We start from the raw sequence: 72,089 nt of genomic DNA, 5'->3' as shown, positions 1-72,089 counted from the left end.
CTTTACATGTTGGAGAAAATGCAGGGCCCTCGTAAGGATCAAAAACATAGGGTAAAAATTTAAGAAATAGTGTATTGATTGCAATGGGCTGAAAGCCCTACTCAAGCAACAACCACATTCCTTATTAGGGTGAATGACAAAAGTCACAAAATTTATCTTTGCTTAACCCTTTCGTAAATTGATAAAAAGCATTCAGGCTTAGCAGGCAAAGTGTGAAGTATTTATGCAGCACACAAACAGTAATAAGTGAAAACACAACACGATAAATATTACAAACTAATTAAGAAAAAAAATAAAGATCATAATATAGGGTTTGCCCTGGTGAAAAAGTTTCCTTCTCAAAATCCAGGGTGTAGAGTTTAAAACTTCAAGATTTCAAAGAAGAAGCTTAATTGATGCTAGTCAGGGGTCCATGACCTGGGGGGAGGGCACCTCCGGGGGATCAGGAACTCACTACAGCTGAGGCCAGCAAGGCTCAGGCAGGTCCTTTCAGGTACAGTTGCAGGTCCAGCAGATCAAGACAAGGCCAGTTGCAGCAGGTCAGATTGCAGATGAAGACAGGCCTCTGCACCTTGTTGTGTCACTGTAGCTCAGAACAGGAGGTCAACTAACCCCTAGAGTCACTCAGGTTAGCCTAGGATAAAGGGAGCAGGCCACTATTCCTCCTCATAGAGCAGGGCAGGCATCAAGCAACAGGGCAGTCCTCAGGGTAGGTAGGCAGTCCTCAAGCAGGAGGGCAGTCTTCTGGAGAACAAAGGAGACCTCAAACATCAGGGCCGTCCTCTGGGACCATGCAGTCCCTTTTCTGTAATGCAACCAGGTCCAGGAGTATACAGAAGAGTTAGTCTTAGGGTTCTCTATTGACACCTTGTACAAGCTTTTGAAATGGGGAAATCTTCTAAACTTCCCCCAATATCTGGCTCTTGAAATTTCCTTCTGTCCCCTGCCCAGGTTCCAAAAGGTCTAGGGTGAAATAGGCTGGTTTCAATTTCTCTGTTAGTGTGCTAGAGGCAGCCCATTAAAATGTACCTGGATCAGAGAATAGTTCCGTCCATCCCATCCTGGCAGGGTGCTCAAAATTCCAAAAATTAGTCCACTTTGTATCACTATCTAGGAGGAATACACAAAGGCCAGCTGCCAACTCCATCCAGTCGAGTGACCCAGGACTCAGGCTACAGGCACCAAATGGTTAGGACAAGAAAATGCTGAGTGGCATCTTCAGGATTGTGACTTAAAATCAGACTTAGGGGGTCATTCTGACCCCGGCCGGCGGCGGATGCCGCCGGCCATGCGGGAACCGCCAGAATACCGCTGCGCGGTCAAAAGACCGCCGCGGGTATTCTGGGTTTCCCGCTGGGCTGGCGGGCGACCGCCAAAAGGCCGCCCGCCAGCCCAGCGGGAAACACCCTTCCACGAGGATGCCGGCTCCGAATGGAGCCGGCGGAGTGGAAGGGGTGCGACGGGTGCAGTTGCACCCGTCGCGAATTTCAGTGTCTGCATAGCAGACACTGAAATTCAAAGTGGGGCACTCTTACGGGGGCCCCTGCAGTGCCCATACCATTGGCATGGGCACTGCAGGGGCCCCCAGGGGCCTCACGACACCCCATACCGCCATCCTGTTCCTGGCGGCCGAAACCGCCAGGAACAGGATGGCAGTATGGGGGTCGGAATCCCCATGGCGGCGCAGCAAGCTGCGCCGCCATGGAGGATTCCTCAGGGCAGCGGAAAACCAGCGGGAGACCGCTGGTTTTCCCTTTCTGACCGCGGCCATACCGCCGCGGTCAGAATGCCCTTGGGAGCACCGCCAGCCTGTTGGAATGACCCCCATAGGGTCCGATTTAGATCTCGGCGGTCACATTGCCAAGCTGCATCAGCGCAGACCAGAGAAGACCACCAACTCAATGGTCTTCTGCCCGCCGTTTTTAGATGTATTTCAGCTGAGCCAAAGACAGCCAAGATGGAGTGCCCTCCCTAGCCATCCCGCCAGCTGTATTTAGATGTTATAGTTGGACAGGTGGTGTACTGGCAGCAGTTTTCTGATGGTGGGAGGACTTCACTGGACCCAATGGACATCAAACAATGCCAGTGGTTGTGGAGAAGAGTAATGTCCCACACACACATACTTAACCCTTCACATATGCGTCCCCCTGCATCACACACAACACAACCCACTACATACACACCATTACTATTGCCATTAAACCATTACACAACACCTACATGTCACAAACATGCATACACGTACATCTGTCACAGATCATGCACACACTAGTGACACCACATCCATAAACCACACAACCACTACAACCAATACACTCATCTACATAAACACATGTACACACAAACACAACTACACACATCACAACAGCGACCACCACACAACAAAATTCACATGAGTTCTGCATGTAGAAACACAACACACAACACAATGTACACAACAACATCCACGCTATATTGCCACACATATTGACACAACCACATCATCCACTACGCCACCTTCCAATTACCCAGCCAATTGATCACACACATATACACATGCTGACTCACACACACAACTCAAGCACATGTGAATGAAATGTGGTGCCAGCATTCATTTGGCAATGAATACTGATGCCATAAAGACAGTTGTGTATGTGTTCGATATGAGTTATATACCAGTGTGTCCCCTCCTGTGTCCCAGACATATGCATTTCACAGTAATTTGAAAAAATTACTGTGGCATGTACATGTCGGCAGTGGTCCTGTGCCCATGTGCAGTGACCCCTTAATGTATACAGCTAATGGTGGTTGCCTATCTTTGTGTCCAGTTACAAGGGGGTCAAGTTTTTCACTAAGACCCATCGCAGCAGCGACAGAGCGTCCTGTCCAGTTGTGTCCAGCCGAAACCAGAAGTTGAATTGGAAGAAAAGGTAACTTTTCACCCCATTTCCCCACAATCTGCCAAGTAAGAAGGGGAGGTCAGACCACAATTTTTTGCTTGGCTGTAAGGCACATCCAGTTCTGCTCTGTCGTAAGTGTAGCTGAAGTTCCGGTGTCTGCTACTCTTTCCTGCGGCACTGTGGTGGTGGATTGTATTCCTTGATGGAGTCAGCAGGACTTTAGCAGGTTAAAGTCTATGGGACCACAAATATCTAAATATGGAAGGTGAACCTTCATGGCGGTGGGAGGGTTTTCAGTCAGAAAACAGACAGCGGGACCGTTACTGCCAACATCGAAAACAGGCCCTTAATCATTAAACAGGATTTTAAATTACAATTCATTTGAGACCAAACCTGACATTACTACCTCTTCCCAATCAAACTTTAGCACTTATTAATGGTGATTATAAGGTAAGCCACAGCTGTCTAATGGGAAAGGTATGCCTTACAGAAGGAAAAAACAAATGTAGAGGTTTTTCACTACCAGAACAAGTAAACCTTAAGAACACATGTCCTATTTTGTACATACAATGCACCATGCACTATGGGCTGCTGAGGGCTTACTCTAGAAGTAATTTATGAGTATTAAAAAGAAAGGTTTAGGCACAACAAGGTTTTTTTGGCAGGTCAAATTGGCAGTTTAAAACTGCGCACAGGCTGCAATGGCAGGTCTGAAACACGTATGGCACGGTTACGTAAGTGGCTAGAACACTAAGGCCCAGATGTGTCAAGGTTTTTTGCATTTGCAAACGGTGCCAATGCCCGTCTGCGAATGCAAAAAAACAGTTCAGAATGTATGAAAGACATCGCTAAAATATTGATTCCTTAAAATTGCGACCCTGTTTAGAGAGTTGCCAATTGCGACTCTCTAAAAAAGAAATTGCAAATAAGGATTCCTTATTTACGATTTCTTAGCACATGTATGAAGCCATTCCTAAATGCGATTTGGGCACTATTTACCACCAGGTTGAACCTGGTGGTAACCATGTGCAAAATTAAAAAAATGCATTTTAAATGCATTTTTAAAATGTAGATGTAAAGCACACATGCCCTTTAGGCATGTGTGCACCTTACATGTCCCCCAAAAATAATTTTGGGGTACAGCAGAGGGGGCCTTAGACCCCCAGCACCCTGGGGTTTTGCATTTCCAAAATTGCGATTTCTGGTTAAGAAATAGCAATTTTGGAAATGCAATAAATTTGCAGATATGGGCCAACAGGCCCATAGGTGCGAATGGGGCCGGTAAGGCAATTTACGATTCGGTAATAGCATTTGCGATTTTTAAGAAATCGCTATTACCGATTCTCAAATGTGATACATGGCATTTTGCGAGTCGAATTAGCGATTTCTTAAAAATTGGTATTTCCGAATAGCAAAAGGCCTTCATGATACATCTGGCCCTAAGTACTTCAGGCCCACATTTAGTATTTAATTTACATCTGCTGGGTATACGTAATATCACATTAACAAGAACCTATAGGTAAATTAAATATGCAAATTGGGTGTAAGCCAGTTTTACCATGTTTCAAGGGGATAGCAGAAGTACCTCAGCATTCGTTACCATTAGTAAAGTGCACAGAGTCCTAAATGCCACTACAAACAGGTTCAGTAAACAAGAGGGGTGAAGGAAAAAAGTTGGTGGAGGCACTGCAGAGAGGTCAAGCTCAACAAAAAGCAAAAACGTTTTGTGGTTTCAGAAAGTAGTGGTAGTAAAGTAAACTACTTTGTATAAGAGTGTGAATGGACATAATGGTATAATAGTGAAATATACACTGTAAAATTAGCCAATAGCTCAATTGAGCTGATCTATTGCTGATCTCTTGCACCTTACGCTACGCTTTACTGGACAAAATATGTGAATGACACAAAAATAGACTACTTGACGAAGGGAACTAGCAGAAGGCCTGCATAAGTGCATTTGGTATATTTTTATGGTACATGCAGAAGGTTTTGGCTAACACCAGACCTAAAAAAATGGCCTAGAGGGTATTCAGCGAACCGTGACAGTTGTTGACACTGAAGGGAACTACTTGGTGCATGGACGTTCTCATGGCAAAAGAATAGAATACTGGTGACTCAGAATTCAGTTAGCCAAAGGCAGTTGATAAAACCTACATGACACCTCTAGTCTCTTACATTACAAACCCTTTTAAAAGAAATCCTACAAAGTAAAGTTACCAACTTCCATGATAAAAGCTTAATAAACAAATACACGTTTCCTGGGATTTCTTAATCTGTATTCACTTCATCATTCTACACACTAACACACTTCTTCCCACAGATAACCCATCTACAAGAGAATGACCAGCTGCTATCGCTGACCTAAAGCAATTCACTGTCTTATAACTCAAACCTTTACCATGCAACTGGCCAAAAACTTTGCCATCATAATCTCATCCACTTCAATTGGATCCAAATCCCTTTCCAAGCACCAGCATACCCAAATGTTCCATGCACTCATATGTTCTCCTTTTTCCAGGTGGCCATGATTCATTCAACTCTGAAGCTGCTCCCAAAAACAGAGAGAACCTTTATGATCTCCTGAAATGTTCCAAACTAGAAGGTTAAGCACCTCTGGCTCCACCAGAGGATGCTCCTCTGTGCTAGGCACTGAAAAAGCCCTGGGCAAGACTCTGTCAACAGGGGAGCATCCATTGCTAGTTCAATCACTGATGGATACCAGCTGCAGAAATGTTGTCCATTTTCAACAGATCAATACAACCCTCAACTTGTATCCAGAAACTGTGTTTTTCCCGGAAACTGTGAATCACTAACCCACCCTGCCTTTAACTCCAAGCAATTTACATGATCTGTGCTTTCTGATAAGCTCCATCTCCCTCTTTTCACTTGTGCATCTAATGTGGCCACTCAACCCGGAGTGTTTGGATCTATCTCCATCATATAATCTGGAGTAGCACTAAAGTTCGCTCAGCCATTCCAACCCTGCAAATTTCCTAACCACCAATTCAGTTCCTCCTGTGTCAATTTCACCTTGCCTTCGTACCACAATCCTCTTGTAATGCCTGATTCTTTTAGATGTTGCAAGGCTTTGCAATTCAGGGGACCTGAAATTATTGCTTAAATTGATGTTAGCAGTAGTCCAATTACCCTCACTAACTCTCTTAAACTCACTTCCTCCCTCTTCAATATTCCTCACTTCTAGCGTTATCAGAGAATTATTTCTCTCTGGTAACTGCAACTGAGCTTTCGCTGTGTCGACCACAAATCCTAAAAAGTCCATCCTTCAAATCGACTTCTCCTGATTTATCACAAAACATAACTCTTCTAACTTGCTCTGTACCATAGTATTATGCCCCTTCAAAACTTCTATATCCTGATCTATAATAAAAATGTTGTCCAACTAAATTATTAGACTCACTCCTCTCTCCCTGAGGTAACCCACTACTGGTCTTGACACATTTGAAAAGCACCAAGGTGCTGCTGAAAGTCCAAATTAATAGGTATACCTGTCCAGTCCATCTGAATTGTAAATACCACTGACTTTCTTGTGTAATTGGTACTGAAAAATAAGTGTCATTTAAATCTTTCTTCACTATCCAATCTTTGTTTACCAAAATATCTCTAAATAGATGGATTCTCTCTATCCTGAAATGCATATAAACCATGAAAAAAAGTGATGCTCTTACATATATTACTGGCCTCCACCTCTGCCTTTTTTCTCCACTACAAAAAGGTACTTACAAATCCTTTCTGATGCTCCGTTACCTTCACTATAACCTTTTTTTTAACAACTTTCCATGAATCTCTTCTGCCTCAATTTTCTACTCTTCAACTTGGAAATAAATGTCCCTGGGTTCCTTCCTCCGAAGAGGGATTGACTGAAGTTCTATCACATAACTCTTTACTGCTTCCAATATCCAATAGTCCCTTGTTATTGTCTCCCAGATGTGGATGAAATGTATCAACCTCCCTCCTGTGTTTCTCTGGATAGAACCAAAACCGCTCTTTATACTGACCTTGTCCTGAATATGATCCTGCCTGGGAATCTTGAGATCTCCCATGGGTTGATCTGTTCCTTCCACCTCTCCCTCTTTGAGGGTAAACACTTCCTGATTAAGAGTTTCCTCTGAGACCTCCTCTAACTTGATTATATCCTCCTCCCTGTGCATGTAGACCTCTGTAGCAATATCAGTCCAAAGTCTGATCATGCCTTCAGGCCCTGCCACATAACTTCCCTTCTCTAAATACTTTCCTCAGAGAAGTATGTGCCTTGTCTAGGGCCGTAAAAGTCTGAACAATGTTTTCCCAAAGCCTTCATTAAACCTTCACCAAGTAAAAGTCCCTTGGACTCATCACTGGATTCTTTTCTGGCCAAGTCTCTCTAATTTAGGACTAATCCTCTATAAAACATCTTTATGCCTCTCTGCTATGAGACCTGCATTGGCATTGCCTAAAATGCAAATTGCCCTTTGGCTCCATCTCCTCATCAGAATAATATCCAAATCTATGTCACTCAAATAGGATTTGTCTACCACATCAAATATTCTGGCAACCGGACCCAAAATATCAAGGAGTTTATCCTTGCACTGTTTTAATGACCTTTCCAGACCCTGCATCAGATTTCGTTCCTCTCTAATGGTCTCCGTATGCAGCGCTTGATATCATTAGCAATATGAGCCAAAGGCTAACACTCTAAACTACCAGGGTGCCTATTCTCTGAGGGATTGAATTAAGTCTATCCCGAAGGGTCTTTAACTTCCTTCTTTATGTTCTTTATTTAACTCTCTATTCCAGAACACTCATCTAATCCAACATCATATCATAAATCATGGGTGTATTCATCAATGTCTGCATCCAAATCTTGTTCTTTTCGTGCCGCTTTGGAAACCAGACAGTGTCACTAGAAACTCTTGATTTAGCATCTGATATGTCAGTGCCAGTTCTATGTTTTTGTTTTTTAAAACATTTACCTACTGGTCGTCTATTCTGTGTGTCATCCTCATCAGACAATGACCAAAATTCACCCTCGTGCAATGAATTACCTTTTCTTTTACCTTCTTTGAAGAACATTTTAACAGTTTCCTGTACTGTATTCTCAATGTCTTTATTAATCAATATCCTAATGGGCCCTTCCTGAACATTAATTTTGAAGAAACATTTAACTATATTTATTTATATTTTTTAAAACTGTGTTGAAACTACTTTTCCCATCAAATTATTTTTCCTTGTTTTCCTGACTCGCACAATAGCCGCCAACTGTCAGCTGTCCAGCGTCAGCTGTGCGCAGCTCAGCACACATTACCAAGCATAAACCTAGGTGCCTGGCAACAGGTCAGTACGCACTGTGCTGTCTCAATGAAGGACACTAATTCCCTTCAAAAGTGACAATTGAGTCGGCACATTAAAATGTGCCTAACTTGCCACTGGAAAAAATCCCAAAGCACGTTTAAGAGTGACATGAGCGCCCAATAGCACAAATATTGGGCTTGCGATCCTCCCGAGCTGCAGCACCCGTAATTTCAAACCCACTCAAGGCATGACTGTCTAATGATGGTATGTCTTCAGTTTTTTAAATCAAAACTTATAAAATTAAGCTTCTCAAACTTAAATCTTTTCTAAATAAAATGTAATTTATAAATCATACAAATAAGTTAAACTGTACCTAATCCTTAGAAACCCAAAATAAAGATGAGAATTAAAAAAAAACAATACGTATTTGCTCTGAAGCAGCAAACAAAAGAGGATCAGAATGGAGTGCATGGGACCTATGTAGAGTGTGAAGATGCTATTGTTTTCTGACTTCATGTTGTGTTTTATTTGGAATCTTAGGTTGCTGCCCAGAAGTTGGTGAATAAATGGTTATGCATAATGCGAGCCTACTGTCTTGACATAAAGTCTATCATTCTCTGCCTTAAGAAGGAGTTCAAGATTAATACAAAGAAGAGGTTGTTGATGTCCATTTAACTTGTGATGGAACCTGAAGCTTTGCCACCTACGCTACTCTGCATTACAACATTCCAGAAAGACATTCAAGTTAGATAATGCCCAAGTCATAAAGCTTAAATTTGACATTCCTGCATTCACAGTGCAGTTTAGCAGGCATTACTTTTAGGAATGATGAGAACAGTTGATAATGTTTTTACCCACATGGGTTTAAGGGATAATTGAAGTGAAATATGTCAGTATAAGAACAATTAGAAGCGAAATATTCTTAGTAGTGAAAAAGAAGGCAACTGTGATAACTCCTTTCTTGATTCTGCCCGCTAAGCTTTCAATTACCCCAGCTTTCTATACCTTTCACGTGACCCCCATTTCACTTTTCTGGCCCTGTTTTCTTGGGGAATGCATTTCATTGCATTAGACCTATTGATTACAGCACTTGGTTACAGTGAAGTTTATAATTTGCTTGCCATTGATTTCTGTCTTATTGAACTATGTGACAAATACTCAGGGGTACACTTTGTTGGAGCTGATGCACACTTCATCAGCTGTTCTGCATACCGAAATGTGATGAATGGAAGACTGAGTTTACAATAATGCTTAGCCTCTTGAAAAATTTGGCGATAATTTTCAGTTTGGGTAATTCCTCATGAGCTTTTCGGAATGTTATTAATGACAACCTTCTGAATTACAATGATTATTTATTATAACACACACTGCTGATATATTAATTTACTTTGAGTCTGAACCTAGGTGCAAATAAATTGTTTGTCTACAAAAAAGAGAAACAATTAATGTCAAAGAGTACAATTTCTGAGTTGTGGGTCATCCTCCAATGATCTGCAAATGGATCCAAAAATGCTAGCATGAGCACATGATTAGCCCACAGTTTTCATAGGATTTGCTGATTGTAATTGTCACAAACACAGGTTTGTTCAAGATTGTTTCTAACATCACAAAGCTAATCCACGTGGGAGTGAAAACCACCAAACCCTGCCTGCTGCACCCAGCACTGGGCATTGGACAGACTCTACAAAACCTCAGAGGACCTCCAACCTTCTGAACATTGCCACAATCATCCCACCAGAGTAAAGGCATCACTCCCTGAAAACCAAGGAGCACAAACTACTGAAGTTTAGTTTACTGACTGGCCGCTGACAAAGAAACTGAACACAGCAGCCAGACCAAATGTCACCTGACAGAGACAGAGGACAAACCCTGCAAGTGTGCCAGGTTTGGTGGCACTGAAACCTCCAGTGGCTGAACCGTACAATAGTCAGTGGTACTAGACCCCCAAAGTCGGACACCCAAAAGAAAAGGCCACTCTGGACTCTCAAAGGACCAGAAGCAAGCACCAGGAACTTCAGGACACCTAAAAACCACCCCCTCGAATGGCCCTGCTGACCTGGAAATCCCCCTCCAAGTGACCTGCCTCCTGGTTCCAAGGGCACTTTGAGCACAGCTCTTGCCTGATCCGATCTGCTCTACACCCGGCCTCCCTGGCCCCTGCATCAGAGAGCCAGTTGTGTTGAATTATTTTTGTAAATTGGTCTCTAGTTATTCTTTTGAGTGTGTGTCCACATTTACTGATACTGTGAGTACAACAAATGCTTAGCACTTCTCCAAGATTGGCCTAACTGCCCGACCAAGCTACCATAAGAATTAGAGTTTTAGGTGGTCTATTTTTTACCACTGTAAACCAAGGTGGGGTTGCTTGGATTTTTTGCACAGTGCAGATCGTTGTTGTACACTAAATAAAGAGACAGCCTTTTACAATGGGTGCTTTGGTGATCAGCACTGGTGACTCAACAGGTTGGTTGCTTAACACAATGGGCTTTGGCTCACTGTTCATTTCCCCTTGTCATCAAGGCCAGGGAACCCACCCTTGCATCTGAGCATGGACCTCATTTTGACTATACCTTAGTGGCTCAAGTGTGTTATGTCTACTATTTGCTGCTGTAGACACCAGGTAACACCAGGCCAGGACCTTGCAGTAGACATCCTTCAGGAGACACAGCCAGTTTGCTACAAATGTGGTGCAGTGACAACAGGGTCTGCCTTGCTTCCACAGTGTGATGAGACAGGTTCTAAATCATCATGGTCCAGTTTCCTGATGTCACCACTGATAGCGCCAGCTGATGAGACTCATCTATTTTAGTGGCTTCAACAATCTTCAGCAAGGCAATAGGCAGTGGTTGGGACCTCTCCACCACAAACTTCACATATTCTTCCAGTTCCTCTGCCTCTGATTCCTCACACAAGTCTAGCTTTCCAGGAGATTCTGAGTCCCAGGGCAATATACCACAGAGAATCAGTATTCCTGCAGCTGAAGAATCCCCTTCTCTGTTCTTGCAGATGGCTTGTCGAAATGGCCAGTGAAGAGTGCAATGAGGGGTTCATCGTCGGTATGGACTGTAAATGGGTGGCCATAAAGGTAATATGACATCCCCAATGAATTGCAATGGCCTCCTTCTCAATATGTAAATAGCACTACTCTGTGTCCGTCAAGGGATGACTGGCATATGCCACCAGGGCCCACTCACTCTTTTCTTGTTTTTGTGATATCACAGTCCTGAGACCAGTGGGGCTAGAATCCACTGACAGTTCAGATCCATAGTGGGGATCAAAATAGGCCATTACAGGTTGCTCAGAAAGAGGTTCTTTGGTTGCCTGGAAGGCTTTAACTTGGAACGGCCCCATTCCCAGTTGGCAATCGCTTTGATTAGTTCTCGAAGCGCAGCAGTGAGCGTGGTGATGTTTTAAATAAAGCGCACACAATATGTCATCATCCCCAGAAAATTCTGTACTCCCATGACACTGGTGTGTGCTGCGGCAGACCGAATGTCCAGGACTTATGCAGGATCAGGCATGTCCCTGTTTTTAGAAAAACGGGATCCAAAAAGCTTATTTCTTTCTAGGGAAAAGCTCATGTTTCCTTGTGGAGAGTGAGGCCATTGTCCATTACATGCTGAAATGTTGCTCTCAGTCACTAAAGGTGTCCTTTGAGGGTGGGACTGTGCACCACAATTTGCCTGGATGTCTTGGCAGAAACCATTTCGATGGCGCCTTGAACCACCTCAGCAGCACTAGACGCTCCACCATTGATGCATCTGTAGCTTCTCAAACCCTTATGTGTAGAGAATGTGATGATTGCTCTTGACTCTGGAACAATGTCAACTGATGGTATTTGACCTTAAGGTCTACGTTGGAGAACCATTTCAAACCACTCACTTCTGCCACAATATCATCTACCATGAGCATCAGATATCTCTCATAGTGGATTGCCATGTTGGGTAGACTCATGTCGACATAGATCTCAACTTCTCCCTCTTGTTTGGGCTTGTGAGCTGCTACCTTTGGAAATACCCAAGGGGTTGGTCCCTTGACCTTTTCAATGTTGTCTGCCTCTTTCAGCTTTTGGAATTCGTTCTTAACTTTTGGGCAAAGGTGCAATGCCTCTCTGTGATCTTGAAGGCGAAAGGCTGAATAGATTAATCTACGTGAAGGCATATCATGCAATCTCTTAAACATCTAGTTCTTTCAAAGCTCTGCTCAAATCATCCACCAGGGCATCTACTTTTGATAGATGCAGGCTGAAAGCCAACATGACCAGCTGGAGTCTCTAGGCGGTCCGGTAGCTCAGGAGCATTCCAAAGCCTTTCTTGGTGATGTAGACTTTGGCTCTTTTTGTGTGAGCTTCATGAGTGATGTAAGTCGTGAAGACACCCACTGGGGAAAGTGGTGTAGATGAGCCCAAACCATACACTTGAGTCAATGTGGGGCACAGCACTGGTTGACATGGAAGACTCTGAAGAACCTCCTGTGCTAAGATATCGATGGAGGCGCTTGTGTTGATTAAGGCTGGGATTTAGTGGCTCCTATGGTGATTGTACATTTTGGGATGTGCTGCTCTCTGCATTCCTCCAATTGCCTAGCATGTATGACATGTACTGCACCATCTTTGTCATCATCGTCCATGTCTCCTTCTTCATCCAGGGCATCTGGTGCCTTAAAACATTCACCAATTTTGGTTTGTGCAGTTTTTGATTTGCATTGGATCAGCAGACCTTTTCAAAATGATATAATTTGTTTCAAGTAGAGAATCTTTTGCCTCGGGCTGGACAGGTATCTTGCTGTGGGTAGGAGCCTCCACACCAGTAACAAGCCTTGGAGCGAACTTCTTTTTGTTAGCGCCAATAATAGCAACTGCGTTGACAGGTTCAGTCTTCACTGGTCGTTGAAAAGATGCCACTATGTGTGCAGTGCATGCCTTGGAAAGTTCTTTGGAGTGAATTAATGTGTGCATGATGACCATGGTCATCCCTAGTAGTTGGAGGATGATTTCTCTCAGCTTGGCAGAGGAACAACCCTGAATGAACTGGGCTCTAATTTCATCATCCACATCAGGTAGCATGCACGTGCTGGCCAAATCTTTAAAACAGGCATAGAAAGCATTCACCATTTCTTCAGATTGCTGCCTGGCATGCCGTAGGAAGAATCACTCATAGTCAGGATTTGTGAATGACTCAAAGTGAGCAGTTAACACTAGTTTTAAGGAATGATACATGAAGAGAGGGCCCACCTCTGACATCGACTTTGGGATCATATGTATTACAGGACCTCATAAGTAGAGGAGCATGGGATGTTTCTTGTCATAGTCAAACACTACTGCAGCAAACGTAAGTTTCCAAACTGTCCACCTAGCCCTTCCTTCTCAGTGCCTGGGAAGATGGAGGCTAATCACACACTAAAGGCTCAAGAGAAGGGTCAGACACCATAGGTAATTGCCACCTAGCTCACAATGACAGAAGAAGTCAGCGATAATGTCTATTGGACCAGTGGGGGCTCACCTGACCTTCCTCATGGGTGTGCCACACAGGCAGGGTAGAAGGCAAAAAAGGGTGGAACTAACCCAGCAGCAGGATGCTTGCAAGCATCCCTCAAGGGATAAACAGGCTGCTGGCTGAAGTCTCATTTCCAATCTGTGGGCCGTGAGGTGACTAAAGAGATGTTTTCCCCTTCACAGTGCCAGATATTGGGATGTGAGTATGCCACGTGCTCCTACTGCAGCCAACAGCATTTGCAGCTTGGTGCCAGCAGCAGGAGGGCCTTGCCATTGTGTGCAGAGAAAACAGCTGGGGAATTTAACAAAGAGAGGAAAACAACTTGCTGGCTGTGTTCTTTCATTGTAGTTGTTGTTTTTCCAACACCTTGTGTGGCCCAGGGGTGTCCCGTGGGTGTTGCTGGCTGTTGGTAGCAGTGGAGGCTGAAGCAGCATTCACGAGGACCCTGCAGGAGGCCAAATGACACAGACCAACACTTGTTAGTAGTGCTGTCCACCTCTGTGAAGTTGCGGAGGAGCTGTTACATAGGCTGCAGAGTGGGAGCTAGAAGCACTGTGGAGATGCTCTCAATGGCAGATGGAGCTCTGGACTTGACAGGAGCGCCATGACGTGTTGCAGAGGCACTGGCCTAGCAGCGTGTTCAGCGCATGTTTCTCCCCAGCTGGCAGCAGGTAGGCTGATGACAAAAGCGGCAGGAGTGGGAGCCGCCGGAGAGCCAAATACGAGAGCGAGCACAGGTCAGGCAAGCACACATCTCATCACCAGTTGTTGCATGTGAAGGATCCCCGTTTAAAAAGGGCCTGAGTAGGCCTCGACACATGGCACTCTAGTTGGCTGGGACAGTTATGCAACAGACAAAGGCACTCATTATGACATTAGTGGAAAATGCTGCCTACCACCACTGCGACAGCCACTAACATACCGTTGCCGTGGCTACCAGTCACCAACCTCATTATGACCGTCGGCAGAATTCCGCCAGAAGGCTGGCTGAATTCCGTTGACGGTCATGGTGGCGGACGGCGGACTGCGGTAAGGTGGCGCTGCTGCCAGCAGCAGCCCCACTCTAGCAAAACATTGCCTGGCTTGGCGGTGTTTTGCTGGCGGACGCTGCTAATGGCAGCAGCGCCGCATCCTGTCCCCTGCTGGAGGACCCCATGCAAGCAGGTAAGTCGGGTTCTCTGACACAAGAAGGGGGTGTTGTGTGCATGTGTGGAGGTGTGGGGGTGTGTATCTCTGTTTTTGTATGCATGTATGAGGGTGTGAGTCGGGTGGAATGCGTGTGTGAATGACTGAATGTGAGTGCACGTGTCTGTTGTGTGTTGTGAATGCATGTGTGCAACAAAGTATGTTAGTGTGTGTTGCGCTGTGTGGGTATGTATGTGTGCATGCGTGGGTGAATGTGGGCATGCATGTGTGAATGAGTGTGTATGTGTGCGCGTGTGGGTGTGTGGATGTCGGGGAGGGTGGGGAAGGACTCTGGGGAGGGGGAGGAAGTCGAGGGTGACCCCTATCAGAGTCGGGGAAGGAATTCCCTGGCACTGATAGTGCCTGCCACCATAGTTTTTGTGGCGGTAGGATTGCCACGAAAACCATGATGGTTGGCGGGGTCATAATCCCGAGGGTGGGATTGTGACGGCCGCCGGGCTGGAGACCGAAGTCTCCAGCCCAGCAGCTGTTACCACCCTGGCAGACGGGGTGGTACATTGGCGGTTTGGCTTGAGCCAAACCGCCAATGTGATAATTTGGGAAAAGGTACCGCCAGCCTGTTGACAGTACCTTTCCCCAAATTACTGCTGTCTGCCAGGGTCGTAATGACCCCCAAAGTGTCTAGACTTGACCTTACCACTCATGTGATGGTCACAACCATCACAACTCATAAGGGAGGGGTCCTCTGTTAAACACCCCTTCCCCGGTGTAAATTTGGATCTCCCCTGCTACGCTATAACACATGGCACCTATTGGGCTAACATTCAACATGTGACTAACCGATGAGCACGTTGGATATTCTTTGGTACTTTTAACAGAGTAACGCATAATCTCAAGGACTAACGCACTGCCGGTCTCTTGTTCAGCATGAATAGCAGAGGAAGAACACAATAGACAGGTGAATTATCTTTAGGGAAATGGTTGAATATATTTGTGGTAATTTCAGCACATGTCACTGTGAAGGTGAATGGCAACAGGCAGCAAGAGGTGATGTTGATGCCCAGGTTTTGAGACTGGCATGGCGAGTGTTCGCAGTTCATATGTATTACAGCACCTCCAAAGTCTAGGAGCATGAGATGTTTCCTGCCATAGTCAAATGCTACTGCAGAAAAAGTAAGTTTCCAAACCGTCCACCTCATCCTTCCTTCTCAGTGCCTGGGAAGGTGGAGGCCCATCACATATGAAAGGATCAAGAGCAGGGTCCAACACCATGGACAATCTCCCCCTGGCTCAGAAAGACAGAAGAGGTCAGCGAAAATGTCTCTGTTGGCCAGTGGGGTTGGTGTTGATGTGTAGGTCTTGTGACTGGCATGGCAAGCTTTGGCAGTGATTACGCTTGTGGAATGGCAGTGAAACAGAGCTATTAAGAGCATATTTAAGTCACCAAGTTGCAGGATTCAAACAGTGTTATCTGTGCACATTTGCGCTTAAGCTTTCTGAAGCTGCATGGAAGACATTCATGCACAAAAAGCATGCGAGTACGATTTCACTTAGTAATATGGACAAGTGCAACCCGAAGAGCGCACACAAAGAATGATAGAAGGGCATTTAAAGGCCAAATGGTGGTGATAAATGTGGGTAGTGCAACTACAGGATTCATCATGTGCTGTTGCAGGAGGGGGGACATGTTGCCGCACCTCGGTCCCCATGGGGCAGAAACTGTGGGGACTATCTACGCTTGTGGTTTCGGTGTGAGGCAGGGAAGTGTCGATTGTATTATGAGCCATCGCCGCCCCCAGGTATGGCATTCTAAATCACAAATTATCAACAAATAAATGCATTGAGTGGTGTTACGCTCTGGTTCCTTTATTTCCAGAAAACGTGCTATTTACCTAGACTAGAATCTGCCAACTTCTGTAGTAATTATCTTGCTGTAAAGATAATCGCGGTAGGTCTTACCTGAGAATATTTTCCACCCCATAAAATAGAACTCTCATCAATGACCAGCTTAGGGCCCAGGGTAGCAGTTGCATCATATGTCCCCACTTTTAAGAACCTGCTGGTGTCTTTGGAGGTCACGTGCCAGTACAGTAAGTCCAGATATGGCGGTGAGTCTCCGGTTGCATCAAAAACCAAATGTCTGCCGGTAGTCGTCTCCATACGAACAGTTTTCAAATAGTGCAACATCTGGACACAAATCATAAAATAAGATTTCAAAAAGCATCGATATGTAGAGCGTTGTCAGTAAATTCCTATTTTTGTGCACAAAGCAAAAAGTGTATCACTTTCATGGAAAACTGTGGGAAGCTTGGGCGCAGAACGCCCTGATTCATAGGAGCTTTTTCACTTTGGATGCATTTCAGTAGACCGATTGTTAGTGGTCATATCTTATGGACCTCGACACTGAGTTATGGGAACTCCCCTTCAAATTAAAGAAGTGGAACCGCTGGCATCTGAGTGCCTGTGCATGAACGTCGGAACTTAGCAATGCTCTTAAAACTGAAGAATGAGGCACTCTGTGAAAAGTTTCCAATGGAGGACCGAAGGCAACCTGCCAACTCTTGCCAAAATGAATACTATTTCGGGGGCTCAACTGCGCTTTGCAGCACAAAGATTGAGGTTGCTGGGAGCATTCCCAATCCTTGTGTCAGACAATGTGCCGGCAGTTAAAGTTTGCAGAGCTGTAGATATTTACCTCAAGAAGTGTTTCTTAGACTGAAGGCCAGACGTTTCAGTGGGACCAACCACCAACACGGGTCTAATCTCGTTTGCAAATGGCTTACCCCTTCATCAATAGCTTTTCAGTGGTTTTCAGTTGTAAAACATGATACAGTGCACATTGGTATTTAGAAGGGATGGCTACAACACATCTCTTCCAAATAGCAAATCGACATTGTGGTGACAATCACATTTGAGGAGTCCTCAAAAGTTTACCGATTCTTAAAATGTGATTAACACGATCAAAAGGGCAGTCTATATTTCTTCTCTTATGTTGTTTTTTTCTAGAATTGTATGCAGAATACATGTACATTTTCTAGCGAATGTATTGTTGCTCAAACAATGCTACCAAAATCAAACCATGGAACCCTCACAGAAACCTTTTAACTTTTGTGGGTGTCATCGTGTGGGCCCTTGTAGAGCTCAGTACTCTACCTGGGCTGTGTTCTTTCTCTCCCATATCCTTCCCTAGGAATGCCATGACTGCATGAAGATGTAAAACACCAATGGGAGTGTGCAGCGATACACTGTTTTAATATGAACGTCTAGCTCCCAAGACCAACATTTTTATGAATTGCTTAAGAGTTTGTGGATTTCTGAGCACACCAAAACTTCCAGGATAGTTTTGACTTTTGAAAAGAAAAATATGTGCATTGAATTTTTTGCAGTGAAATAATCATTGTCAGAGAAGCGACATCAAGTAGAGAAATCTCACATGCATGAACTATTACTGTAGAGGCCATTTTTAGAGGTATCACTGGTTATAGGGACAGGAGGGTCTTCAAACATTTAGGCATAATGTATAAAACTAGAACGTTTAGAGAGGTCTGAATAACAATATCCACATTAGGCATAATGTACACACCTGCCAAGGTTTAAAGTCCTCAGAGTCTGCGCATGATTTATTGGTGAAGGGACCCTCTTGTGGTCTGCAGTGAAGCAGATCATGCAATGCCTGGGCCAAGGCATAAATGGCTTTGTAGGCACAGTATGGATACTTAAAATCGTTCTTATCAAATACTGAAACATCAAGCGACTCCAGGTCTTCCGTCCCAGAGCAAATTCTACCCGTATATGCAATGTTCCCAGCTTTTGTTTCATTAAATCCATTCACCAGTTTGCAGTTGAAAGCCTCCTCCCAAAATGGCTTCAAGAATGCATCCTCAGTGTCTTTCAAAGGGTGGATATTTTGAAGGAAATCTCTGAACCCAGGGATGTGTCCGCTGTGTACAGCCAGCCCCAGAGTGCCATTCAGTGTTTGCCATATGTCTTTATAGGAAAACACTGCCGAAGAAATCCAACTTGTGACCCCAATCCAAATTTTCCTGGCTGTTCTTAGTGGAGACATTGCTTTAAATACTGGGGTGATATCTGAAAAGGTGAAACAGATAATTACGGTAGCAGAGGATGTCTCCACAGTGTGAACTACATTTTTTAGAGATGTCTTGAAGGTTTCTGTGCGAAAAGTCTCAAGAAATTCAATGCAGATCTCATGTTTTGCTGCCTCCTTCTTAAACATCTGGCTGCCTTGGAGACTAAGTTCAGTGCTAGAGGTCAGAATTCCAACCCATGTCCAGCCAAAGTGGAGCAGTAACTGCACCAAAGCATGTGGCAGGAATGAGACGCTGGTTACTGTCCGTAGGAAAGACGGGAACAGGAATTTATCACTTAGGATGGGCAACGCTGCAGCATAACTGATCTGTTGAGTAATAAACATGTTTTTATTTATTTATTTAAATATTAAGTTCAGATATTTTCAACACTTTAGTTCAGTGCAACATGGGTTTGGGATTGGAAAAAGCTAAGTACTATGCAGACAATCAGAAATCTTGGCATGGTGAAGAGGAAGGAAGATCTTGAAGGGGAGACTGAGGCAGGATGAAAGGATGGGTGAAGGAAAGGAAGAAATAAATAAATGAATGAAGGATTCAAAATAGGAAGAGATGCTTAGGTGTATGCAAGGAGTCAATAAGGCAGAATTAAAGGAAAGGAGAAATAAGTAAGGAATAAACAAGGAAGTGAGTAAGGAAAATAGATATGGATGAAGGAAATAAGAGGAAGAGGGGATTGGAGAGAAGCAGGAAGGAAGGGAAGAAAGAAGGAAAGGAGTGGAGGATGCGTGGATGGTTACATAGAGGAAGAGATGTAGAGTGATGGAATGCAGTAGGTGGGACTTAGATATGGATTGAGCAGAGGGACATAAAAGGCCAAAGCTACATTATGGTATCAGTGTACATGACTTTGATAAAATGTAACATTTTTAAACAGACTATTAAAGTCCTAAAATGTTGCCAAAGAATGTCACCCTCATTCGATATCATAGTCATTTTATATGAGTAATATGTACTTCATAGAATTTGCACTTTATAATACTTCAAAAATGCGATTTTCTGTCGCATGGACCACTGCCTACTCTTAAAAAATGAAAAGAAAACTTAAAATGTTTCCTTTTTAAACGCATCGCGTTTTCCTTTAAGGAAAACGGGCTGCATTTAAAAGAAACAAAAGATTGCTTTATTGAAAAGCATTCACAGACATGGTGGTCTGCTGAGCCAAGCAGGCCACCATCCCTGTGATTGTAGCCATTCGCAATGGGTCACAAATTGCGACCTACCTCATGAATATTAATGAGGTAGGTCCATTTACAAGACCTTGCGAATCGCAATATGAAACTCCTAGAGTTTCATAAAGTCCAATAGCGATTCCTTAATTGCGATTCGCAAAAAAGTGCAATTTGGTAATCGCTATTGTAAAGAATGACACATCTGGCCCTTGGAGTTGCAATTTTCTAATTAAAATTCACATGGAAGCGCAATTGGAAATCACAATTTCTAACGTACGTACATGCGGCCCTAAATCACGTAGCAGTATGAAAAGTGACAAATGCCCCTCTCCCCCCCACCTGTGCTTTCACCAGACCACTTCCCATGTCCGGACTGTAGGGACTGCCACACGTCTAATCATTCACCCACCTCCACTATCTCTTGATGACTTTATCTACGTGTTTGAGTATGTTCAGCACTCCACTGCCTTTTAGCTAGGTTTGGGCTATATAAATACCATTGCCTTCATGCATACACAAGTGAACTATACACATTTGCCTTGTAAACATGAACGTACTCTATGGATATAGTTAAAATACTTTTAGGGGTTCAAGTCATAGGTTTCGGGTTCGTAAAGAGTGCTTCTGTTTATTCTAGGGCACTCGACTGTTCCAGGGTTTGATATGAGGAAAGGTTCAGTTCACCACCCTTACATCAAAAACAAGAAACTAAAAAGTGAAAAGTAGAGCCTGCTCACATGATTCCTGTTCTTCACTGAAACCCTCCCTGATCCCTCCTCACTTGTGACATCCCTGCCTTATCATAAACACACACTTCGCAGGCCAAACTGGTACTTTGAAAGCCTTCACTTCCAAAGGCTTTTGTCTGATATGTTGACTGCACACTTTTCCCCCTACAACTTCATTTTTCTCTATAACTGTGAAGTAAATAAATATATAACTCATGACATATACTGGGCTATTCACAAAAGTAAGTTACATGTCTAAATCATTTGAGTAACTTTACTAGTGCTGGTTATTCACAAAATTGATTGTAAAGTTATTTTAAATTGTAGATTTACAACTCCTCACCCCCAGAAAAAGGAAATGGAGCCAAACTTATGAGTCTTAGGGTCATATTTATGAGCATTTTGAGCCATGCTTTCACCAGGCAACATGGTACATGTGTGGCGCAAACCACTAAGTCATTTTGTGTGGCTTTAAATGGCTTTAAAAATATAGTGTAAGGCAAGGCAGTGCAAATCGCAAAGGAGACGTTCCATGGGCGCTGCGTGCGTGTTCCCCTGCATATCACATGGTTTTTGATGCATTCACAGGTTTATTAAACCTGGTAAACCTGGGAATGCGCCTAAATGATACACCTCACTAGGAGAGGCGTAACAAATCTCTTTATTTCACCTCTTTTTTCCTATTCTATGTGTGCTGAATTTTGCAGCACACGTAGAAAGAGGAAAACACCTCTCAGGATTGTTTTTGTGCAGGAAGGTGCTTGTTCCTGTACAAAAACAATTCTGCATCCAACACAGGCATCCTTGCACCATGGTGCAAGGATGCCCGTGTTGGCACTAGGCTGCTAAATGGATGCCAGTTCAGGGGGAAACAACAGGAATGTGCTGCATTGGATAAATACAGCACATTCCTGCCCTTTCCCTGTGACACAGGGCAGCACAGCCCAAAGGTGATTTGCTGCACCTGTTCTGTCCCACGGAACCCATAAATATTGGCCCAAGTTACAACTAAGAATAACACCTGCATGCAAAGCACTAAACATGGCAGACCACTGGCATTGCAACACCCTCGTATAGAAAGTAATGGAGAGGGACTTAAAATAAAAACCCTGTAGAAAATAACGTAAAATTAAAAAATCTTTTAAATTAGTTAAAATAATAATATTTATCATTTAATGTTAAAATAATTTATAAAAATAGAACATATTTTTTTTGATTATAAACCATGTTAATACATTCATAACAGTGGTTAAAAGGGAATGTAACCATTTTAAAAAACTGAGGAGCAGTTAAAATTTAATGTCAACATTTAAAAAAAATATTAATTATTTTTTTTATAATGTATCCGGTATATCACTTCTACTTATTAATAATGGATTTTTGTTTTTACTTTAGGTACACATTTATTTTTTAAAGTAATATTCAGACAAATACCTATAATTGATTTTTATATGTTAAAATAATTACAAAATTAATTATAAATTAAGTTAATAATGCTGTAGCATTGCTTTTTATTTTGCATTAAATTAAAAATAAATATATACAAATAATTTACATCAATTGTTAACATGAAAACATGTTAAACAATTTATTCAAGATTAATAAACTCTTTTTATTTTTCCTGCTAGGCATTTGTGAACCAGCATAGAATGTACCTAGCAAATGTGTTTTGTATTCCACCATCTTCAAAATCTCTTGTGATTATTCATCAATAGAAAGTAGGTTTATTTGACAAAACTGCAAATTAAAAAACAATGTTGTGCATGCATTTCCTCGCACAGAGAAGTTGAGGATTCCAACTTCGTGAAACTTCCCAAGCACAAATAAAACTTTGTATGCAATGCAAAGTACTCCACTTTATGAAACCCAATGCATGGAGTATCTTGGAGAACATGTATAGAGAAAGATGAATTAATCTGCTGTAGTTTTGTGCCCCTAAAGATTGCCACCCTTTCACGTATTAGGTTCTCACTGTAGAATGCAAGTCTAGGCATGCTCATAATGTCTGGAGGACGGTGGCTGTATGAGCCCAACTCAGTGATGTGCAGCCACTTATCTCTCATTTTTCAGTTCTCACCTCTTCTGTCTGGAGGAGGTGTTGGGATACAAGATCAACAATCAAAACGTAGCGGTGTCTTAAATCGCTAGCCCTCTCGATTCCCTGGGTCTCTAAGATTCTTTATCACCCTTTCTGCTTTAGGCTTCCAAGGTGTTTGAATGGCGGAGAGCCATGAAGTGGAAACTTTCTAATGAATTTATAGCTCTATCACAAATGTAATTGTAATTGTATTTATATAGCTTTTACTACCCCTGAAAGAGCTGTTGAATTGTTTTAGGGTGGCTAAAACCCTTCTTTGGAAACCAAGGTTATGGTAAATTCATTGGTATTGTTGGGAATTGGGTTTAGGTATCTATTGTAAAGAGAGAAAAAAAAAGTAAATGGAGCATCTCCTCTTAAAGAATGGTATAAACATTTACATTGACAATCTACTGTGTCTCTTTTTTTAAACTGATCAAATGCCAAAAAGTATAATACACATCCCAAATAAAAGTTGTGATGAACTCCTATAGGCAGTAGTTCAGTGTGATCAATGTGTGCAGGGATGGATCTTTATTTGTGACACATATGTTATCGCATCACCAAAGATACCCATAAATAGACCCATGGTCAAAGTGCACCATCTCAAAAATGTATGTAAACGTTTCTCAACCCCAAGACACATTTGCATAAAGTTGAATATTGTGTGTTAATATGTATGTGCACTCTGTGTGTATTTTGCAGAGCATAAATAGCTCCCATATTCTGCACCCAATCACACATTCACACATAACCACATATGCCAAAATCAACAAAAATATATACACTCTAGTTTGTGCTTCTATTTATGCTTGTCAGTGTTCTATGTCTCAGCCTTTTATTAGCTACACACATAATAGCATAGGCACAAATCAATTCAATGTAAAGTTATGTAAGGTACGTTTTATAAAACACAGACACAGGAAGATATATTTATAAAGACATATTTATTGTTAGCACAAACTTTAATTTGTAACATCTTCATACACAAACAATGAATCAGACAACTTAATTTCATTAAACAAGATCTTCTGTTTTTTTTCCAGTTTAGCTTCATGAACAAAATGGAGTAGAAGAAGTATTTGTTTACCAAAAAATGTTTAACATTTGTCACAACTTTAAATCATCCTAAAATTGCTTTGAAACACTTTGGGGCTCATCAACAAATGTAAATTTACATGTGAGTCAATCTACACATCTAAATTTACTCTAACACTTTGTAGCAACTTAACTACTTTTGGCCCAGGTGCATGTCCAGGAAAAGACCTGGCCAAGAGAGGGCCCGAAGGAGGGTGGAGGAGGCTGGGCACCCATCTTAGCTCAATTGTTTCTTAAGGTACTGTGTCCATACGATTTGATTCTCTTTCCAGTCCACTCCGAATCTCCTTATTAATCCTTTTTTAATGAGCCCATAGTGACTGGCAGTAGCACAGTGTAAACATTTTTCCCAGTGTGGGCTGTTGTTTGTGTGCATTTAATATGTCCAAAAGAAAGTAAGGCACCAGCATGGAGGTGGTTGTGGCAAAAAAAAGTTGCACTCTGGATGGGTATATTGAAAAGGTGGTGGGAGCCCTGGATAAGGAAACATAGCTTGCTAAAAGACAGTCATCAATATCTTCTGTTGCACCCATCACAACTTTGCCAAGTGAGGGTGATACCTCAAATATTTTTAATATCGTGGGCGGTGAAGATAGGTGCAAAGATGCAAAACACAGTACAGACTACAGACCTCTAAGCAAGCTACACTACCAGGCTCTAAACGGAAATGTGGGTTAACTAAACCCCAAATAGATAACTTATCGAACCCACTGAGGCCATCACCCCATGGGTTTGTAACATCTGATATTTATGGCAACATTCAAGATTTTCTGGTGCAGCTTGGTGAGGTGTCTGCTGGCCTACTTGATTCCAAGGTCTCAGGGCTATATGATAGTTTGGGGTGTATGGAGGTGAAACTCGGTTAATGGGAAGTGAGGCTGGCTCAGGGTTTTGAGGGAGGATGTCACTCGTTACTGGGGTCCGGGCCCTCTACTGTTGGTGAGAAACCACAGCCCCTTAAAGAGGCTGAGGGTAGGCCGGCCACACAGGAATGCAACTGTTGGGGTCTCCCCCCTCATACCAGCAATGACTGTTGCTCAACAGATCCTATGCAGACTAGTTCTCCTATTGGGGGCCCTAATACCTTGGGTATTTCTCTGTTACCCCCCAACAAGGAGGGCTTAGCTCAGAAAGTTTTTTCCCATTGTGATTTACAGCCTGCAGCTTGCCCTTATGTGATTGTTCTGGAAAATGTCCCGACATTACACCCTTAAGGTAAGGAAACTGCCATAGATCTGATAAATAAGACCACTCACTGGATTCACAAGAACATCAGGTGCCACAGCAACATTTTCTCAGAAGTACTCATGGTAAGATGTGTGGACTGGATTGGGAAGGTGAGCAAGGAATTCTCTGGTGACTGTGTCATTGTTACCTTTAGAAATCTCAAGGTGACAGGAGATCTTCTTTCGACTGCCAAGCAGAGGCACATCAGCGTGCCAATGAGAAGAGCCTTTCCCTGGAATACTTTCATAGAAATGAGGTTACTAACCTGGTGATAGAGCAAGTCCTTCATGAATGAAGCCTGCTCTGCCATACATATTCTACTTCCCTAATCATTACAATTTTTCCCCACTGGGGACATGTCTGAGATCGACTGACTTTGTGCTCCACATGAGAAGGACCCTGTTGAGGTGCCCAGCCGGGATGAATTCCTTTTAGGGCCTTGACCCCATTTATCCTATGAATCGTCATACCACAAGTGTCAGTCAATTGTTAATTAGACAGAAAACACTGTGTTGAGGTGTAAAAGGGGCATGATAAGTACCAAGAACAATGTCCAAGTGATCAAGATTCTATTCTGGAATATTGTTGGTCTAGCAGGCAGAGTGGGTTGTGAGACGTACAATAACTTTATATGAATTATGATAACATTTTCTTTCAAGAGACCATTGGCTTGAATGATTTTTGCTCTTATGTAGTCACTGCTGTTCTATCTCCTTCCGGCAGAGCAAGGGGATGACTAATGTTATGGCTCTGGACTGTCAGTTACTGCCAATTTTAACAAGTTTCATGATTATATTTGTCGTTTGTAAGTCCAATTTGCTATTTTGCACAAAGGATATGAAATTATTTTAGGGAGGAATTTTAATGGCAAACTTGAACCCTTACAGATGGACAATGAGTGCAATATGTTTGATCATAATGGTACGGGGCATGTCTATTCCCCAAGGGATCAGAGTGGGGCAAGATATCTTTCAGTTGATTAAATCTTTTGATCTGATCAATGTGACTGAACTCAGGGGTCCTAATTATCATATTAAGGCTACTTTTAAAAGCGGAGAATATTACTTTACAATTTACTATATTTGTGTTACTCATGATCTGTTGTCCAGGGTCCCCGGGGCAGCCATTGTCATTAGTGCACACAGTGACCATTACCTCATAAGCGTAGACTTATGCCTACCCAGGAGAGGGCGGAGCTAAGTGCAGAACCACTGATTTGCATATGGTTAAGACTCAAGGCTTGTGCCTGGTTTGGAGAAATTGACATGAACTTCTTTTTGTCTAAACTTTGCTTGAACTAACTTCCCCTGGTGTCAGAATGTCTTACTGCTTATAACATTCCACGGGTGGCAGACAAAAGATTTGTTCAGTTGAATTTAGCTAGTAGTGGCCTGCTTATGAAATAAAGTAGACAAGGGTCACACAAGGCTAAGTGGTTAGACCAGCACTGTAGGTAGGCCTTGGTGTAACTACATGAGGCACTGAAGGAAATATCTAAGAATTTAGGAAAGTTATATCAGAGCAGACTGGAGTATAAGAACGCCCCAAGATCTACAAAACAAATTCTGAGAGATGCTTGTCAGGGCTTGTAGACTGAAAGATACTAGGCTTTTTGGCTGGATGCTAATAATACCAAAAGTGTGAGCAGTAATCCCAACACTGTTGCAACTACCATTAGCCCAGAAGCTTGGGTTGTTCACTTTAAGAAAGTTTATCAGCACAGTGTTCCCAATTATGTCCAGAAGGAGGTGCCCTTCCCCTTAGATGTGGAATTCACTATTGCAGAGGTTATGGAGGCAATCAATAGGAGACCCTCCACCAAGGCTCCTGGCCCTGATGGTGTGTGCCTATGGATTTATATGAAGCATCACCTGATGGTGCCCCCCCTTATGTAACTGTTTTAATGTTGTTTTTAAGGTGGGACTTCCAGATTCACTGTACACTGCTGTTGTTGTGCAGATCTTCAAAAAGGGTAACTATCATCTTCCAGGGTGCTATCGTCCAATATCCCTGCTGGACTCAGCTAAGAAGCTGGGCGGGAGGGTTGTATTGGAGCATTTCTTAACCTGGCTGAGGGAGACTATCACGCTTTCGGAGTTGCAGTAGGAATTCTGTGAGGGGCTAGGCTCGCCGAAGCAATGTTTAAATGCACACCTGTCTCTAAGTATACCAATGCAAAGTAGGATAGTATTTGCCTGGCTTTCATAGATCTTTCTTGTGCCTTAAACACTGTGGTTAGGTCCAAATTTGAAAATTATGGGAGATTCTATCTGGTTTAGGAGTAGAAAGTGATTTGACACAGTTTTTGAGAGCCCTACATTATGATTTGTCAGCCTCAATCAGGTGCAGCTCTGCATCTGAAAGGACAAATAGCTTCAAGCTGGGGAGAGGGGTGTGCCAGGGCTGTGTCCTGGCTCCTATATTGTTTCTTTTGTATATTAATGGTCTAGGCATAGCCATATCTGAGATCATCTCAGGAAATCGGCAGGAAAAAGGTAACAGTACTACAATATGCAGAATGTGCTATTTTACTTTCAAGAGCGCCTAATGGTTTAATGTTTTATTTCAAGAATTTGTACCCTTTATGGGGCCATTGGGCTTGGTTACTAATCAAGCAAAAACCTATGTTATGGTCTGCAAACCTAGACATGCTAAGATGTGGGGTATATTTTTACAAAGCCCATCCTGTTGCACAGACTCAGGATTTTTCCTACCTAGAAGTAATTATTCATGCAAGGGGTAACTGGGTACTCTGTATTACCAGTGTGCATCAGAAGTCTTTAAGTTCAGTGGGGCACATTTTTTATCCGTCCAAATGTATTGGAAAAAATCCTGCTGTCCCCCTCCTGGAGGTTTATAGGAGAAAGTGCATCCCAGTCCTTACTTACAACTCAGGAATCTGCGGCTATTGTAATTCAAGCCCCCTCCAAGGTAAGCAAAATAGGGTACTCAGACACATCCTGGGTGTCCTACCTGCCTATTCCACCTTTATTATGCATCAGGAGCTGGATTACTTTGAAGATAGTATTACATTGGCCCTCCAGATTCTATGGTGTTCAATCTGGGCCAGTCCACAGGCTTCTCTTAATAGGGATGTCATTATGGATTATCTCTATTGTGATAGAGCCCTGAAAGTACCCTGGTTCAGCTACCTCAAGGCAGAACTGACAAAGCTGGGAAGGCTGATTCTTTTTACTAACCCAACTTCTATATCTAAAACTAACTCGGCCTGGGTTAAAACTGCTTTCAAGTCGAGGATGACAGCCTATGGAGGAACTAGAATTTAACTATGGGGGAGTACTTAGGCTTGTCCAGTTCCTCAATCCTGGAGCCATATTTGGATTAGATAGCTTGTTCCTGGAACGGATTATTATTGACAAAATTTAGGTTCGGTTTTGTAAGGTGGCACCTTCGGTTTCCCCTTGGTCAAGTCGAGCCATCCAAAATAATAGTCTTCTGCATTTTACAGTTTTTTGGTCAATTTTATTCTGTATCAACTACGAAGTTTCTAATTCCTATTATTAAGATGCGGGGAATCAGAAGTCCCAGACTTGCTATGGTCTATCTACAGTAAGTTGATTCCCCTTCTAAATGTGTCAATATTTGCTCCTTTTTAGGTTGAGTGTAAGCGTACGACCTCATGTATACTTTTAAGTATACATCTGCAGGCTTCCAGCTATTTTATGAGTTAATTTCAGTGTAATTTAAAAATCCTTGCATTCTAGTGGTCAGTCATGCCTCCTTGTCCCGCTTTCTTCTGTATGGGAGCGGGGACCAAATCCTGTATAATTACTCTTTGTTCTGGTTATCTGGTCTTTAGGGACCTTTTTTGACTTTGTTTCCTGCTCATATCCAGGGAAGCTTCCCTTTTCATTTGCAGAGCCTTCTTCCTCTGAGCTTACCTTTCAACAAGGCTATAAATCAGGCTGCTATCTTGGTCACATTTGATCTTTGTGGACTCTCTGCACCCTCTCTCAGCTGCCTGGCTCCCACCCTTCCTTGGCTTGGATTTTATTTACCAAGTGTGCCTGCGTGTGTGCTGAGAGCAAGGGCAGACAGGATGTCTTGTAACTGCTTATAGCCTAGGCACTCAGCTCTACCAGGGCTCCGCAATCATTAGAGACAGTGCCCACTTGTGCTCCATACTGGGATCCAACTCGCAGCTCCATAAGTGCACTGCTGTTCACACACTCCGAGCCCTCAGCTGTGCCAGTGCCAGGAACCCCACACACGCTTTCTGCCAGAGCACCTCAGTTCTTGCAGTCAGTACACTCTGCTGCTCCAGTACTGGGACCTCGGACGCAGCTCCATCAGTGCACCTCACTTCACACACTCCAACCCCCTCAGCCATGCCAGGAACCCCACACATGGTGTATGCCAGAGCACCTCATTAATTACAGCCAGTATACTCTGCTGTTCCAATACTGGGACCCCAGGCGTAGCTCTATCAGTGCACCGCAGTTCACACACTCCAAGCTCCTCAGCTGTGCCAGTGCCAGAACCCCCCACACGCTGTCTGCCAGAGCACCTCAGTTCTTACAGTCAGTACACACTGCTGTTCCAGTACTGGGACCTCAGGCACAGCTCCATCAGTATACTTCAGTTCACACAGTCCAGGCCCCTCAGCTGTGCCAGTGCTAGAACGGCACACACGCTGCCTGCCAGAGCACCTCGGTTCTTGTAGTCAGTACACTCTGCTGCTCCAGTACTGGGACCTCAGGCGCAGCTCCATTAGTGCACCGGAGTTCACACACTCCAAGCCCTCAGCCATGTCAGGGCAAGCAGCCCCACACACGCTGCCTGTCAGAGCACCTCAGGTCTTGCAGTCAGTCCACTCTGCTGCACCAGTACTGGGACCTTGGACGCAGCTCCATCAATGCACCTCAGTTCACACACTCCAAGCCGCTCAGCCGTGCCAGAACTGCACACACGCTGCCTGCCACAGCTCCTCTGTTCTTACTTTCAGTACACCCTGCTGTTCCAGTACTAGGACCTCGGGTGCTGCTCCATCAATGCATCTCAGTTCTACCCCGGCGAGGTGACTTCATTTCCTTTACTTGGACCCTGCTCACATACAGTTCCATTACAGCAGCTCGATTCTAATATTCATTCACACTGCCAAGCCAATACTGGACCCGAAAGAGCAAAACACAGCTTAGCCAGTGCACCTCAAGCCTAACAGTGAACACCACTGTTGATGGGAACCCCCACAGCTCTCCCAGAGACCATCAATTCTAACATTCAGTGCACATTTTGTCTCAGTATTAAGGCTCATACACACGCTCTTGAGGACTCCTTGCTTCTGTGGCTCAGAGGCAATGCCACTCCCATACTGGGACCCTCTCCCAAATGCACCAGAGTACCTTCACCTCCAGGCTAACACTCATCAACACTGGCATGCCAATACTAGGTTCCACACATAGATCCATTAACATACCTCACTTCTGATCTTGTGTGCCCATTACTATTCAAGTACTGCAGCTCACATACAACTCTGTCAGTGCAACCCTAACGTGCAGCTCCTACATTATTCCAATACCAGGAATTACAAAGGCACTCAGTTTTTCTTTCCACACCCACTGCCATTCTGTTATTCAAGCACTCGGCCGGGACACAGATCTGTCTATACCCCCAATCCTGTTATGAACACCCCAATATTGCTGTATTGGGGGTTCACATACAACTCTGCTAGTGCACCTCCACCTGTTCTGCGGTTCCCCCTGCTGTTCCACACTCTGACTTCTGTTTGAGGATGTGGGGGAGCCAATTAAATCTATGTTTAGCTGCCATGTGTATTTGGGAGGGTCTGTTCACCTATCTCATTCCATTCTTGCCGTTATTCTGTTTTCTCTTAATGTTTTCTTTCTTCCTCACTTATCTCTTTCCAGTTCCTAAAAATCCACATGTTTACAGTCTCACTGTTTCTTTCAAATGTTTATTTCTACTCCTCCCCTTTTTATTTCCCTCTTCCTCTTGCTACCTCCTCTTCCAAACTCGCAAAAACATAGTTATTTCCTTCCTTGTTTCGTTCCTCTCTTTTATCTTCATCAGGTGTTCATTCTTTCACTATTTTTTCTCTTCCCTTCATTCTTTCTTTGTCTTTTTTATTTGCTCTTTCCTTTGACTCGGGATGCGCCCTTTCCCTTTTTTTTAGATCTTACTTCCTTCCTTTCTTTGGTGGTTTTTTTATGTTTATCTGTCAATTCACGTTTTACTACAAATCCCTCTTATTCCTGTCTGTATGTGGAAGCCACAACTTACTTGTTGAGACCCAAGGTGTCGAAGTAGTTTTCCCATTCTGTGGGAAATGTATCAGTACATACAAGCCCTGGTTCATTCGCTGCTTGTTTCCCTCACCATCTCTCTTTTTTACCTAATGTTAATTTTTCTCTTTCTGTTCACACTTCTTTCCTTATTTTTTCCTCTTTGTCTTTTGTCTGCTAGCTTCCTTCCCTTTTTTTCTTTTGCCTCACGTTTGCTCTATTTCTTCTCCTAGTTGTGTTTTTATTTTCTCATTCTTTCTTTACCTTCTTTATTTTATTTCTTTGTGACCCCTTCTCTTTCTTCCTTTTGTCTGTTATATTCCTTTTGCTTCTCTTTTTCTGCCCAACCTGCTGACTCTCCTGAGGCCTAGTTATCAATGGATCAACAGATGCAGTGGCACCGAAGCCCAGAGACCTATGGACCTCACTAAACTCTAATAACTGCTGTATTTTCCTACAGAAATTGCAGTCAATAATTTTTCCTTTCTTACTCCAGGGCCCATGACACCGTTACTACGCCACTTGTCCTCTCCATCTTTACTACTTCTTTTCTTTCACCCTCAAATCCGTCTCATGTGATATTTTTGTTATGGTGTTTTGAGCATTACACTCTAATGTTAAAAGTTTATTTCTGATAAAGGTTTATATGATAATTGTATACGTTTTAAGACAGAGGAAGAAGGTAAATGGAAGTGCTTTAGTTAAATGCTGGGCCACTGAAATTATATGGCAGGAAAAGACTGAATTATGAGGGAGGGTTGACCAAGTTATGTGGCAAGAAAAGTCCAGTTATGAATTTACAGTACCAATAGCTCTAACTCAAGAAAATATGAGACCTATTGCATTGCAAATGCTTGTTAAAATGTGCCATTAATAGAAGAAAATCATTGATGTTTTAATGGGATAAAACCTTTTAGTGGGCTGAAAGTTTGTTTTTGTTCAGGAATATGTAATGAATGTTAATTTTAAATGGAATGTGATTGGGTCGAGTATGTGGTCTTTTCTGTTGTAACCAATGTCTAGGTAAGAAGGACAGATATTTGCACATTTATTCTAACCACACATGGCTGAATGGAGGACTTATCTTGCTGTGATTTAGCCTTGAAAACCATGACTATGTAACACATTGCTTTGTTTGCTGTCTGTTTTGTTTTAATAAGGATGTCTATTTGTTTTGTTTTTATGTGCTTTTATGGCTACTTTTTGTAACAGAAATAAATTAAATTTGAATTTGAATTGAGTTGTTAAGTTACTACAAAGTGTAGACTTACATGTCTTCACTCCCTCGCTACAGTGGTAGAACCTAATTTACAAGTCTAAACTTACTTCTACTAGCTTTCCACAAGAGGTCTCTGCCACCAGGGCGGAGATCTCACAATGGTCACATGGAAGGAAAGATAAGAAGGGTTTATTTAACTTTAAATGAATAGTAAAATGATTGCTTTTATAAATCCTAATGCAGATTAATTTGATATGTTTTTGAATATAGAACAAACATAAAATACAACAGCACTATCCACTTAATTATGAATTAAAATTTAAAGATAATAATTGAACTTACATTTATTTTTATATACATTTATTGAAAAAAATCACACTTAAAGGAAACAATTTTGTTGTATTTATTATGTACTAAAAGTTACTAAAAGTTATCTATAGAGTAAATTTAAAATAATGTAGTTATTTTTAAAATAAACTTACTTTCAATTTTATATAAAAAGATTATTATAATTTTTTACAATAAAGAAATATTTATTTTTTATTTATGTTTAACTTTAAATACATTTATACATTTTTTACTATGCTGAAAAAAACAAATTTATTCTAATGTTAGTTCTTAGAGGTTTCTATTTTATGCCCCCGCCACCACGGTGTCTATGGGACGTATTGGAGTACCAGAGGTTGGTGAAGGACTTAATCCAGGTCTGAGATGGGGTACATTTAAGACTGTTTTGGGTCCTTTTTGGTGTACTAAGAACTGAACTGCAGTTTCTGAATAACAGTGGGCTTACTCTTTACAAGGGTAGGTGACTGTTCTCCCCAGACGGACTGGGATGCAGGCCTGAGTAATTACCAGTGGTTGAGATTAAGTCAAGCATACCATCCATCACTTCTTTTGTGCTTCAGTTTATCAAAGGGTCATCACATCAACATTTATATCTCAGAGCTATGGGTTTTGCCAAAAAGACACTAAAATATCTATAATCAAATGTATATTTTATAAATCCACATATTGCACTGTGGAATAACAGTAATTGTCACAGTCTTTTTTCACTTTATCAGGCCACAATGTTCAGCCATAGAACCAACCACAATGTGTCCCTTCACTCTTGCTAAAGAGCATACAGTTCCAATTGAAGTGCTTTAATAATTATGGTAAGCTCTCCTTAGGTCATGGATTATATTTTTTGGTTAATGTTGCTGGGGGCAGCTGTGCTACTTGCAGACCTCCACTACATTTAAAAAAGGGGCACTGCTAGGATCAAGAAAATAAAGCTAAAAAACACTGGCACAGCATTGTAGAGTACTCCTTGTGGCTCATTTATTATTCTTTTTCTATTTGTATTTTTGGGTGTCACTGTCCCACTCTGGACACCCACACTTTATATTCATGCTGATGGCTGTGTGTGGAGCCCCAGGGCCTGTGTCCCGTGCCAGCTCCCCAGTCTGCACTCACTCAAGGTGCTGACAGGATCGGGTTATTTTTATTTTACAAGGGTACCCCAGTGCACAGCAGGGCACACACACCTTTATCAAATATTGGGTGCCACAGGAGGAGCCCCAATGCCCCCACAGCCCCTGCTGGCTCCTCAGCCAACACCTATCCAGGTTTTGTCTTCTGCTCCTGCCTGTTGGGAGCAAAGTTGTGTTAGCTGCGTGGGAGAGTGGCTGCATACCCCACACCTCAGAAAAAGTAAATTGGTCCCCGATTAATGGGGTCTTCAACACTTGGAAATGCTTCAGGGAATGAATGCATGTCCTACTCCCTAAAATTATCCAATGTGTTGAACACCCATGCCTTGGTCACCCTGGGGGCTTTAAATTCAAAAGACCCCCTACCCTTTTAATACAGATCGTCCACAGTTCCTTTGTGCCAGTAAAAAAAAAAAAACATTTTTGGCCCCGGGGGGCCCTCCAGGCCAAAAACCTCCCCACCAAGCCTAGCGGGTCATGGTATCCCTACCCTGTTCCTCTATAGGTTTAACTTGTGTACAGGGCAGACCCAAAGTCCTAAAATGTCTGATGCTAGATCTTTGTTGATGTAGTGGCAGTCTGATCTTATCTCTAGATCTGTTGGATCTGCGGATCCTCTGCAGTGTGATATCTACATACATTTTTTCCTTAAGTAGCTCTGAAACTATTGAAGGATTTATATAAAATAACTATAAAAGAAAGGTTTCTGGATCAAGATCTAGCTTTCTGGAAAATTAACTCAGCCATTTTGCCTGCAGCAGTGTGTTATGTTCCTATGGAAAATTGCATGGGGAAAACATGTTTGGGGACTCCTCTTTTTCTTTACCTCCACTTGACGATCACTCTAAAACGTCGCAGGAAGGCAAGACTTTTAATTTTTTAAATATTCATGAAGTTTCATCAAGCCGCGCCAAAATTATAAGCAAACCAAAAAAAAAGCCTTTTCCATGGAAACTTGGTACTGTGTATACATCTCTACTGGATGAAAAAAAAAGTTAATGCATTATAATGTCTAAACTAATGTTTAGAAACAAAAAAACCACATTTAAACTCTTCAGTTATACATTACTCAGCTAACTACAACTTGCACCACCATGCACTGCTTATGGCCTTGTATACTACATCACCCATGATATTTTAACTTATATTTTTGATGACAACACAGATGACATTGCAAATGACATCTGTTAAAAAATTGGGTTTCCATTTGGCAGAAGTATGTGCCCTGTTCAAGCAGGAACCACAATCCTAGTCAGGGTAAGTCATTTATACACCATCAATTAACCCATGCTCACCCTCTGGAAGCCTGGCACAAAGCAGGCAGGCTTAGCTTAGGAGGCATTGTGTAAAGTATTTGTGTAACACTTATAACAGTAAAACAGTGAAAACACCACACAGAAATAATCCACGTCAGGTTAGAAAAATGGTGCTTAATTTAATGTAATCAAAAAAATAAGACCAAAATGACAAAAATCCAATAAGTAGAAGTTGGGATATGACTTTTTAAAGAACATCTGCAAATTTAGTGCTTAGAAGCATAAAGCGCCAACCGGGGCTATCTGGTCATGGTAGACCATGTCAACTCTGAAAAGTCAGGCCGACTGCTATGGATCATGGGTCGGATACAGGGACCAACCGTGGCCCACTGAAATCAGTACCTTGGTTTGGGGTTGCGTCTGTGTCGAGGGAGGATGCAAGAAGCAGCTGAGTCAATATCATCCTAGTGAGGTGTCACAGCCCAATTTCTCTGGATCTGTGCATCGCTAATCAAGGGCCCACCTCCAGGCAACACCAACTCAGATGCCGTTAGGTGCTGATGATTGGAGAGGCCAGGCAGGGGGAAGGGAAAAACAGGAAAGGAACAGCCAGGAGGGAGATCTGAAAAGGAAGTTGTTATTTACAAAGAAAATATCAGCAGCAATAATCATATATCTAAACGTCCTGCAATAGAACACTCTTGCTCGTTTTTGGATTAACAAATTAACAGCAGAAACAAAAACTCCCAAAAGACATCTTAAAATCCAGATGATGGCACTCCAGACCAAAACAATTACTGTGAATTATAATCACTAAACTCCTTGCCAAGAGCGTATGCCAGGAGCTCAAAAGGAGTACTGCAACTCTTTACCGATCATTCATCAATCAATACATCAACAACAAAATGACATTCTGACTCGGAGTAATTCAAGATCTTCTCAGCATACAAAAATCGAACATTCACTAACAAATAAATGGTGGCATAGAATTTTCCTTAATAACACACAAACATAATCTTAATGTTATATGAGTCCGATAGCAAATAATTAACACCACAACATTGCATGAGAATTATCGCAGCGTGATCACAGAGGAATGTTAGCGGAAAGAAGTCTAAGCGACTTCGGTAACTATGGTAACTGCCAAAGCCGCTAGCCTCCAGTAATCAAAGGAGGAGCGGAAACAAAGTAACAAGATTCACAAACGGAACTTGAAAAGGCTGGCGGGGGAAGCCCCGTCGGAACGAACTCACCAGGAGCGAGCCCATCCACTCGCTAAAAGTGAAGGCAGAGGGAAAGCAGAGAGGATCTTACCCAAAGGAAGGTTCCAAATCCTGACAGTACACCCCCTCCCAGAGCGCAGTCGAGGGCCAGGCTTAGTTGGGTGAGGAAGGTGGAAACATCGCACCAAGCAGGGGGCGTGAACGTGTGCCGCGGGTTCCCCGGGTCCATACCCTTTCCATGCCACCAAGTACCACAATGAGGAACCACGGAGTCGGGAGTCCAGAATGGCCCGCACTTCATATTCCCATTGTCCTTGTACTAGCAGTGGAGCTGATCGAGGTGTGCTGGATGAGGTGGCGGGTTTCAACAACAATGTATGAAAAACTGGGTGTATTTTCAATGAGGGGGCAATTGTAACTTATAAGTCACTGGGTTGACTTGAGGGAGGAATTCGTAAGGGCCAATCAATTTAGGATTAAACATGTTTTTGTCTTTAAATATGAAATGTTTTGTAGATAACCAGACCTTGTCTTTTTCTTTATACAAGGGACCAGTTAATTGTTTTTTATCATACTGTAGTTTGTATTTGATCTTTGCTTGTCGTAAGTTGTTTTGTAGCCGTGAGTGTACTCTCTGCATATGAGACAGTATGTCTTGAACCGCAGGCATAGCTTGAGTTGCGACTGTTAAATTGACCGGTAAGACTTGTGGATGTCGACCGTACAACCCATAAAAAAGAGTGGTGTTTGTTGATGAGTGATAAGAATTATTGTATGCCAGGTCAGCGAGCCAGAGAAGATGAGGCCATGTTGTAGGAGTATCGGAGGCATAACATCGTAGATACTGTTTTAGTGTCTGAATCAATCTTTCGGTTTGACTGTCTGTTTGCGGATGGTAACTGGTGGATAGGGTAGAATCTATTTGCAAGGCTTGGCACCATGTTTGACAAAAGCGGGCAGAAAATTGGGTTCTCCGGTCGGATAGAATGGTGTTTGGAAGTCCATGAAGACCGACGACGTTTTGGAGAATAAGATCGGCTAGAGTGCTAGATGTTGGGAGTCCTTTACAGGCTATGAAGTAAGCGTACTTTGTGAGGCTGTCTATAACCACTAGGATTGTATCCAAACGATGTACTTCGGTGAAGCCAGTAATGAAATCCATAGTTATGTGTTCCCAAGGATAGCTTGGAGTTGGTAAGGGGATTAGTAGACCCTTTTGTTAGCTATGTTTGCTTTTGCATTGAGCACAGACTTTGCACAATTGTACTAGTTGCTTAATGTCCTTGGAGAAGGTGGGCCACCAGAAATATCTTTTCATAAGTTCTATAGTTTTCTGGGGGCCTGGATGTCCTGCTACGGGGTGAGTGTGCAACCAATGGAAAGCTTTTTGCCTTAAGTCTGTGGTTGGAAGGAAGACTCGGGATTCGTATAGTGGCAGACCTTGCAGGATGGAATGTTTGGTATCTTGCTGTAATCAGTATTGCCACTAGTGATGTGAAAGTGAGTGCGAATAAGATCAAGGAAGTTATCAGTGGCAATAAGGCATAAAACCTTTGAAGGGTCTATGATCGGCTGTGATTTTGATTCTTCATGTGAGAGGGAAGAGTCCTGTCTTGTCAAAGCATCCGCTTTCCTATTCTCTGTGCCTGGTCTGAAGGTCACAATAAAGTCAAATTTGGCAAAAAACAGCATCCACCTCAGTTGTCTGGGAGTTAACACCCTAGCAGAAATCATAAACTGTAGATTCCAATGGTCGGAATATACTGTGATCGTGTGCTTTGTTCCTGATAGGTAGTGCCTCCATTCTTTGAAGGCATCTCGGATTGCCAATAGTTCCTTCTCAGCAATGGTGTAATTTTGTTCAGCGGTGTTTAACTTTCTTGACATATATGCGACTGGATGTAGTTGTCCGGTACGGGGATGACGCTGAGACAATATAGCCCCTATTGCTACATCCGAGGCATCGGCTTCCACTATGAAAGGCTCTGTGATTTTTGGGTGGGCCAGAATAGGGGCAGTTGTGAAGGCCTTTTTTAGAATAGTAAACGCTTCGTCGGCTTCTGTAGACCAACAAAAGGAAGAGTTCTTACGCAACAGTTTGGTGATTGGTGCTACTTTTTAGGAGAAGTGATCAATAAAACGCCGATAAAAATTTGCGAAGCCTAGGAAGCATTGCACATCTCGGACCGATTTAGGTGTGGGCCACTCAATCACTGCTTGGATTTTTCGTTCTGTCATCTGCATTCCATTAGGAGTTAAAGTGACCCCTTGGAATTCCACTGTTTTAACGTGGAATTCACATTTGCTTAGTTTGCAGTATAAACGATGGGTTCGTAAGGTATGTAGCACCCTTGTTACATGTTCTTCGTGGAGCTCTTCCAAATTGGAATAAATCAGGATATCATCGATGTAGACAATCACGAAAATATCGAGATATTCTCTTAACACATCATTAAGGAAGTACTGGAAGGCAGCGGGAGAGTTGCACAGACCGAAGGGCATTACCTGATATTCAAATAACCCATAGCGGGATTTAAATGCTGTTTCCATTTGTCTCCTTCCCGTATGTGGACTAAGTGATATGCTCCACGCAGATCAAGCTTGGTATACAGGGAGTGCAGAATTATTAGGCAAATGAGTATTTTGACCACATCATCCTCTTCATGCATGTTGTCTTACTCCAAGCTGTATAGGCTTGAAAGCCTACTACCAATTAAGCATATTAGGTGATGTGCATCTCTGTAATGAGAAGGGGTGTGGTCTAATGACATCAACACCCTATATCAGGTGTGCATAATTATTAGGCAACTTCCTTTCCTTTGGCAAAATGGGTCAAAAGAAGGACTTGACAGGCTCAGAAAAGTCACAAATAGTGAGATATCTTGCAGAGGGATGCAGCACTCTTAAAATTGCAAAGCTTCTGAAGCGTGATCATCGAACAATCAAGCGTTTCATTCAAAATAGTCAACAGGGTCGCAAGAAGCGTGTGGAAAAACCAAGGCGCAAAATAACTGCCCATGAACTGAGAAAAGTCAAGCGTGCAGCTGCCACAATGCCACTTGCCACCAGTTTGGCCATATTTCAGAGCTGCAACATCACTGGAGTGCCCAAAAGCACAAGGTGTGCAATACTCAGAGACATGGCCAAGGTAAGAAAGGCTGAAAGACGACCACCACTGAACAAGACACACAAGCTGAAACGTCAAGACTGGGCCAAGAAATATCTCAAGACTGATTTTCTAAGGTTTTATGGACTGATGAAATGAGAGTGAGTCTTGATGGGCCAGATGGATGGGCCCGTGGCTGGATTGGTAAAGGGCAGAGAGCTCCAGTCCGACTCAGACGCCAGCAAGGTGGAGGTGGAGTACTGGTTTGGGCTGGTATCATCAAAGATGAGCTTGTGGGGCCTTTTCAGGTTGAGGATGGAGTCAAGCTCAACTCCCAGTCCTACTGCCAGTTCCTGGTAGACACCTTCTTCAAGCAGTGGTACAGGAAGAAGTCTGCATCCTTCAAGAAAAACATGATTTTCATGCAGGACAATGCTCCATCACACACGTCCAAGTACTCCACAGCGTGGCTGGCAAGAAAGGGTATAAAAGAAGGAAATCTAATGACATGGCCTCCTTGTTCACCTGATCTGAACCCCATTGAGAACCTGTGGTCCATCATCAAATGTGAGATTTACAAGGAGGGAAAACAGTACACCTCTCTGAACAGTGTCTGGGAGGCTGTGGTTGCTGCTGCACGCAATGTTGATGGTGAACAGATCAAAACACTGACAGAATCCATGGATGGCAGGCTTTTGAGTGTCCTTGCAAAGAAAGGTGGCTATATTGGTCACTGATTTGTTTTTGTTTTGTTTTTGAATGTCAGAAATGTATATTTGTGAATGTTGAGATGTTATATTGGTTTCACTGGTAATAATAAATAATTGAAATGGGTATATATTTGTTTTTTGTTAAGTTGCCTAATAATTATGCACAGTAATAGTCACCTGCACACACAGATATCCCCCTAACATAGCTAAAACTAAAAACAAACTAAAAACTACTTCCAAAAATATTCAGCTTTGATATTAATGAGTTTTTTGGGTTCATTGAGAACATGGTTGTTGTTCAATAATAAAATTAATCCTCAAAAATACAACTTGCCTAATAATTCTGCACTCCCTGTATATAACTGCGTTTTTGGCTTGGTCTAGTAATACTGTGATTAATGGCAGAGGGTATTTGTTTTTGACAGTGATCTTGTTCATTGCCCTATAGTCTATACAAGGTGTTAACTCACCGTTCGCTTCAGGCACGAAGAACAACGGAGAGGCAGCTGGTGAGCGTGAAGGACGAATCAAGACATTTGTTAAACAGTGAGCAAGATACTCGCGCAGATGCAGATTCTCCTTTTCTGATAAGGCGTTAATTCTGCAGTTAGGTATATTAGCACCGGGTAGAAGGCCTATTTGGCAATCATATGGTCTATGAGGAGGCAGGGTACTTGCTGCTTGCTCACGAAAGACGTCGGCATATTCAGCGAATATTTCAGACAAAGTAATCGCTTTTGCTGCTGCAGTAGCTATATGTTTACGGGACCTTTCCTTTTCAAAATGTAAACAGTTCTTCAGACAATATGCTGAGGAAAATTTCGAAGTTTGTTGTTGCCAGTCTATGGGGGTCATTGCAACATTGGCGGTAAAAGCTGCTTACCGCCGTGCAGAAGATCGCCAACACACCGCCGCGGCTGTGGAATTCCACCACAGCTATTATGAACCACATCTCGGAACCTGCCAAAATTCAGACACCCACACAAGTACGCCACACCAAAGGTCAGTGATAAACTGGCAAAAACAAAACTTCTACCGTCACGCCAACAGAAATACGCCCACACTATCACGACACACGAATCCACGCGGCGGTCTTTCAACTGCGGTATTCCATTGGCGGTACACACCGCCGCGCTCAAAATACACACATCTTAAAAAACACAGCCACATTGGACAATTCCAAATACACACACCTGATCCACATACACACACCACTCCCACACACCCAATGCAATATAAAACACACACCCACATCACCCACAAACCCCTACTACCAAAAATTGAGAACGAAGCACAGAGAGAGACACCACTAGCAAGTACAACAGCATCCACAGACATATAACACCATCACCCACACAACTTCCACGCACCTCACACAACACAACACTACATATCACCACACTTATCACCACACACACAACCCCACACATCACCTACACCACCCCATGGCACGGCAAAGACTCCCCAGGTTCTCGGAGGAGGAGCTCAGGGTCATGGTGGAGGAAATCATCCGGTAAGAGCCACAGCTATTTGGATCACAGGTGCAGCACACCTCAATTGCAAGGAAGATGGAGCTATGGCGAAGAATAGTGGACAGGGTCAACGCACTGGGACAACACCCAAGAAATCGGGAGGACATCAGGAAAAGGTGGAACGACCTACGGGGGAAGGTGCGTTCCGTGGTCTCAAGACACCACCTTGCGGTTCAGTGGACTGGCGGCGGACCCCCACCTCCTCACCCACAACTAACAACATGGGAGGAGCAGGTCTTGCCGATTCTGCATCCTGAGGGCCTTGCAGGAGTTGGTGGAGGAATGGACTCTGGTAAGTCAAATCTTAACTATTACATCCCCCGTCCTACCTGCATGCTATCACATACCCCCACCCTCACCCCATCACTCCAACTCCTCACAAATGTTCCACTATCACAAACCACACATCCCAACACCAAGCCCTGCATGCAACAACAAAGCATGGACATCCATCACTAAAGCATGCTCACTGCACATACCCATACACCCCCCTAAACCATCATCACACAAGCTCTGATGAAAACCTCTGAGCACCAGTCCCCCTCCAGAACCAGTGGAGACATGCATCCACTACCTCTGTCCTTCACAGGATGAAGCACTCTGGGCACCAGCCCCCCTCCAGAACCAGTGGAGACTGTTAGCCACTTGAGAGACTGTGGCTTTGCACTCCCCAGGATATAGCAGTTGTCAAACCACCCACTGTAGAGACTTGAGAGACTGTGGCTTTGCACTCCCCAGGATAAAGCAGTGGGCAAACCACCCACTGAAGAGACTTGAGAGACTGTGGCTTTGCACTCCCCTGTAGAGACTTGAGAGACTGTGGCTTTGTACTCCCCAGGATAAAGCAGTGGGCAAACCACCCACTGTAGAGACTTGAGAGACTGTGGCTTCGCACTCCCCAGGATAAAGCAGTGGGCAACCCACCCACTGGACAGACTTGAGAGACTGTGGCTTTGCACTCCCCAGGATTGAACAGTGGGAATTGAGACCCCGTCGTGGATCTGGTGTCGTGCACTCATCCGGCTGAGGTGGCCCCCTTCCCTTCCCCCTGAGGTGCCTGTTGTATTTCTATCTGATGCCCCTGCAGTGTTCTCTCTGTTTTGATCTGGAATAGAGTGTGGGCCTCGCCCATGCATGTTGGGCCCAGTGGTCCACGGACTATAAATGGTGCAATACCTGGACTACTATTCTTGGTGTATATTTTGTTAATAGTGTATATATGTATATTTTTGCGTACTGCATTTTAATATATTACAATGGTTACACTCATTTCCTTTTGTCTTTGCATTCTTCCAGGGGGGTTGGGGGTGTAACTATAATGTATAGATATGTATTAGTGTGTGTGTTGTAGTGGGTGAGGGTGGGGGTGGGGTGTTGCGTGTGTGTGTCCCTGTATTTTGCCTCCCCCTCCCCTGTGTCGCAGGTGCAGTACTCACCGTGGTCTTCGCCGCCAGCGTTCATGCTCCTGGTACATGAGCAGGGAGACTATCGCAGGTAGGATTTGGAGTTCCGGGTCCATGGTGTCCTCGTTCCTCGTGGAGTGTGTAAAGGTGAGCGGTTTCCCTTCGAAATTCCTGTTTCTGCCCTGTTTTTATCCACGGTGAATCCGCCCCGGAAAAGGTGGCAGATTGGCCTGTCATAATAGTGTGGGCGGTACATTGTCTTCCGCCTGTCTGTTGGCGGTAACCGCCGCGCTGTTTGTTTGTACCGCCGTGGCGGTCAGAGTGTTAAAGTGTCTGTCTTTGTTTCCGCCACGGTCGTAATTGAAAATGTTATTGCTGCCGGCCTGTTGGCGGTCTTACTGCCACTTTAACACCGACTGCCAGGGTTGTAATGACCACCTATGTGTGGATTATGCAGCATTAACCAAGGCATACCCAATATGAAGCTGTACTGGGGTGCCCGGATGATATCAAAGAAGAGTCTCTCTTGATGTTCATGACCGTTGATATCCTGACATTTCATGTGAATTTGTGGGGTACACATGGTGACTAGACCTCTGGATAACTCACTACCAGCCACTGCTTGCACAACTTCTGGTAACTTCTTTTTAACACATGTGAGTTGTAATGTTCTGGCAGTCTGCGAGGCTACAAAGTTTCCAGTTGCACCAGAATCTATTAAAGCTTCGACCTTTTGCCATTTTCCTAAAACCATAATCTGCATGGAAAGTTGAAGGTGTCTAAAATGCTGGAATGAGTTAAAACATACTGAAGGGATAAGTAAACCACCCAAGAGGTCCCCTTCCTTGTTTCTTGGGCCTTCTAGTTTTCCTCAGGGCTTTCAAGCATGGCTTTTTGTTTCTTTGGAGTAGTAGTAGTGTACGTCTTGTTTTTAGGTTTGGCTGAGCAATCCCTCACAAAATGTCCTTTCTTCCCGGAGTATAAGCATTGACCCTTCTGACGTTGTGGGTCCTTTTCCTCTTTGGTTAAGGGCTGTCGAAGAGTTCCTATTTCCATAGGCTCACCAGCAGTTTCTGAGGACACAGGGGGTACAGGGTTCCGTACCTATCTGGATGCCAATTACTACGTTCAGGGCGTTTTTGTCTCCTTTTCTTTCGGTATGCCTGTGGTCCAGCTGCAACATAAGATTTATTAAGTCTGTACAAGTTTTTGGTTGGGGATCAATTTGTGCTAGAATGTCCTTGAATTCTTCTTTGAGCCCCTGATAGAAGAGTGCGATAAGTGAGACATATAAGAGATGAGGTCCTTATTGCCTTGTCGTAGCTCTAAAAGTTCTTTATCTGCTGACATAGTGACAGCACGTCGATCAAAGACCTTTTCGAACTCTTTTACAAAGAGGTGCCAACTATACAGCAACCAGCTGTCCTGATTTACCAGAGGGACTGCCCAAGTAGCAGCATCGCCAGTCAGATATGAAATAAGAAAGGCGATCCTGGATTGTGGATCTGGAAAGGCGGCTGGACAACATGTCAAGTGCAACTCCACCTGAGTAAGGAAGATCTGCACCTTGGAAGGGTCTCCTGAAAACCTCTCAGGAGCTCTAAGGGGAATTTGCGTAGGGACATTCACAGAAATATTACTGGGAAGAGAGGGTACGCGTGGCTGGGGTGTGGCTCCTGTACCTTCAACTTTAGCTTGTAATTGTGTCACTTTTGTGACTAAAGCTGCAGTAGCGTTTTTGGAGTCCTGTAATTCCTTTTGTAATTGTGTGAGAGCTTGCATTACAGTGTCAAAGGTGGCCATCTTGACCAGCACCCGCACAGACCAAGAGGAATGTAACTACTGTGGTCTTACCATTCTGTCACGGCCCAATTCCTTGGGATCTGTGCGTCACTAATCAAGGGCCCACCTCCAGGCAACACCAACTCAGATACCATTATGGCACTGATGATTTGAGAGGCCAGGTGGGGGGAAAGGTAAAACAGGAAAGGAACAGCCAGGAGAGAGATCTGAAAAGGAAGTTGTTATTTACAAAGAAAATATCAGCAACAATAATCATATATCTAAACATCCTGCAATAGAACACTCTTGCTCGTTTTTAAATTAACAATTTAACAGCAGAAACAAAAACTCCCAAAAGACAGCTTACAATCCAGATGATGGCACTCCAGACCACAACAATTACTGTGAATTATAATCACTAAACTCCTTGCCAAGAGCGTATGCCAGGACCTTAAAATGAGTACTGCAATTCTGTACCAAGCATTCATCAATCAATACATCGACAACAAAATGACATTCTGACTCGGAGTAATTCACGATCTTCTCAGCACACAAAAATAGAACATTCACTAACAAATAAACGGTGGCATAGAATTTTCCTTAATAACACACAAACATAATCTCAATGTTATATGAGTCCGTTAGCAAATAATTAACACCACAACCTTGCATGAGAATTATTGCAGCGTGATCACAGAGGAATGTTAGCGGAAAGAAGTCTAAGCAACTTCGGTAACTATGGTAACTGCTGAAGCCGCTAGCCTCTGGGAATCAAAGGAGGAGCGGAAACAAAGTAACAAGATTCACAAAAGGAACTTGAAAAGGCCGGCGGGGGAAGCCCCATTGGAACGAACTCACCAGGAGCAAGCCCGTCCACTCGCTAAAAGGGAATCCTTTGTCCAGACGGCAGAGGGAAAGCAGAGAGGGTCTTACCCAAAGGAAGGTTCCAAATCCTGACATGATGTAGGTGAAGCATCAGTTCTGAACTGCACAATTGGGAATGCATCACTGTGAATTTCTTAGCTGAAGGAGATGTGCTGTAGTTGAGCCACGCAACTGCTGATGCAATGTCTCCTGAAGTGGTGATGCACTGGCGTCGAAGGCAATGCTTTGTTTCCAACCAGCACAATGACAGCGATGCGTGGATTTTAAAGTTCCAGCACATTATACCCATTTCCAAGAACCCGGACTGGATTGGCACCACTTGGTAGGGCAACATTTGCAGCAAGCAAAGTCCAGCTGCTGTTGCAGGTTGGGGTGAAGTCTTTGATGTCCCTGATACACAGAACAGGAGGCAAGCCAGCAAGCCATTGGAGTCACTTTGGTTCAGGGGATGTAGAGATGAAGGACCAGTCATTCCCACTCCCAGGCAAGGAAGGCAGTAGGACAGACACAGCAGAGCAGGAGTCCAGCAAAGCCCAGCAGAGTCTAGCAGAGTGGCAGTCCCTTCATAAGCACTGAAGTACTTCTTAATGGGTTGAATGTCTTTAGGTCCAGAAGTGTACTGATTTGATGGGGTCAGAAGTCTAGTTCTTATTCCCAGTGGTGCCTTGAAGTGGGAAAGACTTCAAAGAAGGGTCTGTGAAGTGCACAGACTCCCTGCCCTTGCTCCAGACAAATTAAAGGGGGTTATTCAGCCCTTTGTGTGGGCTCAGGACAATGCTCATTCATGTGCAGGTGTCAGCTCCTTCCTCCCATGCTGCCCAGGGTGGGCCATCAGGATATTGATGGTCCATCAGTCACACCTAAGCTCCCTTTGTGTGTTGCTGTCTGGAGAAAACGCACAAGACCCCACCTGCCACGCACCCAGACATACATTCAAAGAAAGGAAGAAGACACTAGATGATTAACAGTAAGAAACTCACAACCCTCAAAAAGTAGGTTTTTCAGAATTGCAAGTTAATTTATTTATTTGAATCTGACTTCACTATAAGCTGTGATTTTAAATTATGATTCCAGAGACACCAAACTTGGGTGTCCCATCTCTCCCCAATTGGAATTTACACTTATAAAATGTAATAAGTTAATCCCAATGTCGACCTATGGGAGAGATAAGCCTTGCAGTAGTGAAAACTAAGTTAGGAGTTTATCACTACCTGGACATGTCAAACTAAAAAGTACATATCAAACTCTTTTAAATACACTGCATCCTGCCTTTGGGGATGTCCAGAGTTTGCATTAGAGGCAACTTATACATATTAAAAAGGAAGGTTTGGGCCAGACAAGAGGGTTGAATTGGCAGGCTGACATGGCAGTTTAAAACTGCACATACAAGCTCTGTATTGGAAGGCCTGAGACATGTTTAAAGGGCTACTGAAGTGGGTGGCACAATCAATGCTGCAGGCCCAATACTAGCATTTAATTTGCATGCCCTGGGCATATGTAGCACACTTTACTAGGGATTTATTGGTAAATGAAATACGCCAATTGTAGATAAGCCAATGTTACCATGTTTCAAGCGGAGAGCACATGCACGTTAGCACTGGTTAGCGGTGGTAAAGTGCCCAGAGACCTAAAGCCAACAAAAGCCAATTCAGCAAAAAAGGGAGGAGGAAGGCAAAAAGTATGGGGATGGCCCTGCAGAAAGGGTCAGGTCCAACAACATCACTGATGCTATCACAGATCACATCAGTGATGACATCATCCAAGTTTTTGCTCCACACATGTAAACAGTGTAGTACTGGAGGCAAGTCTAATTCAGTATGGTGGAAGGTACATGGTGCCCACTAAGCTAGCGAAGTTTTAAGTGCAAGCAGTACTTCACTAACGTGAGGTCAAGACTGAGTAAAATGAGTCTGAGTTACAGTTATATCTTTCAAATAGGTTTGCCTGTTACAAAAAATATTTGAGAAAAACAAATGTTTCTTCTTATAATACATTATTCTTCAGTGGATGCCTGTATAGATTTAAACTCTAAACAGTTGTCAATTACTGCTATGGACAATTTCTAGAAAAACTGCAGATATATAAAGTGCAAATATTTATTTCCAAAACACAACGCCTTCTGGAAGAAATGGTTAGATCCCCACTGCACAGGTGTATTGTTCCACAACTAAATGTACCATGTACTTAAATCCCTAGGTGGAACTGCCCGGAAGACCTCTTTTTCACATGAAAACAATTCCTCAAAAGGGAAACACTCAACCAATTCAAAATCATACGAAGTCAGTTTTCAAATGTGTTCCAATGGAGTTGTTCCAATAATTCTTTCAAAAACATAACATGTCCACATCCAATAAGGAGGCCAAGATCCTGAAATTAAAAATCTTTTCAAATGTTATTCTTCATCACAACTCCATTAAAAACAAACAATCTGCAGCCCAACCAAAGCATTTCATCACGCTATGAGACTACATCAGGGAAAATGAATAACAGGATTTTTTTTTATCAACCCATGTCCTCCTTCAGTGTGATCATATCACATTTATATAATGACGTCTCTCAATTCCTTTCGAGCACTCTTTTCGCAAGTAGCAACATTGCGGTTCACCATTAAATGAAATGGTGCAACCCTGATTAAGTCTTGTCATGGGGCGAAATGAGCTGACTGGGCTGCAGATGGTTTCTTTTTTGATGGAGCTATGATGAAGAATAAAATTTTGAAAATATTTTTAGTCTGCCCATAGCCTAAAAGCCTCCGTCTGTCTACCGACTTTGATTTCCTAGTTCCTTCTCCCAGTACAAGGAGTGTTCACATTGCTCTAGAGGTTGTCAGTTCTTAGTGTAAAGTGGGAATTACCATTGCTATCTCACTTGCCATTCTGTTGCTTTGGCCTGCTCAGAATCCTCCGATCCTCATGCATGTCTGAAATTGTGTGCATTAGCACCATAGGCCTCTATCTAGATATGCTGTATTAGCTTAGATCAGGCAGCTGGTCCATGGCAGTGTGCCACTCCCCATCTCTCCTAGCCAACATTCGCTATTTCTCCTCTCACTTTTCACTTTTTACTTGCTGTGGTAAGGTGAGGCTCGGAGACATTGGTCCCATGTCGTTTTACCTGTTTTCTGCTATTTTGAGGTTCTTCTCCCCTCCATTTTGGTAGGCCGATGTTAGATATATTGCCATAGGTGTTGGCAGAGCACTACAGGGACACCACAATCTTCCCGGCCTCAGTCCCCCCATCCACAGCTTTTCAAAATAGTGATTTATGTTTGTCATGAAAAACATGAAAATACGCTTGTTATACAGTCCCAGTGTAAAATAGTATCTTGGCTCATCATTATGATAGTCTTTGTCTTTTTGTAGACAGCAAGAAGCTCTTATTAGTTTCATAGCACCATTTTATGTTGTTTTGTTTTAGAAAACAAATGTTTGTTAAAATAAAGTTTGTCATGGGTGAACACCTTTGTTGCTTGAATGAGAATTTACCTTAAAAAAACAAAAAACAAGAGATAACTGGCAAAGCAGGAAGGATTTGTTTAATTAAATATTACAACCAGGACAGCAGTTACAGAACCAGGGTTTGAGGACTGTCTCTTCTGGTACATCAGATTAAAATAAATTTTCATACATTTCTCTGAGTGCCATCAAACCATAAAAGGTGTTCTTTTGTGTTTTACAAAATGTGAACAGTTGTCATGGAGTCATGACTAGAATTCCAAATAGTGAATGCAGGTGGGCCTCAACCTGGCATGGACACAATCTGGGCCAGCTAGTAAGTGTCCAGATGTCTGGCCTGAAGGGCGCATGGTCACTGCATCTCCTGTGTGTACTGTACCCTGATTCCCTATTTGTTCCTAACTACAAGTGGCATTTAACTTTATGGTGTTTGTGGACATGCATGCATCCCTCTCACCATGTGGGTTTTATTAGGGCCAATCTCTGGGGGCCATTGTAGTGTTGCTGCCGATTTGTGGAAACTGATCCAAGTTTTCCTGTTTGTGCGTTTGGCTGCTGGCTAAGTGTTACCCCACCTCTGGCTCTGACCTGTCAGCCATTAACCTCGGGCCTAGGTCTCAGAGCCTGCCTGGCCATATACCTAAACGCTGGGGTTGACGGAGAGTTCACGGTGTGCAAATCTAATAATGGTGATGCAACATCGTTCGTGTACTTAAATGTATCACAGGTACATCAACATAAAATAACCCAATATTACATTTTTTTATAGTAATACAGCCACCATATGCATTTGCAAGTTCCATGAAACTTATGCTCCAATGTTATCAACAAAGCTCACTTTATTTTCTCACAACAAAAGTTCATTTAGAAGTTGAGTTTTTGCTTGACGGGGGTATGAGCCCTTCTAAAGCAAAAACCACCAAAGACACTAAATTACTCTGTGCATGATCCTCTGGTAGCTTGGCACAAAAGCAGTCAGACGTAACTTAGAAGCAATTTGTAAAGTATTTATGCAGCACACAAACAGCAATGAAGTAAAAAACAATACACAAAGAATCTTTTTTGGAAAAAATATAGTAAAATTTAGTAAATTATTTGACACCAAAGTGACAAAAATCCAATCAGTAGAACTGGAGATTTGCAATTTCAAAATTTTAAGATAAGTGTAACGCCTATACGGTCAAAGCGCCAACTGTGGGTGCACCGGACCGGGTCAAATTTACATGTTCAGACATACTGCAATGAGGTGTGGGCTGAATTAAGGGACCCAGTGAATCCCACTGAAAATTGCATCCTATGTATTTGATGCAGAGCTTTGTGATGCACTGTGTTAGTTGTCATGAGGAGCTACGAGGGCTGGAATGCATTGATTATGAAGTGGAGCTGGAAGGGAGGTGATGAGAGATCCTACATCTAGTTGTGATGTGCTGTGTCTATTCTGATGAGGCTGCTGATCAGTGGTTGCTTGGTGTTGCAACACAAGGTCTTGTATCATGCTGCATTGAGTTGTGTTGCACTGCATCAGTTCTGAGGAACCAGTTAGGCCAGGGAGAGTATACTCTGAATCCACCCAAACTTTTCTTGGGGATCAGGATTCACTCCAGCAAAGGCCAGCAGCAGGGCACAGGCAGGTCCACTTGGGTCTGAATTGCTGGGCTGCTAGGCAGCTGGGCAGATGCAGGGCAGGTTTCAGGGGGGGTTTATGTCCCTCTAGCTCAGAACAGGAGGCCAATCACCTAGACCCTGGAGTCACTCTAGGGGTTCTGGGTTCAAGGTGCAGATCTAGTCTTTCTTCTGCAGGTAGTAGGGTAACAGGGCAGTCATTTGTGCATCAGGGCAACATGTCAGTCCTTTAAGCAGCCAGGCAGCAGAGCAGTCCTTTTGAGTCTTCCACAGGTCCAGAAGTGATTTGATCAGTGGGTCTGACATTCCTTCCTATTTTTATACCTGGTACCTCATATTGAAGTGGGAGAAACTTCTGTAGCCCCCACCCCACCGAGGTATCTATAATGTCTTGCCTCCCCACCCTGGTACCAGTGTGTCTGGGGTCACAATGACCTATTGAAAGGTTCCTTGTGTATGAGGTGAAGCAATGTCTTTCAAATGCAAGTGGGACTTTGCACAGCTCTGTCCCCATTCCTGCCTTAGATGGCCAGTGCTGCCAACACCTATTCCCTACACTGTTTGGCTGTCTGAGGGGAATACACAAAGTTTAGCTGTCAACTACAACCAATCATGTGAGTCAGGAAAAGGCTGCAGGAGCCAAATAATTATAACAAGAAAGTGCCAACTTTCAATGAGTGGCATTTTAAGAATTCTGATTCAAACTGTGACTGTACCATTAAACAAGGTTTTAAATTAAAATTATTTAGAGATGAAACTTGAGAATCCTACCTACTATCAATCAAGAGTTATCACTTACTAAATGTAGTAGGGTTATCTAATGTTACAATAAGGGAGATGTAGAGCTTGCAGTAGTGAAAAATAAATTCTAAGTTTGGTATATTCCGGTAGTAAAAAACTGTTAAACTACATGTCCAAGTTTTTTTATACACTGCACCCAGCCCTATGGGCTGTTTAGGGTCTACCCAAAGGTTTATTTTGCCTGGTTGAAATGGAGGTTCAAAATTATGCACGCAGACCACAATGGCAGGCCTGAGACATGTTTAAAATGACACTTAAGATGGTGGCTCAATGAGTGCTGCATTGCCCATTAGTAGCATTTATTTTACAGGCCCTGGGTGCAGGGTCATATAAGTAAATAAAATGTGCCAATAGGATGTAAGCCAATGTATCCCTGTTTAGAGAAGAGAGCACAAGCACAGTAGCACTGCTTAGCAGTGGTAAAGTGCACAGATTCCAAAAGCCAACAAAAACGGATTCAGAAAACAGGAGAGTTATTGCAAAAAGCTTGAGGATGAACTTCCAGAAACGGTGAAGTCTAACAAAGTTCATACAACATGTTATCATTGTTAATTCACAAAAGGTAATAAAGAAAAAATAGGGGTGTATTACAGTTAAAGAAACTCAAATTCTCTGGTTTAAATTTATTTTGTCTTGTCAACTGCTGCTTTTATTTATCCTAAAGGGAAATAGTATTAACTCATGTCATACAATTCTGCAAGTTATTTTTTCTTCAATGTCTATTACAGACTAAGGGCCTGATTTATAGTTTGGCGGAGGGGCTACTCTATCACAAACATGACGGATATCCCACCGTGAACATGGGTCTTGACAGGTCTGATGGCGGTCAGAGGTGTAGTCAGCCAGGGGGCCACTGAGTTCAGCATCACTTGGTTGATTAAAACTCTACTAACTGCCAGACTTTCCATGGCAGTCTGGCCACCATGGAAAGGCTGGTGGTAAAGTATCGCTGGAGGCCACAGGAGGGCCCCTGCACTGGCCATGGCCCACTGGCGGAATGCGCACTGTGTGACTTGCAGACAGTGCACATTCTGAGGGTGCTGGAGACCCCCTCTCTGCAACTGCATTGGCCTCTGCTTCATGTGGAGCTGGAACCAATGCTGCTGCTCAGTTTCCACTGGGCTGACCAGTGGAAACCTTGAGTTCTGCCGGTCAGCCCAGTGGAAATCTTGTAATGGGACTGGTGGGGGGGTGGGGAGGGGGGCTGGATGGGCACTGAGAGAAAGGAGTTTGAATGCAGGGCATAGACCACTACATATGGTGATCATTTTTGAGGGGTACACTATTCTGTTTTAAAAGAACCATAAACGTTTTGAATATACCTGTGATATTGTATAATGAACTGCACTGCAATGATTATGTTTAACATGTTTATTCTGCATTACCTTTACTACCAGAGGAACAGTCATCATGATTTAGAGTTTGGAGGAGGGGTTACTCCATCACAAAGGTGACGGATATCCGTCATGTTTGTGATAGAGTAGCCCCTCCGCCAAACTCTAAATCAGGCCCTTAGTCTGTAATAGACATTGAAGAAAAAAAAACTTGCAGAATTGTATGACATGAGTTAATACTATTTCTCTGCATTGAGGGGGGGAAGTATTGAAGCCACTGTTATATGCAGATATGTGAGGGAATCAACAGCACTTCAGTTTAATAGCTGAAACAAATGGAGTGGCAGTGTAGAGTGTAAGCACAGGAAGGATGAAAAAGCCTGTAATGTGAAGAGGTCCTCATTGTGTTGTATGATAAAGCACTATTATCACTTCTCCAGCAATGACAGGTACTGTTTTGGTATAAAAGTGTCAGTTTGAATTGTTTTGATTGGTGGCCATTTTGAAGACCTGATCAGTTTTAATTGGCCAACTGTTGTTGCGTATTATAGAACAATCTGAGTCAGTGCAAGGCTATAATTAAAGGGTTGTTGATTGATGAAAGCCCTGATTATGGCGATGACTCATTCCACTGCTCTCCTTGAAGGAAATGGCCAACAAACACACCATAAATCCTCGATATGAAGGCCAGCCGCAAGAGCATTTATCCTGTGTACTGAAGCAAATAAAAAAAGAATATGGAGTGGCAGAGTAGACTTTCAGCAAAAATATATGTTCTATATGTCTGATGAAAACTGTAGAGTGTGGGAAATCATCCTTTTCTACATGGTCTCCCAAGATTTTTCACGCTTTGCTGGACTCTATATTTCTGCTGGATTTAGAACTTCATTCACTTTATCCCTGCTAACAAGTCGTAAAGTGGTCATGCTCTCACTTTGAACATGGTTGAATTGACATACACCAAATTGGCATATTTAACTTGCCTTTAATTTCGTAGTATATGGTATAAGGTGTACTGTGGGCTTGGAAGATAAATACCATGCACCAGCACCTATTGTGCTATTGATTACTTTAGCACTGCAAATATAGCTTTAGGACTCCCATTGTAGCCTGATTGTAGCAGGTTAAAACCTGGCATTTGACCTGTTAAACTAAACTGTTTTGAAACGTTAAAACCTCCCTCTAAGGTAGGGTGCTCGATATTTAACAGTTGGCAAAGCAGAACTTTAAAGTTAACATCTCCTTGCAGTGAACTAGCACCCAACTGCTATTTTCACTGTAGGAAGGCTAAATAAAGATTAAGATAAACCATGTTTTAGAAGATGACCCCCTCCCTGCTCATGTTTCTGGACAATAATTTGCATTTGGTCAATAGGCTAACCTGAATGGGCAGGTAAAACAGTTTAGAGCCCCACAGAGTATGTAGGGGGTGTGACCATCCTTTTTTACACTACAGTCTTAGCACCCTGACACCTCTGGGGATTTGTGCACTCTATTAATTAGCTCTTATTTCATTTCAAATCCTGCTTGAGTGTCAAATCCTGTTTGACAGGTCTACTGGATTCACACAAGACACTTAGGGCACTCTTGAAAGGAGAGAGGACAAAATGCTGAGGCAATTTTTCTGGATCCACTGTCTGGTTGTTGAAGGACGCGGCTTTTGTCCTACCAAACATCTATCACTGGGTTAACATATAACCCTAGGAGCACATCTGAAAAAAACATACACAGGATGAATGTGGACCCACTGTCTGGTTGCTGAAGGACATGGTTTTTGTTCTACCAGATATCTCTTTTTAGTTTATGGTGGGTACATTAGAGTTACCATACTACACTCCCAATACATGCCTTAGCCCTCAGAGCCCACATTTAGAGTGATCAACAACTTTCACTCCTTGAAAATGCTCCAAATGGGTAAAGGTGGCCCAGGAGCATTTACCCTATTGGTTAGTAGCAAGAAACTACTCCCACCCACCAGCTACGTGCAGCTCGTTCATTAGGGAGGAGGAGCATTACCCCCGCCAACAGCAGAAGCTGCAAACTTTTTAGAACGAAAGGGGCAGGGCCTTGTGGGTGACTATCAGTGAGGGAGAGTGCATAGTACTCCCCCTCAAAGCGCATGTGTGTTTGGCCAGCTGTCGTGTGCCAGACAAAGACACATGTGCAGTAGGCTCTATCCAGCAACACAGTTGCCGGGCTGGAGAGTGCCTGCACAGGCTCCCGGTCTGCCTGGATGCGCCCTGGCTGGGCGCTCCCAGCAAATCCTGATGCTGCTCTGAGCAGCGTCAGGACTGGCCGCAGGGCAGGCTGGGAGCCTGCACCTGCAGCAGCGACGGGAGCAAGAGGAGCAGCATGGCGGCGGAGAAGGTACATTTTTCAATAAAAACAAATAATTAAATGTACTCCGTTGCTCCCCCCTTCCCACCTCCCCCTTCTCTCTGCCACACCCGCCCGAACCTTATTAGCACTGTGAGCTGTGACTGCCAGTAGCTACTACCAGGTATAAATGTGGCATTTCCAGGAGCCAACTTCAGAACACTTCCCTGACCTGCAGGAGATCAGAAAAGGACTGGACCTGCTGTCTGTGACCTGAGAAGATTTTCGAAGGACTGGAACTCCTCCCTCTTGTACCAAGACAAAAACGTGGATGCCAAGGGTAATAATGCTGACCTCCTGTTCAGGCCACATCGCTATAACAAGCTGCAAATGACCATGGCCTTTTCCTGGAAGTACTCAGGTGGCCAGTGGCAACTGGTCCTGGAGTAGACCCTGCTGTTGACTTGTGCCTGACTCCATGTGAGTATCTAATTTCCTCCACTGAGGTCTTAGGGGTTTCAGAAACATACTTCTGTTTTGGATTGAAACCTTAATGGCTCATATGGTAAGATCATTCACCAGGATAAGCTTGGTTGGTGTTTACGATCAAAGCACCATCACTCTATACCTCAAATTGTTCCTAGCTCTTAGTCTACCATGGCCATTCACTATCATTGCCGCTCTGTGCTTCTTTTGCTGTTTCTACTTAGAAAGTTTTGGATATTTGTTATTTTTATGTCATTTTGTTTATTAAATGGTACTTTATTTTCTAATTCAATTTGGTAGTTTTATTTTCTTGCATCTTGCTTACTGTTTGGTACTGTTTAAATACTTTACACACTGCCCTAAGTTAAACCTGTCTCCTCTGTACTGAGCTAACAGGGGGTTGAGCGCAGGTTAATTTAGTGACTTTGAGTATTCACCCTGACAAGGGTTGTGATTGTTCTTGTTAGTGTGTAATCACACACCCCAAAAAATATAGCAATTTCTTATGGAGAGAACATGTCTGAATCTGTTACCTGCAAGTAGATAAGTAACACAATTTAGGGCATATATACAAGCCCCTTGCGCTACTGGCCATCATTTGTTTTTACGCTCCGGCGGCGCAGAGTACAGACTCATATCTACGAGGTCACACAAAGTCACTTTTTGTGGCTTTTCATGGCCTCGTAGATATGGTGTATGGAATCACAGTGCAAGCCACTATGTTGCATTACACTGCATGGGGGGGGCTCCACGGACTTTGTGTTAGGTTTTCCCACGCATCACCCATGGGTTTTGATGCATTACCAGATTTACAAGGCTGTGGAAACCTGAGAATGCGTCAAAACTGTACTCCTCCCCAGGGGAGGCATAATGAGGAGAAATATCTGGCTGAAAGTACAGGAATGCACCCATATAATATTATGGCCCTTCTTTTTTATACACCAGAATATTTTTCAAGGAGTTCTATCAGAGGAGCTGTGCATGTCTTGGCCCTGTGAACATTCACAATAAAAGAACAGCAAACTGGCATTTTCAGTCAGAAAGGTATTATAACCAGACAATGTAGGTTTGGTTTGAACTGAAGGTTTTACTCTGGTTTTACTACTATATTTCCGACTGAGGGGCATATTTACAAAGAAATGTGACGTAGGTCAGTGCCGCAAGTCTTTTTGCTGCGCTGCCCTATGCCAACTTGAAAGGGAATGACTGCACCATATTTACAAGATACAGTGCATTCTTGTCCTTTCAGCCAGCACAGGCACACAATTGGCAGGACTTTTTTTTATGCAGGAAGGGATACCTATGTGTGCAGAATTCTGCAGCATGCATAGAAAGAGGAAAAAACAAGGAGAAACAAAGAGATGTGTGGTTTTGATGCATTCCCAAGTTTACACGTTCTTGTAACTATGGGAATCCGTCAAATAACATGTGTGGTGCATCGGAAAACCCACTGCAATGCTCATGGAACACCCCACTGATGCAGTTTAAGGCAATGCACTGTGTTGCCTTACACCATATCTACAAGGCCAACAAAAGCCACGCAAAGTGGCTTTGCATGGTCTCGTAGATATTGGTCTGCACTCTGAACCACAGTTGGAGCATCAAAAAAATTACGTACCAGTGGCACAAGGGGCTTGTAAATATGCCCCTGAGGGTTTAGCAAGGTGGATCAGTCTACACGCTTTTTACTTGTTTTTAAAGAACAAGTATTCTTGGAATTGCAGTTTGACAATATGGGAAATGCATACATTTATAAGAGTTTTCCCACAGAGGAGAAAGTATCACTGTACCTGGCAGATAGGTAATGATTTACACATTTGGTGAACTATGTTTTGGAGAAGATATCACAAATTGCATTTGTATTTTTGTTAGTGAAAGAGGCGACTAGAAGATGTGTTATAGCAGTAATTTCATTATATTATTGTCAGTGTTCTGAAGTGTATTGTTTCTGAGAGGAGCTGGGTGTGATATGGTGCTTATAATTTTATGTGGACCAGTCACTGATGTGCTTAGGAAAGAAAGAGAATAAAACTTTATAATTCTAAATCTTTTAAACCAGCAAAAGCGAGATTGCACAAATATTACAAACAAATTAAAGAAATACATTTAGCTCAGAATTAGACTGAAGAGAGACAGACAATTATCATACCACTGGATTTGAGCCCTGAGTCCAGGGATTACAAAATTCTCAATAAGTAATAATTTCAGTGGCAGCGGCCAAACGAATGATAGTACCAAATCAAGGCTGTTGTACCCGAGTGGAACCTAGGGCCAGATGTAGCAAACGTTTGCGACTCGCAAACGGGCCGAATCGCAATTTGCGACAGTGCAAAATCGGAAATGGGATGCAAAAAGCCCATTTCCGAATCGCAAAAAGCGATGTGCCCCGTTTGCGAGTTGCACCCGTTGCGACCCCATTTTGCGACCCCCCAATGTGCGAGTCGCAATTTGCGAGTCGCAACCCATATGCAATTGCAACTCGCAAATTGCGACTAGTCGCAAAAAACCCAGTTTGCAAGTCGCATTTACCACTAACTCAGAGTAGGTGGTAACCATTACCAAAGTATAAAAGGAGACCCAGAAGGCATCTGGGTCACTCAAGATGGCGGACATATACCTGATAGCAGTGAGGAGGAGAGTCTACGCAGCCCAGCAGAGGAGGAGGAGGGGCCACAGACAGGAGAAGATATATAGAACAAGGCAGACCCTTTTCCAGCAAACTGAAGAGGAGATCTATGATAAATACCGCCTTAGCAGCGCTGCCATTCTAGAATTAATAGATTTACTAAAACCACAGCTAGAACACAAGACTCTGCGTGGCTGCGCCATCCCTACGCATGTGCAAGTACTATGCGCACTGCACCTCTTGGCATCAGGGAGCTATCAGGGGGTCATTGCCGTGGCAGGTGGGGTATCCCAAAGTGCAGTGTCAAGGTTCCTCAGGGCATTCCTAGATGCCTTAGTAGCGCACAGGTCTCAGTTCATATACTTACCAAGGAATGAGGCAGAAATTAACAGCACCAAGCTGGACTTTTACCGCATTGCCCACTTCCCCCAGGTCATTGGATGTGTAGATGGGACACACATTCAAATATGCCCCCCGCCAATCTGGAACATATTTTCCGCAACAGAAAGTGTACCCACTCACTCAACATACAGGTTGTTTGTGATGCCCATTACGTCATCACGGACATCGTAGCTAAGTTTCCAGGCAGTACCCATGACTCATACATTTTTAGACATAGTGGGATACATCAACGCCTGGAACGTGGGGAGTTTGGAGATGGATACCTCCTAGGTAGAGCTGCATACACCTTGCAGACATACACACAGGTCACTGTGCACGACTATCTGGACTTACTAACAGTGTACTTTTGTGCCCAACAGGTGACAGTGCATATGCTCTAAGGCCATGGATCATGACTCCATTTTTAACACCCAGCAATGATTCAGAGAGGCAATACAACAGTGCGCATAAGAGGACCAGGAACCTCATCGAGCGCACCTTCGGACTCCTGAAGGCAAGATTCCGATGCCTCCACCGCAGCGGAGGCGCCCTCCAATACACCCCCATTAACGCCTTCAAAATTGCGGTCGCATGCGCCATCCTCCACAACATAGGCACCAGACGTGGGCTACCTCTCACCCCTGCAGACCCAGATCCTGATGATGAAGAGCAAGAACAACCACACCGCCATCATGGGGATAGGAGTCTAGCTAATCAAGGCAGACTGAGACGGGAACACATTGCTACGCAATATTTTGGACGGTACGTGTAAACTCCCACCATACTCACCCATTAACCAAACACTCCTTTTGTTAAGTGGAAGAAAAATAACTGTTTTAATAATGTAATGCAAGAACTATATACAAGATTCAATTGTCCATGGGCAGGGAACTGCCAACCACTCATGTGGCACATTAAAGCCATGTGCCACATTTGTTTGTCCGGGCTGTTGGCTAACTTCTCCTGCCCCTCCTGCCAGCCTGGCTGGTCCCAGCCGCATCTATGGTGCTCTGCCTCCCACTCCTTAGCACCCTACTGTCAGTGGCAGATACACTGCTCACTGTGGAGCCCTCTTCACTATCTTGGGGTGTTTCCCCGGTGGCCCTCGACATCTCACGTGTCTCCATTAGTTCAATGATATGTGTGAGACGTCCCAGGCCCCTGGCAACATCCCCAGCAAAATGGCCCATCTCAATTTGCAGGCCAACTGTCCTCCTCGACAGGCCTGTTGTGTTGATGGCTAGCCTGCCGATTGATGTGGCCATCCTGTCAAGTCTTGACATAATCTGCCGATCCCTGCGCCGGCCAGCCTCTGCCTGACCCAGCAGTCCGGCCGCCAGTTCCCTGATGGCAGAGGCAATGTCCCCAGTGTTCTGGCACATCAGGTCCATCCGCCTGTTGAGGTGCCGCATGCTTGACTGGTTTTGTCTTTCAATGCGGTGCAGCACCCCACTGATCCTGCCCAATGTTGTGTTCTGCAGGCGCTGACCCCGCAGCAGATGTGCCTCACTGCTGGTTGGAGGAGGAATCCGGAAATCAGACGCTCTTGCCCTGCGACGCCTGCGCAGTGGTGGCTGCCCTGTCCTCGCACCTGTATCCTCCCTGGCTGTTGCTGGGGCACCTCCTGGCGTTGCTGTTGCAGCAGGCGTTACAACTGCAGGAATGCTGCTGACTGTGCATGTGGGGGTGCTGGAGGGTCCTGGGGTGTCCTCCTGGGCCTGGGTGCTTGGGGTGTAGGGGGTGTCTTGCTGGAGACCTGTGGGACATGGGGAACACACTGTCAGTGTCTAGTATCTTTTGCACAATTCCTAATAAACATTTGCCTATGCACTGCCTATTGGACTACATTTCCCATAATGCATCATTCTGGCTTTTTCTACCCTGAAATGGAGCTAATTTGGTTGTGCATGCACCTGTGTACATGGTGGGTGGTGTATGACATTGATAGGGGTACAGGCTTATAACATGGTACTCACCGGTTGATGTGCTGGGCTCTGAAGTGTCCAGGTCCCCAAATCCACACACTGCCTCCGGCTCAAAGGTTTGCTCAATCCTGTCTTCAAGGGGTGTGGGTGGTGGCACAGATGATGGTCCCCCTCCAGTGCCTCTCATCTCCCGGAGCCTTTCTGCCACCCTCTCCTTGGTCCGGGAGCGGAGGTCATACCACCTCTTCCTTATGTCCTCAATTGTCCTGTGGCTCACCCCCAGGGCATTGATTTTCTCCTGCATTTCCTGCCAGATTTTCTTTTTGGTGGCCTCTGGAACAGTGAGGGCAGCTCTCCCAAAGAGCTCATCATGGTGCTGACAACATTCTTCGGTCAGCACCTCAAGCTCCATCTCTGAGAATTTAATTTTCCTTTTTCGGGGGGTTCCCTCCATGGCTGCTGCAGCTAGCTCAGTGTGCAGACTGGCAGTTGTAAAAGGGTGTGGTCCAGACTCCTCCCAGGTGTATTTGTTAACTTCCTGGCTGTGATGTCATCATCATGTGCCAGGAAGTGTTTCCAGAGTGTTTTTGTGTGCTTTCTGGGGTGTTCTGCTGCACCTGCAAGCAATTTTGAGGGAACTCGCAATTTGCGACACCAACTCGCTAATTGCGAGTTCGTTTTTTGCACACTCGCAAACAGCGACCTCGCAATCTGCGGACTCGCACACAGCGTTGCGAGTCCAGATGCGAGTCGCAAAATCGGACCGGTTTCTTTCCTGGCATACCAAATTGCGAGTCGCATTTTGCGAGTCGCATTGACTCGCATAATGCGACTCGCTATTTTTATTTTTCCTACATCTGGCCCCTAGTGTAGTAAGATTAAAACCTTGAGGGAGATATTCCGGGCCCCCTGATATAACTCTGTGAAAAAATTGTTGTCCAGAGATTTCCATTTTTGAATTGCGTTTTTTTGGATCATTGCAGAAGTAATTTTGCTTGGGTAGTCATTGCTGATCCGGACTAATTTTTTCTGGATGACATTTTTAAAAATAGCAGATGTGTTGTAGTGATGAGGTAATATTTCAGGAACAATGAGAGCTATATACTTCATTTTGGTAGCAGAACATAGATCTTATAGAGTCAGAAAATAACTCTTCAGAGCAACCCTTGTGACTTTTTTTCAAAATGGCGGCAATAAAAGAGGAAGAAGAGTCCTATATAAAAATGAAACAAATAATATTGGTATTTAATCCTTTTATGTACACACCAAACAATGTTTATGATCTGAATATGAAAAAATATATTGATTACCAATCCTGCTTTAGACACATCTTCATAGTTCACTTTATTTGTTTCAGCGTCACTCGTGGTACCTTTGCAGAATGTTGAACATTTGAGAACAGCTTATTGGCAGGGACATCTTTTTGTAGCACAGTTTTTGCAAGTACATGTACGTGCAAGTTCTGTGGGTAAAGGCTTTAGTAATTTCATAGGTTTTAGCATCCCATCAATATCTTCCCATCCAAATTCACACAGATCTTTTGCTACATATGCATGATGCCAAAAATGTACAGATCTTCTATTCAAGTAAAATGCTCTTTTAATGTGTCCACGCACAGAATATGAAGTCGGGGGAAGGTCACTTAGCGGTACTGATCTTGTGAACTCACTGTACCAGGTACCAGAGACCGTCAAATGTGTGACAGTCAGAACTTGTGTTCCACATACACACAAGATACTTTTATGTGTAAGGTCACATTCTTCTTCTGTCTCAGCAAATCCTTTTAGAAACTTCACATTTTCAGCAGTACAAGCTCAAAGCTTTGTTCCAATTTTGCTCATAGTTCGTCACCTGTAAGAATATGTGCCTTGATATGAACACTGGGGATCTCTGGGTCAAGTTTCTTGTGTTGAATATGAAGCTTGTTTAACTGTATTTTCTTCCCTGTTCCATAACGCATCTATAACTCTGACAATCCTTGACTTATGAACATTGCAACAAATCTAAGGAGCACAACAATTACATGTGTGTCATTTGACAGTACAATGACTCGATTGGAACCATTTCGAACAGCCAACTCAGCATATGGCACAACACAAAGTTCAGCTTCCTCCACTTTGCTATTAAGTTCTTGACCAATATGGACCATACCTTTTGAATATATCGTTGGAGGCACCAACTCTTCATTGACAATCATTTCACTTGCAATAATTGGAAATTCAGTGTTCACTGAAGCATCAGCAATGTTTTGGCAAGTTAGCATCTCCAAGTTTATCTTGTTCTATATTGATGATCAGAATTTATCAAGTTGCACAGGTACAGGTGTTGATTGTTTTGATGCAATTCATCTGATTCTCTCACATTCTTTGACACATAGGTCAAGATAACTGTCAAAGACAATGTGCAGTTCTTGCAAGGTGCACACTTACTATCTATCTATCTATAGAACAGTCTGACTGACCTCTCTGAACTTTTTCATGGATAAAATCTTGACCATGTGCAATTGTGACATATAATCCACAACAACAGCAGTTTTCAATGAAGATATTTTTTCAAATGAAAATTCTTCAGGTGAATTTTTTTTTCAAACTCGTGTATGAGGTTGTGCTTCCCTGGTTTGGTTGCAGCATCTCCAGCACATAATGCGTTTGTTGGAAGAAGATCATGCAACAGATCGTCATTGATGAATTCACCCCTTTCTTTTGATACATCCATCTTCATATGTGCTCGCAATTATTTTTTTTGTAACCTGTAATTATTTCAAAAAGCTTTTGCTCTTTCAATACAAATCTATCCTGCTTCAGTTCAGCGTGTAGTTGAGATCCATGTTCCAGGACATCTAGTAGACATGTCCTTATATCGTTATCCACATATTGTTTGGTCACAAAGTTGTGTAGTCACTCAGGTTTAGTCATTTCAAAGGGGCTTCCTGGCTGCTGCATTAAATTAAGAAGGCTGTCACCATGTTTATTAAAACCTTCCCCTCTCTTTCCCACAAGTTTGTGGTGAGGAACAGTTTCACAATGGTCCATTCATTTTGAATTTATCATCTCTCTGAAAACATTGCAAATAGAAAGGACTTCATAATAAACCAGCTGCCATTGAGCAACAAATTCACTTTTACATGCCTGACCAGCAATTCCCCTTGGAGCTTTCTATGATTTCTGGATCGTCTGTTCCGGTTTCATGTCTAGAGCCACAGCATTGAAGCTTCCCTTTCTGTCTTTTACCACAAAATGTGTTTGGATTAATTTCCTGTAGAGGTAAGTTTTTTTCACCTACATCTTTTTCATTCTTTCCAAATACCAGGACCCATATCTCAGGTAGTTTGTGCAACTGAATTTGCGAAACACAGTAATCAGTGACTCCACAGTCTTCACGTGCAGCACCCCATCACCTTCACAATCAGCGCGTACCATGTTTTTCACTAGAGTTATTGTGTGTAAAACATATCCCCAGTACTTGTAAAGTTCTGATTTTTCTTCACATGCTTTGACAAACTCTAAGAAATTGTGGCAAGATTTACAAGGCCCTATCGCCACCGGAGCATCACTTTTTGCGATGCTCCTGTGGCGAAACTATGGCTCCATATTTACAAGGAGGTGCAACACCACTTTTTGTGGCTTTACACCTCCTTGTAAATATGGGCCCCTCAGATTCAGTTGTCCTCATCAGAGGGGCATGCAATGGGCAGTGAACTGGATGTTTCATTACAACCCAACCTTCTTCAGTGGGACAGTATTCTGGGAGATCAGAGCATGAATTCCAGCCCACAGAGGAAGATGGCTTTTCTTCATCCTTAAATCTACACTGAAAAAGTTGTAAGATAAATTCAGTTACATTAGCTTTATGCACCACAGCATCATGTAGAAGAAGATCCATGTCCTCAGCAACTTTGAAACTTTCTGTCAGACTGGGATGTGTTGATGGCTTGTAGTTGCACACGTTGGCAAGGCAATTGGATTATAAATTTGCAACTTCATTTGTTTATGCCTACAGCTGACACAGTTTGTTTTCTCACACCTACTTCATTGGTATGGTCTTGCAAAAGCAATATGGCAGTATCATGTGTGCTAAATGTTCCAGACAAAAAGGAGCTGTCAGATTCACAAGATTTCACAGCTTGAGCTGCTAACAAGTCCTGCTCTGTGGTATTATGTAATTATAACTTGTTGATACACAAATCCTATTCATTGAAGTGATTAACTCTCTACTTTTGCACTTGTCTTTTGATTGCATGGGCAGTCATCATGCGTAGCAGAGTTTTCTTTTTGCCGTGATGTAATTAATAAAACATGATATGGAAAAGACAGTACATCTGCACAGCTTCTTCCACTTCCCTGCTTATATCTTCAAAGCCATCATCAATGTTGTCGGATACTGTTCCAAACTCAAGAATTTTAGTTTGTGACAGTTTGCTTTGCTGATATTAAACAATGATATACAAAATGCTAAGGCAACATCAGCAACATCAGCCATTCTTTTTTGACTCCCATGATTTGTGGAGCTCTGGGGGAGCTTTGTTAGGTCCAAACTCTAAACCTTTCAATATGTTTCTTAAAATGCTCCCTGCTGATTTTACTGCATCCTGGGATCTTATTCTGGTAGCAAGAACATTAGGAGTCAAATCAGCTGAGAACACGTGAAGAGGCTCATTCTTTTCATTAGACTGATAAAAATGAATTCTGTCATTCTCCATTCTCACCAGAAAAATCTTAATTTCATTATTATGGATCAATACAGTTTCATCAGTTGACCTTTATTTCTCTAATCTCACTGAGTGTGAACCAGTAGCCAGCACTCAAAAGTGGCTTTAAAGCTTCATTTGCTTTATCAAAGAGTGAACTTAACTGAAGGCTGACGGCAACGTTGCTGCTGGAAGCTCATTGCACATTCATATTTTTTTGAATGTATGCGTGCATGCAGTTTGTGTGGGCATACAAATCTGCTGCAGATATATTCATCTCAATGTTTAGATTAGCTACTTGGCTGAAAACATAATCTTGGAGGAAACTAGCTGCAGATAAAAACATGCTTGGCATTTGAGACTCACATACTCCCTGCTTTATTCTTTCATCAGTCCCTTTGGCCCTTTTTCTGGATAAACCACAGACAACACATTGAGGATCCTCTGCTTTCTGATAATTTTTTAGAAGTGGACAAGGGGTAGCCTTCGATCTTCTAAGGGGATGGGCACTGGTTTTGGTTGTCGTCGCTTTCTCAGAAGACTCAGGGGGTCATTAAAACATTGGCGGCAAATGCCACTTACCGCCGTGCAGAAGACCGCCAAAACACCGCCGCGGAATTCCACCACAGCTATTATGACGCACAGCCCGGAATCCGCCAAAATCCAGACACCCACACAAGTCCTCCACACCAAAGGTCAGTGATAAACTGGCGATAACAAAACCTCCACCGTCACGCCAACAGGAATACGCCCACACTATCACAATCCACGAATCCACGTGGTGGCCTTTCAACCGCGGTATTCCATTGGAGGTACACACCGATGTGCTCAAAATACACACACATTTACAAAACACTACCACATTGGACAATTCCAAATACACACACCTGCTACACATACACACACCACTCCCACACACCCAATACAATATAAAACACACACCCACATCACCCACAAACCCTCATGACCACAATTGCGACAGAAGGCGAGAGAGAGACACCACCATCTACAAACTAGCATCCACAGGCACTCAATACCATCACTCACACAACATCCACACATAAAACACCACACACCCCTAAACATCACCCCACACATCACAACACACCCCACCCCATGGCAGCACAAAGACACCCCAGGTTTTCTGAGGAGGAGCTCAGGGCCATGGTGGAGGAAATCATCTGGGTAGAGCCACTGCTATTCAGATCACAGGTGCAGCACACCACCATAGCTAGGAAGATGGAGCTATTGCACAAAATCGTGGACAGGGTCAACACAGTGGGACAGCACCCAAGAATACGGGATGACATCATGTGGAACGACCTACAGGGGAAGGTGCGTTTCGTGGTCTCAAGACACCAGCTTGCAGTTCAGAGGACTGGCTGCGGACCTCCACCTCCTCCCCCAGAACTAACAACATGGGAGGAGCAGGTCTTGGCTATACTGCATCCCGAGGGCCTCGCAGGAGTAGCTGGAGGAATGGACTCTGGTAAGGCAAATCTTTAACTACTTCATCCCCCACCCTACCTGCATGCTATCACATACCCCCACCCTCGCCCTCACCCCCATCACTCCAACTCCTCATAGATGTCCCACTATCACAAACCACACATCCCAACACCAAGCCCTGCATGCAACAACAAAGCATGGACACCCATCACCAATGCATGGCCCCTGCACATACCCACACAGACCGCTAAACATTTAGCACACAAGGTCCTACACAAGAATGCAAGCATTGGGATACAGATTCACCCACCCATTGCACACCATGGCACACACAGATGCAATAATCATGGCTTTACACCCCTGCAGGACCCAACGTCACCAAACAGGAGGTCCCAGACATGTCCACTCCACCCACAGAAGAGGCCCACAATGATGACAGCAGCTCTGTCCAACTGGATCTAGGTGACCAGCCTGGCCCATCTGGGACCTCGGGACAGTCGGTTCCCCTCACACTGGCACAAGCCATAAGGGAGCCTCCCCCCTTTGGAAACACCAGCACAGCACCCACCCAGCGGGCCCATACCTCGGTCCCCAGGACAACTCAAGCAGCAGCGTGTCCACCACTAAAGGAAACCCAGGCTAACCCACTACCCCAACAACACCTGGGACCTGGGGGCAGTGGCAGTGGGCACACGGTTCAGGGGACAGAGGCCCAGGAACACAGGGGAACTGGGAGGGCTGCTGTGCGACAGGGGGAGGACAGTTCCAGGGTACCCACTCTCCACGAGGCCCTCTGCAACATCATGGGAGCCTACCACCATTCTCAGGAGACGATAGCACTGGTACTGGCCAAGTTTCAGGAGACCCAGTGGCAGCAGGAGGAACAGTATTTGGGGTTCAGGGAGGAACTTAAATCCATCAATACCACCCTGGGCACCATTGTAGGGGTGCTGAAGGAACTCGACAACACCAGGAGAGACACTGTGGCACAACAAGGGGCCCCTGACACTAGCCTGGACGATGAACTGCCAAACACCTCTGCCGGCGCTAGTGGACAGGAGCCAAGGCCACAAGACCACGAAACCAGCACCCCACCCCCTGCAGATGGAGAACCACCCGGCAAACGGTCCCTGATATCCAGGACAAAGACAAAGAACACTGCCAAGACCCCCGCCAAGAAATGAGACCACCCTGATTGTCATCCTTTGTTCCCACTTTGTCACCCTGTCCATCCATCAACTGCCCCAGCTCCATTTCCTATGCCCCTTTGGACAATGCATCTGTGAGACTAATAGACTGGACTCTGCCATGGACATTCCTCCGCCATCATCCCTGACCATTTTACAATACCCTCCACTATTTAGCATTTAAATAAACACCCGAAAATCACAAAACTATCTGGAGTCAGTCTGTGCTTTCGAAAATGTGTATTTGCAATGACTGTGGAAAAATTTATTGTCAACATACCTATGTCACACAGCTCTAGTCCATGAGGAAACAAAGCAGATGTCACACAGTGGGACCCACATCTGTGAAATTGAAAGGGAAAGTGACAACTCAGGGTCCATACACTGAGTGAAAGTGACAGACAGTTGAAAGGTAGAACAAGGGTATTCGATGTAGCAGGCAGTGATGTCTTCTTACCTGTGTCTCACTGGAAGTATTGATGAATCACCGTGTTTCTGTTGTCGATATCCTCTTCTTCGTCCTCGTCTTCACTGTCCACAGGCTCCACAGCTGCCACAAGACATCCATCTCGAGCATCTTCCTGCAGAAAAGGCACCTGTTGTCACAAAGCCAAGCTGTGAAGCATACAGCAGGCCACGATGATCTGGCACACCTTCTTTGGTGAGTAGAATATGGAACCACCTGTCATATGGAGGCACTGGAACCTGGCCTTCAGGAGGCCGAAGGTTCTCTCTATAACCCTCCTAGTTCGCCCATGGGCCTCATTGTAGCGTTCCTCTGCCCTTGTCTTGGGATTCCTCAATGGGGTCAGTAGCCATGACAGGTTGGGGTAACCAGAGTCACCTGCAATTGTTGAGGGAAATCTGTTAGACACACACTAACTCTTAGGGACATCCCCAGAACCAGACACCTAGTCACACTGTATAGGGTCCATGTCCTCACCTAATAGCCACACACAGTGCCTCTGGAGTTGCCCCATCACATAAGAAATGCTGCTATTCCTCAGAATGTAAGTGTCATGCACTGAGCCAGGAAACTTGGCATTCACATGGAAGATGTACTGGTCGGCCAAACACACCATCTGCATATTCATCGAATGGTAACTCCTCTGGTTTCTATACACCTGTTCACTCCTGCGGGGGGGTACCAAGGTCACATGTGTCCCATCAATGGCACCTATTATGTTGGGGATATGTCCCAGGTCATAGAAGTCACCTTTCACTGTAGACAAATTCCCCACCTGAGGGAAAACGATGTAGCTGTGCATGTGTTTCAGCAGGGCACACAACACTCTGGACAACACGTTGGAGAACATAGGCTGGGACATCCCTGATGCTATGGCCACTGTTGTCTGAAAAGACCCACTTGCCAGGAAATGGAGTACTGACAGGACCTGCACTAGAGGGGGGATTCGTGTGGGATGGCAGATAGATGACATCAGGTCTGGCTCCAACTGGGCAAACAGTTCATGGATTGTGGCACCGTCCAGTCTGTGGGTGACAATTATATTTTGCTCTCCCATTGTCAACAGATCCACCAGCGGTCTGTACACCGGAGGTTCCCGCCATCTCCTCACCTGCTCCAGCGGACGTGCTCTTTGGAGGAGAACAGCGAGCAGAGAGTCAGCCAACACTGAAGTACGAAAACACAACTTTATTCCACAATTTTTTTTAATCCGCTATGTGTCTGTCTTAGTGTGTATGCAAGGCCTAGATATGTGTGAAGCATTTAAAATGAATGCCATGTGGCCCCCTAGAATGGCAGCTGTCTGACTTGTAATGTGGGACAAGGGGATATGAGGTAACTGCGCTGGCGTTGTACACCGTTGCGGTAGGCGGTCGAAGACCGCGGGGCAATCCTGCATTGGTTAACATTGGACCCTATGGGTCCCAGGAGCCAATGACGATGTACGCCGGCGGTGACGGTACGCACCACTGTGGACCTGACCGCCATTTTCTCTCTGTTCACTCACTTGATACCTGATCTTCGACAGGAGAGGACCTACACTGCAAGTGCTGCTGTGACCTCAGTCTGGATGGGACAATGATTCATGTGTCTGGGGAAAGGGCCCCTGCCTTCAGCACAGAGGAGTTGGAGAAACTAGTGGATGGGGTCCTATCCCAGTACACGCTACGCTACGGTCCTCCAGAGAAACAGGTAAGTACACTGTGAGCATGCTGTATGGGCAATGCCTGTGTGGAGAATGAGGCGTGCATGAAACAGCGCTGAGTGGATGTGCGTCATGGCAAGGGTAGGGATGCGGGCCAATTACTTTGATGGTGCGGACGGTTATATCTTCTCCTTTTCCCCTGTACTATTTCTGTAGGTCAGCGCCCACCAGAAGAAGGATATTTGGCGTGCCATCGCCAAGAAAGTTCGGATCCTGGGGGTCCACCACAGACAGAGCACCCACTGCCGTAAAAGATGGGAGGACATTCGCCGCTGGAGCAAGAAGATGGCGGAGGCCCAGCTGGGGATGGCCTCCCAATGTGGGAGGGGTGCCCTTCGCACTATGACCCCCCTGATGTTCCGTATCCTGGCGGTGGTGTATCCGGAGTTGGATGGGCAATTGAGGGCATCACAGCAGCCACAAGGGGGTGAGTACACTCTCATTCAGCTGATTCAGCATGCATTGGAGGTGTCTGGATGGGGGAGGTGGGTTGTGGCTTCCCCTAGGCCATGGCGAGTTTAGTAGACAAGGCCCCTTCGTATGGCAGGCCATGTGGCACCCCACCCCACCTGTGTTCAGAGCCAACTACACCTAGTCAGGCGCCTGTGACTTCCATGTGTGCAGCAATCGGGCATAGGCCTTGTAACCCATGCCCCTATGATTAATTAGGGAACTCAAAGTGCACAGCATAGTGCTGGGGGCTTCTGTGTCTATAGTATCCGCCAACGGCAGCGGTATTGCATGCACTGAACATGTCTTTCATCTGTCTTCCCTCACCCTTTTTGTGGTCTCCCTGTTCTTGTGTGCATTAGCATCAACAGGCGGAGGAGCAGTGGCACCGGAGCAGGAGGGAGCTGCATCCCACATGGCCCTGGAGGGTGACACAACTAAGTCTGAAGCCACCAGTGGGACAGAGGGCGAGGGGAGCTCCACGGCAGGAACAGGAGCTGAGACCAGCGACACAGACTCCTCCTCTGACGGGAGCTCTCTTGCGGTGGCGGGCCTCTCTGTGCTCCCTGCACCTACAGGTACAGCCGCCACCAGCACCGCCCTCCCAGCAGCCCCTCAGCATGTGCCCCGTGGCCGCTCACCCAGGAGGGTGGGCATCTCCTTCGCCCCAGGCACCTCAGCCCCTGCCCCTGTCAGCCCTGCTGCCCTCAGTGAGGAGGCCATTGACCTCCTCAGATCCCTCACTGTTGGGCAGTCTACCATTCTGAATGCCATCCAGGGTGAAGAGAGGCAGTTGCAACAGACCAATGCATACCTGGAGGGTATTAATTCTGGTCAGGCAGCCCAACAGCAAGCTATTCAGACTCTGGCCTCAGCACTGATGGCAGCCATTGTCCCTGTGTCCAGCCTCCCCCATCTAACTTCCTCCACCCAAATCCAAACACCTGTACCACAGCCTATCCCAAGCTCACCCTCCGACCAGCATGCCCACACCTCAAAACACAAGGGAAGCTCTGGAAAACATAAGCACCACACATCCCACAGGCACTCACACAAGCATCATACCCATGCACACATACCAACATCCACTGCCTCCACTGTGTCCCCCTCCTCCTCGTCTCCCT

Source organism: Pleurodeles waltl, chromosome 10, assembly GCF_031143425.1.
Source record: "Pleurodeles waltl isolate 20211129_DDA chromosome 10, aPleWal1.hap1.20221129, whole genome shotgun sequence".
Lineage (NCBI taxonomy): Eukaryota > Metazoa > Chordata > Amphibia > Caudata > Salamandridae > Pleurodeles > Pleurodeles waltl.
Note: the sequence above shows the minus strand (reverse complement) of the source record.